Below are 72089 nucleotides of genomic sequence, written 5' to 3'. Positions count from 1 at the left end.
TTTTTTGAAAACAAGAAATACCGCAACCTCATAATCTGCAAGTGAATTTAAATTACTGTTATGATTAACACTGGGAGGGCATGGAGTATATTAGGTAATCACAAATAGTTATGGAATCATATAATTCATTTGAATCCAGACTGTTCATTATTTGCTCTAACTATGATTACTATGGCATTATTTTAGCAACTGAAGAATTTCATGCTTCATTACTTCAAGAATGTGCTGTTATGTGAATGAATCATAGAACAGCAGTGTAGAGTAAACTGAATAATTTCCCTAAAGAATTTTGAGAAAGTGAAATATATATTTCCATAAATTTGTTTTAAGAAAGCTACATAGAAATACCCTTGCAATTCAGGAATAATTAAAACACTGAAAGAAAAATAACTTTTAGATTGTACATTATTGTAACTTACTTCATAGAAATTAAATTTAATAACTTATCCCAAATATCCAGGATGAAGAATTAAGAATGACAAAATATAAAAAAACATCTAAATATACTGTAAGTACCATGACATCATATCTCAGAAGACAATTAATGGAAATTGACAGAACTTTATATGTTTAATTTAGAATTTAAATTTATAGATGCAAATATATAACAAGAATGCATTTTTATATGCAATATTCTTCTGATTTCAGAAATAAATAATTATTTGTTTGTTTATTTACACCAATCTATGTACTAGGACTGACATCCAAACAACAAATATAAAAAAGAAAAACTGGCTATGTGACTTTGAGCCAGTCATTCACTTTTAGCCATAATGTCAGGCTTAGATAACAAGATGGTTAGTCATTTCTTATCACAACCAATCAATCAACATTCAATTATCCATGTCCCTGTGGGAAAATTAAAAAATCCCAAGGAATGCTTATGACTTCAGTATGGAAGGTTTAACTCTTCTTTTTTTTCCACCTTGATGCAATATCTTCTTATGAGTGCAAGTACAAAAAAAACAACCCTTCCTGTAGAATACTTTCAGAAGACTGATTTCTTCTCGTACCAAAATCATAATTGTCCTGACCCTGTCAGAGCCTGAATCCACGGAGGAGGACAACTGGAGCTGGGACCAACGGAGGTTGAGTAAGTGGCCTTGTTGACTTTGGAGGAATGCAGAGGAGGAGCATGATGAGCATCTCCAGGTCCCTTGGGATTGGGACAGCGTGCCGGCAGGGAAGAATGGGGGCAGGACAACCAAGTGAGGGTGGAAGAGAGGGCAGGCATTGGAGATGAGGAGCGACGGAGCTCAGGCAACAAGCAAGGACCGCCCCCTCCTGATCCCCGAGCACAGAAAATAGAGAAGAGGCAGAAACAGCACAGGCCAATCCGACAACTCGAGAGGAGAGCACCCCGCCCCTCTTCACAAGGCACACCTGGGGACTGAGACTTCTTGCTTTATAATTGCCTTGTTCCTTTGCTTCATTTGACTCCTTGATTGGTTCTCTTGACCCACTGGGCTTCTTCCCATTGTGCTAACAGCATTTTTCTGGATTACTTGCAGCCAGATGCGATGTGTGAGCACTTAGCTCCCACATTTGCCATAAATGTGGGAGTGTTTAGAGGAAAGTTGGCCCAATAAAGGGGCATTTTGAACTATTGGCTGTTGTGTTGCCTCTGTGCCTTGCCCCAGGTCATAACAATAATCCAGAATATTTCTATTATTCATTTTTATAATTGTTATGTCTTATTTTCTGAATTTTACTTTGTGCAAACCAATATTCAGCCAGAAATATTATTTTCTTTCATGCTAAAATTATATTCTATATCTCTTGTCTGCTGTATTTAAAATCTGTAAGCAAACAACTTTCTAACATTGGGGGAAAAAAAGGATTATTTCACAGATGTTTTAACTAGATTTCTGCACTGAGTGGGACTTGATGAACTAAATGGCACGTTCAGCCATGTAATTCTAAGGGTTTCAATCAAGAAAAGAATCACATTTTAGTCTCATCTGTTTTTTTTAAATGTGTTCCTATTTATACGCTATTCATTTCTACAAATCCAAAAATGGATGTCTCACTGGTAGAAAGAATGATTATCACAGCAGATGTGTCAAAAGAGAAAGAGGAAATGGCATTTAGAATAGCATGGCATGGTAACAAGGAATATAGAGAATGATGGAGAAAGGAGAAAGGAGAAACATGAATGGAAACAATATTTTCAATGAGGGCCAAAAGAAATATTACAAATAATAAGTTCATAAAAGAACAGCTGAAGCAAGATGAATAAGAAATAATTACAAAGTAGATAATAATAGCAATTGACGCCATTTTAATTGCCTTGTCTGAGGAATTTAATTTTGAGGCAATTAAATTTTATTTAATTGCTTAAAATAGAAAACTGGTAAATCATAGTACAGTATATATCTAGGAATAATAACTAGAAATATGCGGAATATTTTCCGCAGTGCAAAACATCAGCTTAAATTCATGCAGCTTTTTACATCCTTTCTTGATTGTGAACTTTCATTGCTAAATTTTTAAAAATCAAAATAGATTTTATGAGCTGTGAATAACCATTTAGTCTTTTATTGAACTACATGAGCTATCTCTATTCTTTCTTTTTAAAACAAATGGTTCTCTGTCATCTGCTGTAAACTTTTTTTTTAATTAGAAAAATCAACAACCATCACTGAAGTGTGTTGCTTTTTAAAGCTCTTTAATGTTGGGAATGTATGACAATTGATTCACCTTGAAGGAATATGTTCAGAACTGAACATTCTGGTATCCCTCATTGCTGTAGGCCCAGACAGTATCTGTACCTAAGACCATTCTTAGACCATCCAGATTTTGCTACTGTGATCCATTGTTAATGCATTGTTATAAGGTTTTTTATCAAATTCCACCTGAGTATTTCCATTGTATATCAAATAATAGAAAGAACCGTGGTATTACTTAATTATTAATCAATAAATATATTAATGATCTCTCCACTATTTAATTTTGATTTCAAAACATTTTTGATATATTCGGTAGAAGTGTTTTTTTGACTTGACTGTGTAATAAATCAGAAGCTTTCTAATTTCCCAAATATTTGCAACCTTCTTCTAGGACTACCGTCTTTATCAAATCTTCATTATTAAGCTGTATTCTGTTATCTCCAAAAAATTTCTCTGCCTTTATGGTTGTGGCTGCACACTTGTCAATGCTAAATTGAATTCCAATATCTTACAAAAATCTTTTTTGCTTTGACATAAGGAATCTAGTTCAGCCCCTGTTCTTCCAAATAATTTTAAATCATCCAGATAGAATAAATGCAAAATTTGTATTGCTTTTTTTAGACACTATGTACCCACAGTTTATCTTTTTCAAAATTGTTGTTTTTGAATGATGTTCTGGGGGTAAATTAAAATGAATTGATGAACTAATTAAATTTTCTAAATGTATATTGTTAAATATAAGGAATATAATTTTTCTCCAAGTATTTGTTACATGAAAATATTACAAGTCAGTAAGAGCTTCAAGGGAAACGTGACACACAGTGGTACCAACTTACATCCTTTTTTCCATTATACTGAAAATATTAAACCATCTTTTTTCCTCAGTGGACTATAACAGAGTACACACTTCAAACACAGGGCTTGGCTTTGAGGAAAGACATTGTACAATATTATTCTTTAAAGTATCTTTTATCTCATTCCTATCCTTAAAGATTTATGTGGCCAGAAATGACACAAGTGTTTCAGGGTTTTTGCATTGAAATTAACATGTTTTTGTTTTAAATCCACTCAGTAATATGGACAAAATATGCCAGATAGGAGAGAGAGTTGCAGCCACATATTCTTTTTTTATATATAATAAAGTTTTATTTGGGTTTTCACACATGCAAAATACAAGTAAAACATCTTTTTTGAAAATAGCATGGTCCCGGGTTGAACTTCTTTATATAGACACAAAACTCAATTTCATGCTCCTTTTTGTATTCTATACCATATCTTATACTATTTTACATTTTCTATATAGTTTTTCCCCTCTTTTAATTTTCTCAATTTTTTATTTTGATTATCTCATCTCAATTCAAATCATTATATTTATACTTTTGTCTGTTCTGTTTCAATTTCATATTATCTTTTCTCATTAAACAAATTGTAGTTACTGATTCGAGTATGACAACCTTATATCTTTTAATTACATCCATTCAACTCTTATTTAAACTTCAATATATACCTTAAGTTTATGACCTTCAATATAATACATAATACATAACTTCCAATCGAATTCTGCTTGGTACATTCTTATAATACATGCCATATTCTTTTTTTAAAAAAGAAAGATTGTAAATATATGTAATTATAAACCCTCATTCCATTCCAGTTCAGTTCTATCATTAATAATCATTAAAATCTTAACATCTTTAACACTTCTTTTCAATTAAGTATCATACTTCCTTAAAAACACATATAATCTCCATAATTAATTTTTCCCTTATTTCTCTTCACATGTTTTATAAATCATTAAATATACCTTTTGTTACATTTATTTACTGACAAGCATTTCACTAAATTACGATAGCTATTTTATCAGACATTTTAATCATACATTGTTTCATATTTTCTAAAATTATTTCTGCTTCTAATATAACCATAGTATCTTATGTACCTTTGCAGAATCCTTTTCCATTAAGTTTTCACCCATTATCTCTAAATAGACCCTGTTTCTCTATATTTTGCTTCTGTCCTTTATAACTTCTTTTCCTTTCTTTCTTCCCTCTCATCTCCTCCCTCCCCTTTTTTTACCCCCTTGTCTCTCTAGTTCTAACTCTCTCTTCTGCATTTCCCTCTTCTGTTGCTTTCTGATTTTATACTTATTTTTCACTCTATTTGGGGTGGGGAGGGGAGTTGTTTTTCCCAATCTTAAACTTTCCATTCTCTTTCCCCCCTTCCCCCCCACATCTAAGATTACTTGTTCATTAAAGATGGCTTCTTCTTTGTCACAATCTTCTTGTTCTACAGGCATTTCTTGTTGTTTCTCATAATTCCAAATCTCCATTTCTAAAAACTGAAATATGAAGCCAAAAGAATCTCTCCCTTCTTGTGCATCTTCTTTGTACTTTTTAAGTTCCATTTTCAGTTCTTCTAAAAGTGGAGCTATTTTAAACAGTTTTAAACAACCACCTGATTGATTTTAGTCATTCAAAACAATAACTAAGAATCCAGAAATCATCAAGTAATCCAGATAGTCCTGAGTTATATCTTCTTATTTCTGTTCCTGGGGTTTTGTTGCGATATTTCAGTTAGAATGTATCTTTTGGAAGTCTTGTTGAGATTTTGCCGTAAGTTCTTTTTTAATTCCAGGCAGTCTCCTCCCTTCCAGATCCTACTTTTATTCTTTTTCTCTCCTTTCCTGTTTTCAAAAGCTTTTAATTATCCAGAAATCTTTATTATCCCTTTGACTTTTTATTATCAGCATTAAATGCCTAGTGATGTCAAAGTGGATTTTTTTTCCAATTTTTTGCTTAAGTCTCTTAGCTGTCAGTATAGGAAAAGGAGAAAACCAAATCTTTTCCCCTTTCTCTCTCTTGTGCAGCTTAAAAACCTTCTTAGGGAACAATGTTATTGTTTTTTAACAGTTTAAATTCCAGGATACCTCATTTGTTGCTTTTGCTGTTTGACCCGGTCAACCAAAACTTTCTCTTCTTATCTTTCTCCTGCACATTCTTTTCCGGTCGAGTTCTTCTTTGTGGTGGCCATTTCTGACCACCACTACAACCGCCTTCGGGAGTAATGGCCAGCTGGGGAGAAGAGATGCAGCTGGCAGTTTCTCCCCTCTTCACCACCTCTATGGGGTGGCTTAGCCCCAAAACCAGCTGGTTCGGGGTGCTCCAGCGGCGAGCACGGATCGAACCCTCGCAGAGACAAGGTTTCGGTCTGTCGCTGAAGAAGCTCAAACCGGAAGTTCGCAGCCACATATTCTAATTGTGTTATTTGTGTTGCCCTGAGCCTATTTATTAAGAACACAGAGCATAAAGCAACATTGTTTCCAAGAATATAAGTCAATTTAATGTGGTCCTTGAATTACTATCCAGCATTGCTCATTTAAATAAGGGTTATATCTGTTGCATAACAGATGGATGTGAATTTGGCAGTTGGTAAGCACTCTGTATAATTCTGCCACATGCAGAATATCTCCCACCATGAACCATCTAATCTTGTCAGCTGCTATTTCATTCCAGAACTGGCTCTCTCATTTGTATTTATATCAGGCAAACAATATTTTACATAGAGAATATATCCACATATTGCCATATCTACATTAAAAGGGACTTTTCCGAACATAGTCTGGTTTTCCTCCTTCCTCCCGCCACTTTTTAGTGCCAGTAAAGAAAAGAGGAATCCTTTTATTGGTCTTATTCTTCTAATATTTGCTCTATTTCATTTGTTGCGTTATGTATGTGGAGAAAAGTGCTAAATTCTGTTTATGCTTACTAATCTCCTTCCCTGCTGCAAATTAACCTTACTGTATAATCAACCAGGCTGTAGACTAGTGAGTGGAAAATCTGTGCTGACAAACTAATTCCAATAGTAATTGGATGCAAGTGTCATGGATCCTAATTTATTTCTGACAAGAACAGGTGCCCATTCCGTCTTTCTGCGATACATCAGTTCCAGAACTATAACATCATGAATATAAGTCCATTTGCTTCTAGTTGTTACTCATAAAAAACTGAGAGGTTCTGCTAGATAATCCCAAAGGATTATCTGCCCAGCATTTTGCTTCCAGCACTAACTAACAAAATACTTTTTGCAAAGCCTCTACACTATTTTGTTGTTCACCTGATTTTGCCAGGTTGCCTTGCAGTTATATATTACAGATACAGATTAACAGAATTGGAATGGATCTTGTAGGTCATCTAGTCCAACCCCCTGCCCAAGCAGATCCTACACCATTTTTGACAGACAGCAGAACAGTCTCTTCTTGAAAATCTTAAGTGATGAAGCTCCCACAACTTCTGAAGGCAAACTGTTCCATTGGCTGATTTCTCTTACTGTCAGAAAATTTCTCCTTATTTCCAGGTTGAATCTTTCCTTGTTCAGTTTCCATCCATTATTTCTTGTCTGGCCTTCAAGAGCTTTGTAAAATAGCTTGATCCCACTTCTCTCTGTGGCAGCCCCTCAAATATTGGAACACTGCTATTATGTCTCCCCTGGTCCTTCTCTTCACTAGACTAGCCAAGCCCAGTTCCTGGAGCCATTCATGGTATGTTTTAGCCTCCAGTCCCCTAATCATCTTGGTTGCTCTTCTCTACACTCTTTCTAGAATCTCAACATCTTCTTCTTTGGTGACCAAAACTGGATGCAGTATTCTAGTTGTGGTTTTACTAAGACTTTATAGAGTAGTATTAGTACTCCTTTGATTCTGATTGTCTCCCTCTGTTAATGCAATTTAGGATTGCATTGGCTTTTTTGGCGGCCGCTATACACTGTTGCCTCATATTTAATTAGTTGTTCACTAATCCTCAAAGATCCCTCTCACAGTTACTAATATTAATATCCCTGGCACTTTGGAAGCTCTCTTCCTATAATTACAGAGGCAGCAGTGAAATGGCTTATTCCTTTTTAAAAGAAAGGCTGGATCAAGATTACAGTCAAGGAGTATATGAGAAGTTAAATGAAGGGGTGTTGTCTTGGTGATGACCCAAGGATGTCAGCTCCAGTATTACAATATTCACTCCTTGTGAATATATTGACTATACAGGACATACTGATTCATCTTTACACTCCGTGTACTTGTTACCTTTTTCAATGTTTATTTTAAAGTATAAAGTATAAAGGAAGCTAAAATGTTAAGCCTGCATTAGTAATGGGGTTTCTTACTCAACATTGGCATATTAAAGCTTACATAAGTTTTAGCATACAATGCATATTTTATGATTTAATTTGTTTTTTTAAAAGCAAAACAAAACATTTCTCTGAGTTTTCATGAGGAAATCTTAAAGCTCTGCATACAGCGCTGTGTTCTTGTAGTGTACATTTTATACATAAATAAGCACCTAGATGGATCTGTAGTGAAGATGCTAGTTAGTTAGTTAGTTAGTTAGTTAGTTAGTTAGTTAGTTAGTTGGTTCATTAGTTCATTTATTTGTTCATTCATTCAATGATGGCTTTGTTTATGTATATTACAAATAACTCAAAGTGGCAAGCATATCCAAAACATTTTTTTTCTCCTATTTTCCCAAACAACCCTGTGAGGTATGTTGGGCTGAGACAGAGTAACTGGCCCAAGGTCACCCAGCTGTCTTTCATGGCTAAGGCGGGACTCTAACTCATGGTCTCTTGCTTTCTAGCCTGGTGTCCAAACTAACTAGACCAAGGATCTGCAACCTTAAACACTCAAAGAGCCATTTGGACCCGTTTCCCATAGAAAACACCGGGAGCCAATAATTTAACAACCGGTGTGACTGGGTTGGCGTGGCCAATTCGTCCTCACTCACTCACACCCATTCACCTCCTGCCCTGGAATATGAAGCGAGTCTCCATCCCCCACCATCACCCTTACCTTCTCAGGTCAGGCGAGGAGTGATAGGGAAGCGAGGAGCCAGCCAGTGGTGGGATCAGCCAACAGGAAACCACAGAAGAGGGCCGAAAGAGCCGCATGTGGCTCCAGAGCCGCAGGTTGCAAACCGCTGAACTAGACCATACTGGCTGTTTATTGTATTTTATTTTTTATTTATTTGATTTGATTTGTCAATTGCTTACAAGATAATAGGCATAAGTATAAACATAGTTATGAATACATGAAATGGATACATATAAGAAAAATAAAAAGAAGCAATAGGACAGGCACAGTAAGCACGTTGGTGTGTTTATGCACGCCCCCTACAGACCTCTTAGGAAAGGGGTGAAGTCAATAGTAGACAGACTAAGGTTAAAGTTTTTGGGGTTTGGGGAAGAAACCACAGTCAGGTAGAGTATTCCAGACATTGACCACTCTGTTGCTGAAGTCGTATTTCCTGCAATCAAGTTTGGTGCGGTTTACCATGAGTTTGTATCTATTATGTGCTCTCGTATTGTTATGATTGAAGCTGACGTATTAATTGACAGGTAGGACATTGCAATGTATGATTTTATATACTATACTTAGATCAGACTGAAGGCGGCATGGTTCTAGGTGTTTTAGGTCTAGAGTTTCAAGTCTGGTGGCATAAGGTATTCTGCTATGAGTAGAGGAGTGGAGAACTCTTCTTGTGAAATATTTCTGGACTTTCTTCACTGTGTTAATATCAGATACATAATGTGGATTCCATACTGATGAGCTGTATTCAAGTATTGGTCTAGCTATTGTTTTGTATGCTCTAGTTAGTAGTGTGATATTACCAGAGAAAAAGCTACGTAAGATTAGGTTAACAACTCTTAATGCCTTTTTGGCTATGTAGTTACAGTGGGCTCTAGCATTTAGATCATTAGAGATGAGTACTTCAAGGTCCTTGACAGAATTTGGATCATCAACAAGATCTTGACTATTCAGCTTGTATTCAGCTTTTCTGATTTTTTTTGCCAATATGTTAGACAGAGCATTTATTTGTTGAGATTTGAAGTTGCCATTTGTTTAACCATTCTGATATATAGTTGAGGTCTTTTTGAAGGGTAGCAATACTTTCTGTGGTGTTGAATAGTTTTACATTATCAGCAAAGAGAACACAGTTGCTCTTAATATGATCATAAAGGTCATTTATTTAGAGTATGAAGAGAGTTGGTCCTAGAACACTGCCTTGGGGGACACCACTGTTGACAGCTACAGAATTTGATAGGATGCTCCCAATTTTGACCATTTGTTGTCTGTTTGATAGGAATGCTTCTATCCAGTTATGCAAGTGTCCAGAGATACCATAAAATTTTAGTTTTAGGAGTAGTTTGTCATGTACCACTGAATCAAAGGCTTTACAGAAGTCTATGTAGATTGCGTCTATTGCTTTGTTCTGATCGAGTTGTGTAGTCCATATGTTTTTGCAATGTAAGAGTTGCAGATTACATGATAGTTTTTTTCTGAAACCAAATTGTTTATTAGAGAGTAGGTTGTTTGTCTCTAAGTGGAGAATGATGGATTGGTTAATAATTGATTCCATGACTTTACAGGTGACCCAGCATAAAGAGATTGGTCTGTAATTTTCAACTAGGCTAGGGTCTCTCTTTTTGAAGATGGGGATGACCATGGCTCGTGGCCATAGCTTTGGCAAGGATCTGGTCCTGAAAGATTTTTCAAAGATTATGCTTAGAGGTTCAGCTATGGCAGTGAATAGCTTTTTAAAGAAGTAGGCACATATTCCGTCCGGTCTAATAGATAGAGATGGTTTTAGATTGCATAGTGCTTTTTCAACATTGTCTTCTGTAAAATCGATATGTATTAGATCATTGTAGTTGCCTGTGGTTCAACTAGGAAATACTGAGCATGATCCATTGCTGTTTATAAATACTGAGCCAAAGAATGTGTTAAAGAGGTTGGCTTTAATGGTGTCGTCGTTGCAGTCTCTACCATTAGGTCCTTTCAGGAGTGGGATGGACCTTGAGTCTTTTAGTTTGTTGTTTACAAAATTGTAGAAAGCACGGGTGGAATTGGTACGTAGAAGGTTTTCCTCTTGTTTAATGTGATAATTGGTGCATTCAGTCTTTATATGGGGGCATAAATTTTTCTATCGGCTTTTGAAGTTGGCAACATCACCAGATTTGTTTTTCCACCAAAGTGATCTCTTTTTGGATTGAAGCTTCCTTATTGTTATGGGTAATTTGTTTTTTCTGGTTTGGGGAGTTGCTATTGGTACATATAGTTTGATGACTCTTTTGACTTCAAGTAAAAATATGTTGTTATGGTCTTCAACAGTATTGCATCCAGTGAATAGAAATTGCCAATCAAAGGATGAGAGATCATTGTCTATAATATTGCTCTGTTTTGTAAAAGCAATAGGGAAGTGACAAGAGACTAACATGTCATGCTATAATGTACAAAATGTTCTGGCCTGCTTTGATCAGCATAAGGAACTCAAACATGCAGTCAGTTTCAGAAGCTCTAATGGTACACTTCTGGATTTCTTCTTTTCCAAGATTTTTGGTGGAATATCTTAGGTTGTGTTGCTTCATGATCTCTCCTCAAAGGCAAAATTTTTGAACCATTTTCAAATCTTGAATATAACCTTTTTGCAGAAAAAACACTCCGGCTCTGCTATTTCTAATGTCAAAAATGATACATCTTTCTGTGTATATCTATGCTTTAGTAACTACTTAACTGATATTTACATAGTGTGCCAGAAACCATGTTTTACTATCAAAGGCACATAACAAACCATATGGATTTAGCCCATTTGCAATGTTTGCAGCAGACGGTTTTTATTGTGAGTCAAGCTCTGGGGAAATTTTGCTAACAGTGATTTTTAAACATGACTTGTTCAAAACAGTTCATTTCATAATCAGAAGACCTAATACAATGCAAACAGAAGTAGCATAGCAGATGGGACTCATTGTTAGACACTTTAGTAGTTCTTCCATTCAGAGAAACCATAAGCTATGGGATATAGGGAATAGTTTCAGATTTAAAAAAGAAAAAAATTATTCTTCAGAGAATGAGTAAGCAATAAGACCCGTGGAAATGTCAAATCTCTACCCTTTTCACTTACATTTCAATAATCTGTACTGACAGCATTCAATTCATGTTTGCTTGTCTTACAGCATAATGTTATATGAGGTACTGGCTAACAATCATAGGAATTCTACAGAAAACCAGTAAATCTGCAATTATTTTTCCTTTGGCATCAAAGAAGTTAATAATCTAGGTGCATTATGTGAAGGGTATCCAGGGTGGCAATAGCAAAATTGTGGCTTAAATCTTACTTAAAAATAATCATAAATTTCTACATTCACACAGACGTATTCTGTTTAAAAGAGACCATTTTATAACCAAAGCAATTTCATTGGGCTCATTCCTATCTATAGTTATTATATATAATGTGAATATAATTCCTGTTTGGAGCTGGGATTTGAAAAAGGGCAAAGAATTGTACTGTGCCAATTTGCCTCAGATTGTACTTTGAAAAGATAGTTCACATTTAGAATCTTTGCAAAATCAATTTCATGGAGTTCCATAACTTACTCAGTAAAGATTATTACTGTCCAACCAAATACATTCATTTGTCTAAGGCATTTATGACTCAATATTTGAGAAATTTTGAGTTATGGATAAAACTGTTCTTGTGCATATTCAATAAATAGAAAATGTAGAATTGATGCCCTACTGAAAACTATAGATAAAATGAATGCTTTTGAAAACCGATTTCTCAACTGCTAATGACATCACTACATAGCAGATGTTATTCAAAGTTGATAAGCCTTCCTGTCAGAATTTAGCTGATCCTGATATTTACATCTGTCCAGTATGAGATGGTAAAAATTGTATTTCTGTGGATTACCACATTAATTAAATTGTTTATTTCATTGTTAAACTACTGCACCTTTCCTGAAAACATCTCAAGAAAATAGGTCCATCTTCACTGTAGGTTACAAGAGGTGTGTCTGCATTCCACGTAGACAGTATTCCATGCACAAATCAGGAAATTGTTGATACTTGTTGGTCCAGGAGAGTCCATAACTGGATTGAAACACATTATTTGTCCACAAATGGATCAGGACTCCACATATTCAAGTAGAAGTGATTTGCAATGGGGATAGTACAATTGCAAGTAGAACTCTAGGATGACAATTATGAGTATTACTTTATGCACCATTATAATAGCAATCTTCATAGTCCAACTAAGAAATTTTATGCTCCAGATAGTTCACAAAGCTATAACAGTGAACCAATTATGATTTACATCTGAGAAGCAGTCAGCATCCTATATTCATTGTCAACCATAACTGACTATTCTATGCTAATACAATGTCAATGGACACATGCACACACAATCATAAACACACACACAAAGACATATACTCAAACACTTTGATCCCTAAACCTGCTTTGTCCATACAATAGACATTATATTTTCTGTAGATACTGATATCAAAGAATTAATCAGAAAAAGTCAATTCAAGAATGCTGAAAACAAAGATATATTTAGAATATATCTTAAAATAACAACGTTGTAACTTGTTATTACTTTTCTGAATCTGTATACTACTGAAACTCTTGTCATGACCTTTCATTGGGCAAAACAACGTATCATGCAGAAACAATTTCTGAGCAAAGTACTTCAAATGGACTAACTATATACAATGCATGCAAGATCTAGGACTCGGGACTCCCAAGATAATGAAATTTGGGAAAATTGTGGCTGCTGGCTGCTGGGCTGGTGGATTGCTGGGTTGCAGCTGCAGTCACACTATCTTCATTTTCAATGCTCCATTATGGTTTCCCCATAATAATAATTTCCCCATGTTCCATTTCCCACCTAGCAGCTGCTGGAAAGAGAAGGGAAGGGAAAGGAAGGGGAGAACAAAGAAAGACTAAGGAACAGAGAGGAACGAATCCCAAGCACCTTTCCTGGTTCATGCCAGCCCCTTCCTGCGAGCTATTCTGACTTGCATCGCCCCAAACGTTCCTTCTCTGATCCATGCTCTTTTTTAACCATCCTTTATGACTCACTCCGTACCTGTTTGCCTCTGCATGTGGGCAGAGGATCAGGTGCACAACTCAATGCATATTTAAAGGAAAAAATCTGCAGAATTTGTTAAACATTAAAGTGACAGGGAGAGAAGATACTGTCCATTGGACTGATGCACCTCAGATACAAGGTATGACTGAATTATAAATTGTGAAAATGGATGGATCAAAACTCTGGGGTCATGATTGGCTGAAGAGGCTGCCACTCATTTAAAGTTACATGAAGGACAATGTGAAGCTACATGGCTTTATCACAAAAATCACCAAAAATCACCAAAAGTAAACTGAAAGACTTTGGATTACGCCATACATGAGTTGAAAGATGGCATCAGCACATCCAAGCACATTAAAAGTAAAACTGTTTTTATATTAAAATATGATACCTAACTTGAACAAACCCAGTTTCATATAACATACACCAAAAGTTAGAAACTTCAATTGGACCAGAGGGCTATTGAATGATAATTAATTCCATGGGCTATATGGTATGTGGTTCCAGCAGCTGTTAAAAAGGAATAGGCAGGATCTTTGTACAGGTGAAACTCGAAAAATTAGAATATCGTGCAAACGTTCATTTATTTCAGTAATGCAACTTAAAAGGTGAAACTAATATATGAGATAGACTCATTACATGCAAAGCAAGAAAGGTCAAGCCAAGATTTGGCATAATTGAGATGAATATGTCTTACAGCTCATGAAAACCCCAAATCCACAATCTCAGAAAATTAGAATATTGTGAAAAGGTTCAATATTCTAAGCTCAAAGTGTCCCACTCTAATCAGTTAATGAAGCCATAACACCTGCAAAGGGTTCCTGAGCCTTTAAATGGTCTCTCAGTCAGGTTCAGTAGGAATCACAATCATGGGAAAGACCGCTGACCTGACAGTTGTGCAGAAAACCATCACTGACACCCTCCATAAGGAGGGAAAGCCTCAAAAGGTAATTGCAAAAGAAGTTGGATGCTCCCAAAGTGTTGTATCAAAGCACATTAAGAGAAAGTTATGTGGAAGGGAAAAGTGTGGAAGAAAAAAATGCACAAGCAGCAGGGATGATCGCAACCTGGAAAGGATTGTCAGGAAAAGGCCATTCAAAAGTGTTGGGGACTTTCACAAAGAGCGGACTGAGGCTGGAGTCAGTGCATCAAGAGCCACCACACACAGACGGATCCTGGACATGGGCTTCAAATGTTGTATTCCTCTTGTCAAGCTGCTCCTGAACAACAAACAATGTCAGAAGCATCTTAAAGAAAAACAGAACTGGTCTGTTGCTCAGTGGTCCAAAGTCCTCTTTTCTGATGAGAGCAACTTTTGCATCTCATTTGGAAACCAAGGACCCAGAGTCTGGAGGAAGAATAGAGAGGCACACACTGCAAGATGCTTGAAGTCCAGTGTGAAGTTTCTACATTCTGTGTTGATTTGGGGAGCCATGTCATCTGCTAGTGTTGGTCCACTGTGCTTCATTAAGTCCAGAGTCAACACAGCTGTCTACCAGGAGATTTTGGAGCACTTCATGCTTCCTTCTGAAGATGAGCTTTATGGGGATGCTGACTTCATTTTCCAGCAGGATTTGGCCCACACTGCCAAAAGCATCAAAACCTGGTTCAATGACCATGGGATTACTGTGCTTGATTGGCCAGCAAACTCGCCTGACCTGAACTCAATAGAGAATCTATGGGGCATTGCCAAGAGAAAGATGAGAGACATGAGACCGAACAGTGCAGAAGAGCTGAAGGCCGCTATTGAAGCATCCTGGTCTCCCATAACACCTCAGAAGTGCCACAGGCTGATAGCTTCCATGCTACGCCGCATTGAGGCAGTAATTGCTGCAAAAGGGGCCCAAACCAAGTACTGAGTACATATGCATGCATATACTTTTCAGAGGTCCGATATTGTTCTATGTACAATCCTTGTTTTATGGATTGCATGCAATATTCTAATATTCTGAGATTGTGGATTTGGGGTTTTCATGAGCTGTAAGCCATCATCATCTCAATTATGACAAATCATGGCTTGAACTATCTTGCTTTGCATGTAATGACTCTATCTCATGTATTAGTTTCACCTTTTAAGTTGCATTACTGAAATAAATGAACTTTTGCACAGTATTCTAATTTTTCGAGTTTCACCTGTGTATTTAAAAGCTGCCCTTAATCTACTATTACAGGATAAATAATATCCCTGCCTGGAACTGAGGACATGTTTGGGTAACTTTACCAAGGGACATTTTAATAAAATAGGCCCGTTTATTTATGGAAATGGAACAGATTTTTATGGTATTTCTCATAATAAATGCACACAAAGAGTTATATCATGATAATAGACTTTGGAATAGATTCAACAAAGTGCTTTGACAGACAGTCATAGACTAAGTGCTATGAGACTGTCTGGATACATAATGTTATTTAGGTGACATAAATGCATTTGGTATAATTGATGAGATATATTTGCAAAATCCCAAGAAAGCATTGTACAGAATAAGGGACTATGGTTTCCAGCATGGAGAAAGGAACACATAATTCTTTAAATACAGTACTATATTAATGCCCAAAGCATGCACAAATGCCATAACCTCTATGCACCTGTCCAAATTATTGTGATCCCAATGCATATGTAGGAATCACATATTAGACTTGATTTGCATCTTGGGATAGTTGAGACATGATTTTGGAGGCCATTGTCATCAGTTCATTACCATAGTCAGATAACTTTCTGACTGTTTTTTGGCTGTCTGGTGCCTCCCCCACTCCCTCTACAGTAAGATAAGGCTGTTAGATCAGCCTAGCCCAACCAAGTCTAAACAAATAGACTTGATTGGATCCCAGACAGTACCTGGGGTTTTCCCCTCATGTGGGAACACAAAGTTTGTCTGAGATTCTAGTTGCAGCTGGAATGGGTATGCAGTATGGATCTTAGATAGGATTGACCCTTACCCCTATGCCAATCCCAGGGTACACAATGGTTTTCTGAGGAGCTCTAGGAGATGAAACACAGGAAGAGAGGCATGGTGGATAGGAACAGAATGAGTGAATCTGACTGAGCACAAATAAAAACCTATATTAGTGATTACGTTATGGTGATAAAGATGGCAAAATATTATTTTTCCATTTTATTGTGCCGCTGATACCCACTCAAAGATCCAAAGCTACAGGACCATCTGTAGGGCCAATTTGAGGAACACTCTTAGGTATAAAGTCACAGATTCATTTAGAGTTGGATTCCAACTGGACAAATCAAGCTGAGATGTCCACGACAAGACCTTGTGAGGTTGACTCAGCCTTCCATCCTTCTGAGGTGGGTAAAATGAGGACCTAGATTATTGGGGCAATATGCTGACTCTGTAAACTGCTTAGAGAGGGCTGTGAAGCACTACGAAGTAGCATATAAGTCTAACTGCTATTGCTATTTGGACTGAGTTTGATTATGTGATTCCTTAGAACGTGAATAGAGCCTTCCATATTGTAAGCTTAGACATCTGCTTACAAAAGGGGTCCAGGTCACTACTACCCATATTTCCCTGAAAATAAGACCGGGTCTTATATTTAATTTTTGATTCGAAAAGACACATTTCTGGTTAGCTGTTATTTTCGAGGAAATACAGTACCAAAATGTGTCTATCTGGATGACAATCTTAACTGGGGCTTATTTTGGGGTAGGGCTTGTATTATTAGCATCCTGAAAAAAATCATGGTAGAGCTTATTTTCCAGTTAGGTCTTATTTTGGGGGAAATATGGGTAAAGCTGCCTGGGAATGACCTCTGCCTGGGTCCATGTAATTATAGTGGCTATTTTAGTGTGGGGATGGTGCTCTCATCTTTGAAGGAACCCTTTCCTTAAGAAGAAGACCCAAGGTCCTGGATTATTAACCGGACACTTTCCAAACTTTCCTTGTTAGAAAATGTGATAGAGAGAGTAACCTGATCTTCCAGGACATTCTGAAGGAAGCATATGTTAAGAGCTTTTTCAGTTGGTTTCATCTTGAGATTTACTACAGAGAGAGCATTGGTCAAACCTGTTGACAACCCATGCCAGTGTTGGAATGGGGGTGTGGTGTCCATCCTGGTGCTCTTTGAACTCCTGGTGACTTTTGATAATTTTACAATATCCTTTTGGACTGCCTTTGTGGATTAAGCATAAGAGCATACTATTTTCTGGTGGTTCTCCTTCTCTCATTCAGTTTGTGTTCACTGATCAATGCTATTTGACCCCACAAAACAAATCCTGGATCAACCAATAGAGTTGTATTAAGGACATCTAGAAATGTATCTATAAATAAGAAATGCTATTACCTTGGCCTTAGGCAAGTAAGTGAGATGTTGGAGTTTGTTCAGCATACATTTCCTTTAAGCATTATCTGTCTTGCTTTCTCTTATTTACTTCAAGGTGTTGCTAATGAAGCACCGTCTCCCTTTTTACACAGGTTTCATATAGCAATAGCGACAGCACTTAGACTTATATGTCGCTTTATATTGCTTTACAGCCCTCTCTAAGCAGTTTACAGAGTCAGCCTATTGCCCCCAACAATTTGGGTCCTCATTTTGCCCACCTCGGAAGGATGGAAGGCTGAGTCAACCTTGAGCCTGGTGGGGTTCGATCTGCCAAATTGCAACAGGAGTAGCCACAAATAAAAAGAAAACAAGCTTCAATCTCATAGTTGCGGTTTCCATCATGATATTTTTTAGCATCCTTTCTCCTGTAAATACTTATGTATAGCACTTCCTTTATGATAAGCTACTCACCTATTTAAATTTTGGGTTTGTATACATTAAACATGCAAATAAAATGAGGAGGGATGTTGAGGAAGTATAATTAATTTGTTTTCTTTAACAATATTTATGCTCCCTCAATGTTGGTGACAAAACATGTATATATCTCATTGTTCAAATTTTAAAGATCTTCTTGGGGGGCGGGGGGGCAGAGTAACTATGTCAGCAGAAAGCCTCATTGAATACAATATGCTTTATAGAATGAGCTGTTATCATTCATTTTTCTTATTCAAGCTCCTACTGCAAAAAGATCTACAATTTGGTAAACTATTGCATTTTTTGCAACTGAATTTACTTTTCTGTTGATTTATCAAACTTTCAGTATAGCATTGGCTCTAAAAAAAATCTATTCACTTTACTATGAGAAAGAGCACTTCGTGAGCCCTTATGTTCAGTATGATTAGTGTACAGAGGAATATGTAAAATTGCTAAATGGAATGCATTAGAACTACTTATAGTAATGACACAACCTTCAGAAGATCTTTCCATCTTGAGGACAGTTAACATTATTAGTTAATTGTTACCTGCCCTTTCCAATTATTAAGGTTAATTTAGTTCTGGGAAATGTGGACAGAGATTTTTTTTTTTTTATTAGCAGTCTACTGTAAACATGTTTTTCTCCACCAAGCCAGGAATTTCTTATCTAGCAAGTCCTAGTGACATTTAGGCTAAAATAATGCAGCTGTTCAGCTAACTCCTTTCATTGATATGTATACAGAAAAGCATGTTGTATTTTATCAAATTGTCCTGCTGGGTTGCTTTGAACCTCATTATCCATAGATGGGCCAGTTTCTAAGTGAGGGCCATTCTGTTGAATCAAATTAGCAGGATTCCCAGCACATGAAATTGTGTAATGCATGGGTGGGATTCAAAATTCTGTTTAACTTCAAGTGGATGTTGTTAAGAAATAGAAGGTTATTTGAGTTAGAATGACATGATCTGATATTTGAATAGCATGGATATGATATGACAAAATTTAGGGTTAAATTAAGAAACATGTTAGGCGGAGCATTCTTAAAGTATGGAATAAAAATAAATGTAGGTTGTGCCACAAAATAACTTTAGGGCTTTCAATGCAAGAGAGGCTAACATTAGTGGTATACTGCAATGTACTAGAATTTTCTCAAGATGAAGATGAAATTTTCTCAAGCAAAGATTTGACAACAGAAAGGTATACTTGGTTTTCTTATGTACAATATCAGAAAGATATTGTACCTAAGAAAAAACTGGTTACAAGTTTAAACTGGTTTCACGATTGTATGGCTTTGAACAAAGTAAGAATGAGTTGAAACAGAATTATTTATCAACTAGCCTGATACCCGTGCTTCGCTATGAAACTATTTGGTTGGGCTTAGTTTTGGGGGAGGAAAATAAGGAGGGGGGGGGAATTCTGCCTCTGCCTACCAGCATCCATTGGTATTCATCTGGCTAGCATCCTGTCAGTGTGTGAAAGAGTTGAGGACTGTTTGGAAACTGAAACAGTATTTGCTGTGTAAGCAAGAAGGAGATAGCAAGGAGCCTGGGCATGGCTTAGTTCAACTGTTCTGTATTAAAGCTGCTTGTTGCTGTGAAACTAAAACTGAAACTCCTCTCCTCTGCTTGTGTTTTGCATTTGGAACAGATTTCTTTTCAGATGGGGAGGAGTAGTGGAACTCCTTTAGCATCAGAGCGTGTTAATAATAATAATATATGAAATACTAATGCTCTGAGGGTCATTTCAAAAAATCCTTTCTTAGTGAAGCCAAGAGGAACACATGTGCCAAATTTCAAGTTTGTAAACTTAACGGTTCTGGAGATTTTGTGATGATACATGAGGAGTATTTCGCTTTTATATATATAGGTGATGAACAAGTTATTGCTAAAAAGGTACACTCTTGTTGAAATATTAGAAAATAAAAACAAACGAAAGAATGTATGATAAAATGGGCTAAAATTGTGGTTAAAATATACAAATGGAACAATGGGAACATATATGACTGAAAAGACTGAAATATACAGTATATTACATTACAGTATTAAAGAGAAATTTTACAAAATGATGCATATTTGTTAATAGAAAAACTAGAATGCATAACGGTAGTCTGAATATCTGTTGCAAATATGAAAACATAAAGACACATTCTACCATTTTTTGGTGGAAGGGTAAATTTAAAAAAATACATGCATTAATTTAGAAGATTTTAAAGACTAAAGTACAATTAAAATCAGAGTTTTCTGCTTTGGAATTAATGTCTAATCTACTGGGAAAAGGGCATGGAACTTTGTTTTTATATATGACAATTACAGCAAGGTATTTTCAAAAGTGGGAAGGTTAGACATTACCCACAATGGAAGAATGGTTGGTGAAGGTGTTGGAATTTGCAGAGATGGCTAAATTAAATTATTTGATTAAAGAAACCTGTTACATACTTTTTGCATGAAACAAAAAAAGGTAGTTATGACTTATGATTTGGATGACCAGAAAAAAAATGGTTAATAGAAAAAATGTTTATTGAATCATAGAGATAGCTTTGTAACCATACTTGTATTTGTGGCAAAAGAAATTGGAAGTTTCTTTCTATTTGTATTCATTATTATTTTCTGCACTTTTACCTTTTCTTTGTCCTTTCTTTTTTGTTTTCTTTATTCTATATCAGCTTGTGTTAGGAAAACTACAGCTTAAATAAAAACACACTCAAGAGAATAATGGTTATGTAAAACATTGCCATAAATAGAAGAGGACATTCAGAGAAGGATATAAAGGTTAAAGATATCATGGATTTAGATAACAGAAAAAAAGAATGGAATTATGTTTCTGGGTAGTGGGTTTCCTAACTGGAAGTATTTTTAAAAATATAAGAAAAGCAGCTTAAGAACTTAAAGATTCTTCAGGAAATATTTAGTGAGCACCTGCCTGCAATGGCTCACATTCATGGTAGAATGCACAATTCTGCCACTGTATTCTTTGTTCCATCTCAAATTATTTCCAGCACTTTAAATCTAAACTCCATTTCCCCCATTCTGTCCTCATCCTCTGAAGAGTAGAAAAACATTGTCAGTATATGTTTAAGGGACTGCAGCTCCAGCCAATAATTGCTCACCCAGAGCTAGACATTAACTGGTTATAGAAAATGCAACAGCCCAGCTTCAAATTTGCCAGTTTATAAACTCATTCCCTCATCCTGACCCAGTTTCAGCATTCTATGAAGGAACAAGCAGTTTGTTTTTCCATCCTTTATATAAAGACTGAAAATGTCTAGCATTCTTCTTTTCCACGACACTCAGAATTTAGTTGACTACATATATTTCTGTGCATATTATTTTAGTTTGAAAAATGAAATAATACACTTATATGAGAGCAAGTGCAAGGGAATGTTCTATCATTAAATGCAATGAACGAACTTTTTCTATCATCGTGGTGTCAAATTAGAAATTCCAGTTAAAATCCTATAGTATGGTATTTGTTGTGAATTGCAATGCTAATCAATAACAAGGAAAAGAAGAAATCAATAGCTTAATAGAAAGGAAGGAAGGAAGCAGGAATTGAGCATGAAGATGAAAAACTATAAGAAGTTAACTATTATAAATAACAATATTTACAACCATTGATACTACAAGTTTTTCATTCGTAATTAGTTACATTGAAATTACTAGGAAGTCTGTTGAAAACTTTCTCAGTTGCAGATTTCTGAAGAAGGCTCTGATTTGTCATGCTTGCTCCAGAAGAAATCAAAGCCTTCCAAATGACACTAAATTCATACTTCTTTTGCTAGCCACTTTTTGGAATTTGCCAAAACTATTTTAAAGGGGTTAGACAAGCTAACATTTATTTGTTGTCCATACAGGTTTCCCCTCCTTTTTAGCTGTCTTTTATGCCCTTAAACACATATAGAACTATATCTAGAAAATGAGCAGTCTACTTTGAACATTATTCTTCTAGTTATGAGGCAAGGAGAAAAGAAAAGAAAAGAAAAGAAAAGAAAAGAAAAGAAAAGAAAAGAAAAGAAAAGAAAAGAAAAGAAAAGAAAAGAAAAGAAAAGAAAAGAAAAGAAAAGAAAAGAAAAATTGTTTTAGGCATTTGCTCTCTTAGTTTCTTCCAATTGCTTTTTGGCTGGACTGCGCCTATTTCATATTCATTTGATGAGATGACAGAAGATGTAAAAAGGGGAACTAGAGATAGATTTTCACTTTCTTTTCCTCAATGTAACCACTGAAGACTATCAAGGACTAAAGAGAAATAAATAGCGTTATAAAAACACAAGTATGCAATGAATTTTCTCTGCTGACCTGCGTAATTTCCTATTTCAAGAATGTAGATTACTTTGTAATATATCTGTCCTACTGGTAGCATTCTGGTGACATCTGAAGAGTTTATAGATTGATTTTTGTGACCATATTCTTTCTGATTTGTTCTTCCTAAAACCACCACCATTACAATTCCATTTAACAAATAACAATCTTTAATGATAGCCTTGAGTGCTCAGGGATCTCATGGTTTCTTTTAAAATGGAAAACAGAGGAAAAAAGAATGAAATGGGAATGTTTCATATTTATTTTAGGTTGTCAAAAAAATGTAAAATATGCTTTAAGTTGGAAGAAAAATTTTGAGCATATCTTTATTTCAGTACAGCAAACTATAAACCTAATAAAGTTACTCTGAAATTCAATTCAGAGTAATCTAATATGTATTTCCAATGGAACAGTTGATTTCAAGGCATAGTTTTCAATACAACTGATGCATTTGGCCAAGTTAAACTATTAATAACAGCAGACTAATGAGTGTAATGAAAGTAGAAAATGGATTCGGCTATTGTGTAGTAAAATGCCACAAATCTGGTGCAGGAAAATAACTCCTGTTTGATTTACTTGGCCAAAAATAATACAAAAGATTTAAGTTTGCTTGGTTAAAAGATTTATATGGCCACAAATATGACTCTCGGTGGCTGACAACAGCATAGATTCAGAGCTGATTTCAATTTTTTCATCACAAGAATAAATTACATTACAGTTGTGTCCTTTTTGTGACATGGAAATACGTTGTAGTACAATTGATATATATACATTTCCTATTCTGAAACCTTCTCAACACACAATGCTTCTTATCTGAATTATACTCCCTGGCTAACATGGCTGAAATGAACAAGATATTGCAAAAGTGATACATTATGGCTTTGGAAGTAATATGACATTTCTGATTAAAAAAAAATAAAAACATGTGCTATCTATCCATCTAGCCATACACACACATATACATATGTGTGTGTGTGTGTGTGCATGTGCGCGTGTGCGTGTGTATACGCATACATATACACACACACATGCATTTTATTTTATATATTCATACATATGCACATATCTGCATACACATAATTACAATAAGCATTAACAGTACTGCAATTGAGAATGGTCAATACTGAATATAATGCTCCTATTCAAAAGAAGATGGATTCAAATCGTACCTGAATAACCTTGGAAAGTCATCCAACCTCTTTCCCATAGTCTGGCAAAGTCATCTATCTATTCAAGTTTAATTTCTATTAACAAAAAAACGTGACATGCTGCACAATTTCCTACAACACGTTTCTACTCCCATATTTGAACAGAGCTCCTTGACATGCAGAAGGTGAAATGCTTCTTTCAGTCAGCAAGTGAAATACTTCTACCTTTAGGGGGTACATCTGCCTAAGTTCTTTCTAGTATGAGAAACATCTGAATTAACATGCACAGATGGATTTCCCACAAAACAACTACTGTTGCTCTGAGCCAAATCCTGCCCATTCCAGTCTTGAAAGAATAGGCTGGCTCATTGTCTCTCCTGGCAGCTGTAGAATTGTGCTTTAATGTAAAACTTTAACCATCCCGCTTGTGCTATTTAAATGGAAGAACTGTCGTACTTTTTTCCCAATCTATCCCAGTATACTTTTCTTGACTTGAATGCCATACCTTTATTATGCCTGAAGTTGCAACCATAAAGACAATTCCTGATAACTAATTCCCATTCAGTAAGACAGCTTTGAACAGTAACAGATAAGTTCCAGTCACAGAGCAGGTAACATTCCCAGCTACAACAATTTCACAAACAAAACAAACCCAAATCTGGTGATAAATGCTTTTGCTCCATTACTAAAAAAGGAAAGAACTACTATCCTGAAAATACTTGAGGGAGACATAAAGCAAGTAATCTCCCACTTACGTCTCAATGTTTATTTGGGTAGTGCAACACTAGTATACAAAGGAGCCCCTGTGGCGCAGTGGTTAGAGTGCAGTACTGCAAGCTACTTCTGCAGCCAGCTGCCTACAATTTGGCAGTTCAAATCCCACCAGGCTCAAGGTTGACTCAGCCTTCCATCCTTCCGAGGTGGGTAAAATGAGGACCCAAATTGTTGGGGGCCAATAGGCTGACTCTGTAAGCCACTTAGAGAGGGCTATAAAGTGGTATATAAGTCTAAGTGCTATTGCTATACAGTATCGATAACAGAGAAGCCTTTTTTTCCAGTGTCAGTAAAAGTATTGGGCCCCATTGATCTCTGCAAACAATTCATGCCAGTTCCTTCTCAGCTTTTTCTCCCAGCTACCTCAAGAACTTCATGTAGGGCAGTGGTCGGGGAACAGGGGTAAATTACCCCAAATGGGGTAAAAGTGAAAATCTGGGGGTAATGAGGAGGTTGCGCTGGCCAATGGCGGAACTATCGGCATAGCAGCAGTTATTAAAACACCCTTGAGGCAAATTTATCCCCTCCACCCCACCCTTGTTTCCTGGGTCGGAAATGACTCCAGGCTAGATTCTGCAAGAGCCGCGCCGCCCGATTTTTAGGGAAAGGCGAGCTTCTGGCATAGGGCAGAGCATTTTGGGAAAAGGGACGCTTTCCCTCGCGCTGCGATGACCGCACGCTTTTCGCGCGCAGTTTGTGTCACCGTGGCTCCCAAATATCATCCTCCCTTCCCGCTTCCTCGCCCCCAGGCCCTGCCTGCCTGCCAACTAGCCAGCCAGCCCGGCTCCCTCCCCGAAGCCTCTCATCACTGCCAGGCACACAGGAAGCGAAGAGGCACCTGCAACTGCCGCCTTGGCCCCGAGAAAATTCCCAGAAGCCCTCGGGAAGCCTGGTGACATTTCATTCCCTGGAGCGAGCTATCCCGCCTTCTTCCCAGCCGCGGGGTGGGGGGGGGGGGGAGGGCACCTCCTCCCGCCTCGACCTCCAAATTATGTGTCAGCAGCCTGAGGTGGCCGGGGAGGGGGAGAGGCCGGGAGGGGTAACGTCTGCGTTTATAAATTTTTTGGGGGGTAAGAGGTAAAAAAGTTCCCTGACCCCTGATGTAGGGCATAAACAAAAAACTTTGCCACCCTTTAATGTGGCAAGAAGGGAAAGTTATAGAACCTATTGATATAAATATTAAAGCTGATTTAACACAGAAGCATTCCAATGAGTTCTTTATTCATCCATAAACATGACATAAGCTTTCCCATCAAAGTATGCAGATACATATTTGAATGAAAATCACATAGCTAGCCTCCCTTTAACTGAGAAATTATGGCATCCAATAACATCAATGCCAACCTTTGCAAAATGACATTTGGCTGCACAGCATGACATGCTGTTGAAACTACCAATCCAATTGCCCAATTCACAGATGTCTCTATTGGAAGACTCACAAGCTAGGATAGATTTGGACCAACGCTCCAGTGCTTCATGTTTACACACAGCTAAATCTTGCCCATTTGGTCTTTGTTGTTCCTAGAATGAGGATATTAAGATGTGTGGGTGGACACTGGCCCAACTGACTTAATTTTTACTTCTTTATACTAAATAGCTGAACTGCACTTTCAGGTAAGGGCTTTGAACTAGCACACTAATTGTCCACAATTGGTTACTCTCTCTATAGCTTTTTGGGTTGTCTTTCTTCTCAACAGTCACTACCTTTATGTGTATTGGAACCTTTCTCTGCACCTTCGAAAATTGATTTGGGATGTCCCTCCAAAAAAAGCAGCTTGTAAGAAGTTACTCGTTAAATTGTCTACAGACTAGCAAGCATCTACACTTGATTTTTAAGTATGCATAAAATCCTGCTGCTTAAAAAAATCTACGAAAGATGAGAGAGAGATTCCGTTTGTCTTAGATATACTTGAGGCTATCACCGAGTCAGTGCAGAAATGTATAACAAATGTGTAAATGTTTTACTTCCCAGAAAGGAATACAAGGCCCTTCTAAGAAAGATCATGAATAATGGAATGCCTGGGATTCCATTACTATTCCATATTTCAAACAGTGGTCAGGAGTGCAGATATACCGAACTAACCCCAGTCTCGCAATCAGAAATATTGAGGTTAAGTGTGCAACTAAAAAGTTGCAATAGGAAGAATTGGAAAGAGCAAGAAACTTGATTCTCCAGAGATACTACAACTAAATCATGAATGGTGAGTTTATGTTCATTCCTCCCATTCTTGCACTGATAATTCCCTTCAGAGGGCCAAACATCTGGTCCATTATTGGCCCTCTCCCCAATATCTATCTACACTGGGCTTAGATAAAGCCTGAAGAGAAAATTCAGGCAGAAATGTTTTATCTTGATGTATTGTTATAGTGCAACATATATCTAATTTTTACTATCTCCAAATAATATATTTACATACAGTCCCCATAGGAAAGCAATGACTTGGCATGCTTAGTTCTTTGCTATTGATCAGAATATTTAATTATTAAGACAGATAAAGAGGGGGACAAATATTCAGATACTTCAAATACTAAGGCTCAGAATACTTTACCCAAATATGTTCTCAGACACAACTTTTGAAGTTTTACAATGAAGACAAAAGAAAGACAAACCATTGTAACTTGAATTCACATTTTGGTTCTAATGAAAAGCAAAATTAGATCTATCGCTAGCTATCTGTTGGTATTGATAGTAAAAAAGGTTGGTGTTTTGTATGTGTGTTTAAAAAAACCTGAAGTAATCAGGTTTTTTAAAACACACATAAAAACACAAACCTTTTTGATTGTAATCAAGATGCTTAGAACCAAAGTCCACCATGGTAGGACTAGGTTTATTTGAAGACACAGTGTTCAACAATTTTTTAATTATTAGCATTGCACTAAAATAAAAAAGTTCACTACATTTTGCTAATACATAACATCATGGCAATTAAATACATTATCTAAAGTTTTCTTCCTTCTTCTGGTTAACATTTTAAAAGAAACACAGTAAATGGTCAATTATGATCCATTTCAGGTGGTTTCAAAGATAAATGTCTCTTAGTTCTTCAAAGTGAATTGAACTCACTAACCTCAACAAAAATTGGATTGCCCTCAGTTCCAATCTCTGTTTAGAAAGAATACTATGCAATAAATTGGTTTTGCTGCTAGATTCAGAATGCTAATAGTCACACATTCTTATTCATCCAAATGTCATTGCAGTTTTCCCTAAATAATTTCTGCCTGCCCACATTAGAACACCTACGCATGGGACTTCTGGTTTGAAGGGCTTCGGAGACAGACAGAAATCCGCGATTGTGCGCGGTTTCTGTGTGGGCTCGCCGCTGGAGCACCCCGAGCCAGCTGGTTTCGGGGCTAAGCCACCCCATAGAGGTGGTGAAGAGCGGGGAGACCACCAGCAGGGTTGAGGAGAGCCTCATCTTTCCTCCTCAGCTGGCCATTACTGCCTTTCCTGAAGGCAGTTGCAGCGGTGGTCAGAAATGGCCACCACAAAGAAGAATTTGACCGGAAAAGAATGTGCAGGAGAAAGATAAGAAGTGAAAGTTTTGGCTGACCGGGATAAATTGTAAAAGCAACAACTAAGGTACCCTGGAATTTAAATTTACAAAAAATAACATCGCTCCCAAAGAAGAGTCAGAAGCAGCTAAGGAAAGTGAAAAGGGAAAGGTTTGAGTTTTTTTTCTTCTTCTCTCTCCTTCCCTATACTGACAACTAAGAGACTTAAATAAGAAATCGGAAAAATCCGCTTTGACATCAATAGGCAATTAAGCTGAAAATAAAACAAAATGCCAAAGGGATAATAAAGATTTCTGGACATTAAAATTTTTCTTTTTCATAAGCAGGAAGGGAGAGAAAAAGAATAAGGGCAGGATCTGGAAAAGTGAGGAGACTGCCTGGAATTAAAAAGAATCTACAGTAAAACTTCAACAAGACTTCTAAAAGATACATTTTAACTGAAACTTTGCAACATTCTTTGCAAATTAAAAGGGGAGAAGCTATGCAGAAAATGTAAAATAGCAATAAGATATGGAATAGAATATAAAAATGAGCATGAACCTGAATTTGTGTCTGTACAAAGAAATGTAACCCGGGATTATGCTACTTTCAAAAAAGATATTTTATTTGTATTTTTTTTCTCTTTGTGAACACTCAAATAAAATTTACAAAAAAAGAGAGAACACCTACGCATGTAAACAGACATAAATACAAAATGAATTCAGTCCTACAAACTGAAATGGGAGCACGAGAAATAGTGATGATAAGATTTCTTTTTTACTCCTCTTTTTGACTATGCAATGCAGCATGGCACAAAATATTGATAGGAAGCATCTCTCTATTTAACCTAACTCTTTTCCCCAAACTTATTATTTAGAAAGTTTCTTTCTTTCTTTGTATCCTTTACAGCATTTTGATATTAATAAATTGATAGGGGTTCATTTTTTAATTATTGCATGCATAAACTAAAACCTAAGTAGTGTTTTTTGAAGCTACTCATAACTTATAGGGTACAGTATAAAAAATCTAAAGTAAACACTACCTGACACGTAGCTATTGAAACAATTAGCAAACGTCTGCTAAACTAAAGCCTTGTAGTCTTATGAATAATTTAACTTGCACAGTTTGTAACAAAGATACACACAAGACTTTTATTAGACAAGGTATGCTCTAAAGTTAGCCAAATGAGTTAAGAATGACTGCTTCTCCTAGTGACATTTTTGCCTCTCTCAAATTGAACATCTGCATGCTGCATGAAAAATGATTAATGATGAAGAGAGTAATGAGCATCTGCGTAAGTATCTTTGCCGGTAAATCTGACATGGTGAAGAGCTCCCTATTCTAAAATATTTTCCCATTCCAGGTTTTGGCTAACTGATTGCTTCACATGCACAGAACAGAACCATAAGAAACAATTTGATGGAATACACCTATGTGACAAGAAAGTATATTTTAAACATAAACTTCCTACACATGAAATATTAAATTGTTACAGAAGTTTTGAGTCATCACATAGACAAGAAGGACACATCAGGGTATGGTGCCAATGTCTTCAAAGATACTTTGCCTGTGGAAAAATGCCTTCATTTTCAAGTCTCATGTACTTTAAATTTTGATTTGAACAGAATTAAAATAATCTATTTGATTATTTTGAGCTAGGCTATTGTTAAAATGTGGAGCATAGATTGAATGATTGGTTGTTAATATATATGTCTCCCTCAGTTTGCAGCTCTTTTAGCTTCATGATATATTTAGGACATTTCTTGACATTACTTAAATTTCATTGAAACATGGAATGCTGGTAAGATTGGAACCTCTTGGAAATATTATTATACAGTGAAAAATAGGACAGAAAAGACATTATTTTACCAAGAAGTAAAAAATTAACCAAAACATTCTGAGGGGAGGAAAAAAAAGGTGGTTTCTTTTTCAACAAATTGAAAGAGAATTTTACATAATTTTAAAGCTATATTTAATATTTCTTTGCATATACCCCATGTATAGTAATCAAATCATGCAATAATTTATTCCTCCCAAACTGGAAAAATCTCATTGGGAATAAATAGCATAATCTATTTAGAGCTAGATCATAAAATTGCATTATAATCATGCAGCTCAGCTTCTTAAAATGAAGAACACAAATCTGTTTCTCCAAGAATAATATATGCAAAGCATTAAAAACCTTTGATGATCAGTATTATTTTTGTTTGTACTTTGGGAATATCATGCCTCTTTTATGGCATGATATTCCTAATGGATTTTTAGTTCTTTCCTAAATCTTGATAACCATCTAGCTGGCCATTTTTCTAAAGAAACTTTAGGATGTTTTGTATGATCTTGCCACATTACATTGAATTTCATTGCATTTGTCAATCCATATAACCTTCCTCATTTTGAACTCTATACATATATCGTATAATGTGGTATAATATCACAGGTGCCAAGGTATTTATATATTATTAAAATGGGCTGGTAATGAATTTCTCTGTTTTCGTTCTTTGAGCTACCCAGAGTCATTTATTTATTTTTATTTATTTAAATTAAATTTCTAAGCCACCCATCTCCCTCAGAATAATATAACTGATAAATAAAATGTATAAAAATTAACGTTGAAATCAGGATTAAAACTATTAAAATGATAAAATGACAATTACACATCAAAAAGGGGAAAAGAAAATAAACTTAGGTGCCCATTTAAAGGTTACTACAGGGTTTCTAATGAGATGATGCCTCACAGTTGCCTGGTTTTCTGTGTCTCCTCACGTAGAGCAAAGTTTGGACCCCTTTCTGGAAAGCCAACCCTGGCCAGCTTATTATATGTTCCAATAAGTTGGAGAAAGATGGCTATTCTTTCATTTCCTGGAGCTCTAAACATCCTGGAGTCCACTGGCTTGTGGTCTCCTTCGAAAGAGTAACTGTCTGGAGGACTTGTAGGGAATTTCAAATCTTCTCCTTGCCCAGAGAGGAATTATCAAACAGCCAGTGTTATCATTGTCTCTTAATGTGTTCACAGAGATCACATCTGCTTTTGATAGACTTGTCCTATGTTCATTTTTGTTTCCCAGGCATGAGATTTTTTTTATTATTATTATTATTAAAGCAGGGTGAGCCTGATTTATCATGTCTCATTCGGTTGAAGTGCCTGTTTCCAATAATTTTGTGTAATCTTGCATTTGTATATTCATAATAAAGATGGTATACAAATAAATAAATAAATAAGCAAGCAAGCAAGCAAGCAAACAAACAAATAAACCTGTATTTGTTGATCTGGGAAGTACTGAACCTTTTCAGAACTCCTTTTATTTTGTATTTTTTCCCATAACTGGTATCGACATCGGTAAATGCTATAAGAATAGAATAGACTGGAGTAGAGTAGAGAAGAGTAGAGTAGAGTAGAGTAGAGTAGAGTAGAGTAGAGTAGAAAACAGAAAGAAGAGAAGAGAAGAGAAGAGAAGAGAAGAGAAGAGAAGAGAAGAGAAGAGAAGAGAAGAGAAGAGAAGAGAAGAGAAGAGAAGAGTGGAGTAGACTAGAAAACAGAAAGAATAGAATAGAATAGAATAGAATAGAATAGAATAGAATAGAATAGAATAGAATAGAATAGAATAGAATTCTTTATTGGCCAAGTGTGATTGGACACACAAAAAATTTGTCTTCATGCGTATGCTCTCGGTGTACATAAAAGTTTATTGCACAAGTTTATTTTATTTGTGTTTTTAAATCATATTTATATAACCACCCATTTCATGGAAAAGAGAATCTGGGCAATGAGTCTTGTACTGAGCAAGATCCGCAGATATTTGAATCCAAATCCTTTAAGCTTTATTTCAAATTTTTAAACTTGAAATTTGAAGTAAATAGTACTTAGTTAAAACTTACTTCAGTTTGATTATAATATTTGGTATCTACAAGCTTTTTCAACAGCAGCCCTGAATGTACTATAGTACAGTAATGATATCATTTGAATTTTGTTTTTACTGATCTAACAGCCTGATAATAAATTAGACTGGTGCATATGTTTCATAATAAAGCGTAACTGGATATTCACTGTTATCTCACAAATGAGGGTGGATATATGTACCCTTGGATAATTTTGCAAGAACAATCTGGTTCAGTCACCAGAATGAGAGATTTAGTCTTCCACGCTTTTGGATTCGTGGTGGACCGCATCCTCAGAGAGTGAGAAGTCCCTTAAGATGGACTCCAGCACAAGTCCAAAATCTCAGAAGACTAAACCTCTGGATCCTGCAACAGTGTTATCTGCATATAATGTAAAGTTATATTCTTGATTTAATAACTTGATTCCTGATATTTTATTTTGTTTTGTATATAATTTACCAGTTTTTCAAAATATTTTTAAGTGACGAAGTTGATCTTCCTCTAAATGATATGTACTTCCAATCGTTTATAGATGGTTTTCATTCTCTGCTGTAAATCTAATTCTAGATTATACTTATGTCTTAATTCTAGTTTTTCCAGTTCAGTCATGAATATGTTGGTTTGTCTGACTTACTTTCTATTGGATAAGTTTGTGTTTGATGTGTAAAGAAATTAACAGCAGTCTCATAAATGCCACCCAAATAGTAAATGGTTTAAGGTCATAAAATTTTGGTGTCTTTTTATACATTAAACTTCAATGGATTAAATATGTTACTGACACAAAATTCAGTAAATTTGAAGCACCTAAGTTCAAAAATTGTTGGCCTATGATGCATTATTTCTCCCACTTGAAAGTTGTAGAACAAGAGTTTTATTAGTAGTATGTCGATAGAGTTCAGTAAGGAAAGGACGGGAAGGAAGATTAGTCATTTAGCATTGTTTCAAATTTCTATAAAGCAAATTGATATTAGGATATTTCTGTAATATTAAGAGATATTAAGAAGAGCCAATTTATTTCTAACAGCTAGAATACTGGAGAGAATAAATCGGTGGAAAGAAAAGGCTTCAGTTAACAGTAGGCCTCTTAGTAGCTTAGTCATCAACAGCAATTCTTGATAGCTTTTTTTTTTGTTTGCTTATTTTATTTTTGGACTAAAAATTGTTGTAGTGAAATGATCCTTCAGCCTTTATGTCAATTTCTTTTCTTGGATTACTGTAGATACCGAAGAAAAACTTTATTTTATATATGAGTCTTATAACATTGTATTCAACCAGAACATTCAGTGATGTTGAAAGAAATGCTAAAATTTGTATAACCTATTTAGGGAAAATATTATTTTGGCTGCTATATTCTTCAACAAGATATTGTGAGAAGTGTGGTCTTAGTAATCCTTAGAACAATAAAAACTTAGCAACAGCTGTGTGTGACTATGGAATGAAGTTTGTTGGATCTAATTATTCACTGAAAGCATTTGAATTTTAATTCTGTACCATCTGTTGACAATTCATAAATAGAATATAACAAAACTCTAAGGATTCAATGATCCCAGTGATTTCAATGCTAGAATAAAGATCAAAAAGGACTTTTCCCTTGAGGGTAGGGAAGTGTGCATGTGCATGCTTACACACATACACAGAACTTCAAAGTGAATTTATTTCCTTTTGCTGAATATTGTTAAACTTTAAAATGAATTTGTAATTTGTTTTGCTAATTTTGCTCTCATCTAAATATACTGTTTTAATATTTATATTGGGGTTTTTTTTTTGCTTCTGTTCACCAGCCAAAGGTAGATGAGGTAGCTACTATATAGGAGGGAATGGCCAACCACTTCTGAAAAAACTTACTAAGAAAATTGAACACACATGTCCAAGCAGTTTCCCAGAAACAGACATGATTGAACAGAAGAAGTACACATAGAACCACATATGCAAACATATACACATATGCAAACATATTTACATTCACATATTAACAATATTTAGGATCTTATACAAAAGCAAGATTAAGAAATGTGCTTATATTTCTGTTACCTCTTTGACTTCCTATGTCTAGCCATTGAGAGCAATTATTTGCAGAATATCTGATGTATCTGATTAAAACTAACCAGACATCCAGTTGAGAAAATGTCTTAAATATATGTAACCTACCATGCAAATAGCTGGTCAGGTCTTGAAAGCTGCCATGCTAAATGTGTCATACATTCAGAGAGCATTCTAAAATCAAATCTCCAAACTTGCTTGAATATGCTATTTTTGCCAAAAAGAATATTGGTACTTTATCCCAAATAATTTACAAAACACAGTTTGATATTTTCTTTTTGTATGGCACCATCCTCTTAATTTCAGAATCATCTTCATTTCATATATTCATTGTAGTACAATCCTACATTTGTGTTAATATATTGATAGGTCTCGCTGTAGAGGGAATATCTGTAAAATATTTTATTTAGCCTGTTTCCAATATGGTGCAAAGTAGAATGCTGAACTGTGGCTCCTATAGGCTATCCAGCCAGCAAAATTTAATATCACTATAGGTAATTAGGTGGATGAACCTGGTTTAATACAGATAGAAATCTTTGAAAGAAATGGTTGATTGGGGATATGCATTTGCTAATGCTTATGCTTCACAGCTCCCTCATTCATTAAATGCTGATGTCACTAAACATGTGGAATTGTACAGCCAGAATCTCCACCAAAGTATACAAAAAAGGGAGGCTATGCTACCAAAAACCTTATAAATTTGTTTACTGTTGCTTTCATCTATTCTAATTCAGCCAGTTTATATGAATCCAAGCACCCATTTCAGATGAAAGCTCAATAATGCTAAAAGTATTCTGATTGTATAAGATAATAAAATATTTATGGTAACTATAAAGCATTTATATATATTATAAAATTGAAACATATGAAAGAATATTTTTTAAAAACCTAAGGAATTACACACAATCGTTCAGCATTATTGTATTTCTTCTTGCCTTTTTTGTTTCTCATTTTTCCTTACTTGCTGTTTCGTTTTGTGTTGCAAAGGATTTTTGGAATATTGTTTGCATTATTTCCAGACAAATAACAATGTTAAAGAAGGAAGGAGAACAGAAAAGAAGAAAGAAAAACAAAGTACTATGTCATTGACAAACATTTTTGACAAAACAACTTTTAAAACATTTTTTACAATTATTACTTGAGTTCTGAAAATACTGGTGGCAAGAGGCTGCTTTGCTTTGAAGGTGTAAATTGGACATTCTAATGTCTTTCCTCCCCACAGGATTCATAAAGTATATTGGTTACTTTTTCTGAAGCTTGGTGAGCAATCCAAACCTATAAAAGCTTCACCTTGGGAACCAACATAAGCTGTCAATGCTCCTGAAACAGCAGGTTCCAAAATAATTTAAAGGTCTCACAGAATGTGAACAGCAATGTCATAAGACAATACAAAAAGGATGTCTTTTACCAAAGAATGCTCAAAATCTGTAATTTGATTTGTAACAAGATCCCTATGGATTCAATTCCAGCCAGCATAACAAACATTCTAAAGAGAAAAAGAGAAAAAGTATTACCCATAAATCTTCTTAAAGAAAAAAGTCACATCTTTTATCCAGGAGTTGAGCTGCCTAAATATAAAACTATAATTTTAGCATGCATACCTAAAAACCGGTAGGTAAGACTTTCAGAAAAAGTCATTGGTGTCCTATTAGCAATATTAGTAATTTCAGTTACAGGTACCTGTAACAAAAGTAGTGCTATTCACTTTAATTTCTAATAAAATTTCATCCAAACCAAGACAACCCTTCTTTTCTGCTCTGTCAGAACTGCCATCCTAAGTATAGAAGACTAGAATGATGATGATAAACTCATGTGGGACTTGCTTCATGAATAGGTTTAGAACTGGGCTATTAAATTTAGCAGTTTTTAAAAATTGTTCAAGGATCCTTCCTAATTAGAAAGCAACTCAATAATTGTTAAGACTGTTTATTTTATTTTATTTTATTTTGTTTGTCAATTGATTACAAGATAATAGGTATAAGTAAATCATAGTTAGGAATATATGGATACATATAAGAGAAATAAAAAGAAACAATAGGTTTGCTGAAGTCCTATTTCCTGCAATCAAGTTTGATGCGATTAACCTTGAATTTGTATCTGTTGTTTGCTCTTGTATTGTTATGGTTGAAGTTGAAGTATTCATTGACAGGTAGACATTGCAATGTATGATTTTATATACTATACTTAGATTGGACCAAAGGCAGCATAGTTCTAGGTTTTCTAGGTCTAGAGTTTAGGTTGGACTAGATGATCTCCAAGGTCCCTTCAAACTCTGTTATTCTATTCTATTCTATTCTATTCTATTCTATTCTATTCTATTCTATTCAATTCTATTCATGTTCTAATCTATTCCTTCTATTCTATTCTATTCTATTCTATTCTATTCTATTCTATTCTATTCTATTCTATTCTATTCTACTCTACTCTACTCTACTCTATTCTACTCTACTCTATTCTAAAATAAAATTTGAAGAACATACAAAATGGGAACCTCCCTGACTCACTTGTCCGATTCTGAGCCATCCCCACCTTCCCCTGACAACGAGCCCAAAGGTGGCGTAGTTCTAGGTTTTCTAGGTCTAGAGTTTCAAGTCTGGTGGCATAAGGAGTGGAGAACTCTTCTTGTGAAATATTTCTGGACTTTCTCAACTGTGTTAATATCAGATACGTACTGTGGGTTTCAGACTGATGAGCTGTATTCAAGTATTGGTCTAGCAAATGTTTTGTATGCTCTAGTTAGTAGTGTAATATTACCAGAGAAAAAGCTATGTAGGATTAGGTTAACAACTCTTAATGCCTTTTTGGCTATGTAGTTACAGTGGGCTCTAGCACTTAGATCATTAGAGATGATAACTCCAAGATCCCTGACAGAGTTTGAATCATCAACAAGGTCTTGACTATTCAGCCTGTATATCCGAAGCTTGAAAGGGTTAGTTGGAAGATATGATTAAATCTCCTCTTTGAATTGAATTTTCTTATTCAATCGGTCTAGGGCTATACATTGAATCATTGCTTCATATTTCTCTTCATATCTAACTGAATCCACTATTCTGTAGCTTCAATCCATTGGTTCTAGTTTTGCCTCCAGTAAAAGAATAAGCTGATTTTTTTTCTCTATATGAGAATCTCTGGTATATGAATGCTGTCATATTTTTTTCTGCAAGATAGATACTGTATATTCAATTCCTTAGACTATTCTTTACTGAATTTCATTTCACTGTTTGATAGTCATCATCTAATTTTGCTGCAGTTTGTGGATATTCTTTTTAGATGGTTTTGCTTAGAACTGGCCTCTGTATTTTAATCATAAATACTGCAGAAGACAAAAGAGAATAGGGCAATGGTCTGGGGGGTGAAATCTTATTAGTGCCTCAAATTAACATTTGCTTTTTAGTACACTGCACCACACCTTTGGCTTATATTCAACATTTCACAGCTCATATTGCCAAAACCTTTCATCTGTGTCTTTAATTTCTTCCTTTCCTCGTTTTCACTCCAGATGCAGGAATTTACAAGGAAACCTAAGACTTTATTATAGTCAGAGACCAAAACTATGAAGAACAAAACAAAACAACTCCAGGATAAAATAATGTAAAAGCATTAAGAGTTAAGATTCATCGTAGGAGGGTATTTACATACTCCATAACAAAACTTAGCAATAATAAAAAACACAAGATTCTCTTGTTATATAACAAGTAATGCAACTAAAATAAAGCAGAATGCTTTGGGAATTTAAATAGGAGTGAGAAATCAACTATAGATGAGTGTATTGTAATAGAACTGCACTATAACACAACACTCGCAGTGCAAAAGTTTCTACTCTACCTGTATTATAGAGCACTGGTGTTTGCAAAAGAGTTTTTCCTGTACTTCTGTTCTAATGATGCTTTAGGGAGAATGTTAAAATGAGCCAAGAATAAACTCTTACAAAGGACTTTACATGTTTCCCTGTTAAATTCATCCTATTAAATTGGACCCATTCTTCAAGTCTGTCTAGATTTTTTTTTTAATCTTCCCTTTTCTTTTAAAATGCTGTTTAACAACACAGGACCCATAACAGAACAATGACAATCAACTCAGTTACTTTTCAGGTATTTATGAGTATTTTTTTAAGTCTGCTCATCCATCTACTTACAAATCTATATAACACTTCTATAGTCATTTTATCACTTTATTAACGTGAATTTCAGAGAGACATTGGCTAATGCTGCACTGTCTCCATGACATTTACTCAATCGATTAAGCTAGTTAACTTTTTCAAAAAAAGGAAATAGTGCTTTTTTGGGCATGACCTTTTGTGACAAAACATGCTTGGCTCTCTCTAATTGTTAGATTCTTATCAAGTATTCACAAATAGAGTGTTTAAAAATCTGTGTAAAGACTTATTTAACGATTTAACAAGCTGACAGTCTTCCCTTTTTAAAGATAGGGACAATATTTGCTCTCTTAACAGTCTTCCATAATCTCGTCAGTTACCCAGGCTTCTTAAAAAATCACAGTTAAAACACTGCAGTCATCTCCATTAGTTCATCAATCATCTTTACATTGTAATTCATATGCTTGAATTCACTGAAGTTAGCTTGTCTTATAGCCACTTGTTGGTTTTCAAAGAGTGGTTTCTTCTTTTCACTAGTGGAATAGTAGTGGCCAACTAGGGTTTCAGTTGCCTTCCAAGACAAAAAAAAAAAAAGATTTAAGACATTCCATATTACTATCGACCATTATCATTTCCCACCTTTCTCCTTGCAAGAGATCTATGGCTTCTCTGTATTTCTCTTAATGTGTACTACACGAGTCAAAAAGAGGGCTGTGAAAATATTTACAGAACCCTCACATCCGGAACATAAACTGTTTCAAGTCCTTCCCTCAAAACGACTCTTATAGAACACTGCACACCAGAACAAGACACAAGGACAGTTTTTCCCTGAAAGCCATCATTCTGCTAAACAAATAATTTCCTCAACACTGTTTACAAACTATTTACTAAGTCTGCACTACTATTACTGTTAACCTTCTCATCACTCCTTATCACCCATCCCCTCCCACTTGTGACTGTATGACTGTAACTTCGTCGCTTGTATCCTAATGATTTTATTGACTGTTTCCTAATATGATTTGATTGCTTATCGTACCCTATGACTATTATTAAGTGTTGTACCTTATGATTTTGGACTCTTGACGAATGTATCTTTCCTTTTATGTACACTGGCAGCATATGCACCAAGACAAATTCCTTACGTGTCCAATCACACTTGGCCAATAAATAATTCTATTCTTTTTTTTTAACATTTCCTGCAAGCTTCAGCTCATTCTGCCTTTCAACATTTCTGTCACAGTCCCTATAGTTTTTAACCATATTTTTTCGTTATATATTTCTCCTTTTATTTCTCCTATATGCCCCTTTCTTTTCCCCCAGTATTTTACAAGATGCTTTCCCTGAAGAAGAAAAACTAATTTTCCTCTTTTAGGATTTCTTGTTATTGGATCTGACCTTCCTTCCATCTGAGTTTGTTAAAACCCATTCTTCCGCAATCCAGTATATGTCTGGATCTTCTTTGATATCTCACTTCTCAATACCATGAACCCAAGAATAGCATGATTGCTATTTTCCAAGGTTCTGTCACGTTAATTTCTTCAACCACTTCATCCCTGTTGGAATTAGGTTCAAGGTAGCACCTCCAGCCCTCAATCTCACCAGAGTTTTTTCTTGCAGTTAGTCACAAATGAAGTTCTCAGAAAAAAGATAGGAATTTGCTGGGTCTCTGTCTCTTAGGTTTACACTTCATTTGAAGCAGATGTCTGATCTGTTGACATCCACCCTCTTCTCCCTATCATATTCTCACTATTACTCATCTCTGAAAGTTTAGTCATTTGACATAGAAAGTGCTTAATTTTATATATTTGTCTATCCAAGTAGGTTTATAATATACACCCACAATGATATCACTTTTGTTTTGTTTTTTTTGTTTGGTTGTTATTTATACTTGAATACTATCAACAAGATTTTCCACACTATGAATTTCTATACAAGTAAATATGTGTTTTTCAATTTGTATAATGCAATATTGCCCTATTTATATATAAGAACTCATATAGCCAATCATTTGATACAATGGTTCTATGTGTGGCCCAGAAAGCAATAAATATAAGGTTAAAAACCTAAATATCACCCCAGGGGTCACTTCATTCAATCCCATAGTCCAATGCTTGAGGGATGGGCCAGTCTTCCCAACATTCTCTAAGCCTAAAAGAGTAGACCTCCCTCACGCATCAGATGAAATGCTCTTCCAAAGCAGCCACTGAAAAGGCACACTCCAACGTCCAATCAGGTGACATTTAAAAGTGAGGACTACCTAATAACTCTTGTCATAACTGGCTTTGTTCTTCTCAGGTTCAACATCACAATAAAATCACTAAGGGCAAAGGAAAAAAAATGAAAGCAAGAGAAATATTTCCATGCTTTGGGTAATCCCAAGCAATCAGACATAATGTTTCTATATTATGTGACTACATGATTTGGTTATGATATGTCTTCATTGATTAAGTAATTAAGTGATTAGGAGTATTCATATTAATAATCCAAATATTTTTTCCAGACTTTAATTGTATCATACTTGGATTTCTAAGCTGATAAATTCAGTGTCTATAAATATTGACATCTCAATATAAATAAATGTGCATAGACCTTTACAAATGTTAGTTTTGCATAAATCATGTAATACAAGTTCCAAACCTTTGGATTTATACACATTGTGCAAGAATCAGTCATTAGGATGACTCTGTTCTTAATCCAAAACAAAAGGATTTGACTGATTTGGTTCTGTTTATGAATCAAATAAAATCCTTGAGTGTTTAACTACAGCAGTTACACATACACAGAGCACTGAAAACAAGTTAGAAAAATGGTCACATAAGACTGAAAAAAGAGGCAGCTGTTTTATTGATTTGAAGAAAGATACTTTGTACAGTGTGTATTCCTTCACACTGAAAAGTCCCTCTTTTAAAAAATCAGCATGGCTCCGATTATTGGTGTTTTACATTTATCATTAGTTTTCCAGACAGAACTAAAATATTATTAGTTTTTTTCCATTCCTTTATATCTGGATTGTCACTGATTTTGCTGTTATGTTCAAAACATTATGAATTATATGAATCACTGAGGATGCAGATTGCTGTAATTAAATAAAGCATACATTTTTAAAGCAATTTTTTCTCTTTCAATATCCATAAATTAAAATATGCCTGCTTATAAAATGGTATATCAATATAGATGAAAATCTTCCAGCTTGAAGGGCTTCTGTGACAGACAGAAAGCTCTGATCGTGCATGGTTTCTGTTTGGGCTTGCCGCTGGAGTGCCCCGAGCCAGCTGGTTTCGGGGCTAAGCCACCCCGTAGAGGTGGTGAAGAGGGGGAAACCGCCAGCAGGGTCGAGGAGAGCCGCATCTCTCCTCCTCAGCTGGCCATTACTCCCTTTCCCAAAGGCGGTTGTAGCGGTGGTCAGAAATGGCCACCACAAAGAAGAACTCAACTGGAAAAGAATGTGCAGGAGGAAGATAAGAAGTGAAAGTTTTGGCTGACTGAGTTAAATTGTAAAAGCAACAACTAAGATACCCTGGAATTTAAACTTACAAAAAATAACATCACTCCCAAAGAAGAGTCGGAAGCAGCGAAGGAAAGTGAAAAGGGAAAGGTTTGGCTTTTTTTTCCTTCTCTCTCCTTCCCTATACTGACAACTAAGAGACTTAAATAAGAAATCAGAAAAATCCACTTTGACATTAATAGGCAATTAAGCTGAAAATAAAACAAAATGCCAAAGGGTTAATAAAGATTTCTGGAGTTCAACTTCCAGAATTCTCCAGCCGGCTGTGCTGGCTGCTGAATTCTGGCAGTTGAAGTCTACAAGTCTTAAAGTTGCCAAGTTTGGACTCTGACTTAGATTTATAGACTGTTTCATAGTGATTTACAGCACTCTCTAAACAATTTACAGCGTGAGCATATTGCCCCCAACAATCAGGTTTCTCATTTTACTGACTTCAGAAGGACAGAAGTCTGAGTCAAACTTGAGCTGGTCAGGTTTGAACTTCTAGCTCTATAGGCAGTCAGCCTGCAATGCTGCATTCTAATCACTGCACCACCACAGGTCATAGATGTCACATCTTTTCCTCAAACATCACAAGCAAATAAGCAGAGGCAGAATAAAATAAGTACAGCAAGCCACTGAACTGGCAGACAATTAAAAAAATGCTATTTGGAAAATTTTGCTTTAGCAATTATTTTATATTTTTATACAGCTGTCTTATCAAAAAGCAGGTATTTGTTTTTAAGGGCTCTTTTAGTCTTTCACTTAATGCTATTCACTAACTGCACTCACAAAGCACTAAAATTATAACACTACCACATCTGTGGTACAGCTAACAATAATGCATTGACTAAGAGTCTTTTTTTGTATATTATATAAGCCAAGAAAATTATATTTCACACAGTTTTATTTCTAGCAGCTGTGATCCACAATTAATTTAGATGGGCTAAATTAGAGACCGCTTCAATAAGTCTCTGCAAGGTTTTTTGGAAGTGGCTTGTCATTGCCTCCTTCCTAGAGTTGACAGAAATTGATTGTCCCAAAATAATCCAGCCTGCTTTGTGCATTAAGAAAGATTGGAAGCCTTCTGGTTTTCATCCTGATGTCCTGACCATTACATTAATTGTGTTAAATAGTATTGATATTTGACGATTATAAAAAGAAAAGGGGAAAAAAACTGTGTACTTCAATCAACTCAAGTATCTATATCTGATGTATGTTTTACCCATCCCTATTCTAGGTTAATCCAAATTAGGTTACATTAACATTGAAGTGTACAGATCTGGAAATTTTCTATGATAAACTGTGCCAGAGCTTTAAAACTGGGTGCAGCATCATAATTCCCTAAATTTGAGAAACATAATGATTGTGCTTGGTTTTTTTACAAGAAAAAAATTGAAAATGGCTTCAATAAACCCTTTACATGGTAGTCTTAGCCTTTTCTAAAGGTTTAGTAGACATAACCACAGAAGTACTCCCATGGATGTAAAAGATAACTAAATACATTTTTTTTTAAAAAATAGAAAAGAAACCCTAGTTCTTATGTCAGATTCAAGTCACAGCACAGCTTTCGGTTGCTATGGAAACAAATAATTTAAGCTATATATGCTGAAACCTGATGGGAATTAAATGGTGCAATGATACGTTCCAATTATATTGTTCTTCTGTAACATTATAGTATGGCTAACTATTTTAAGGAAATAGCATAGAAGAATATACTGTATAAAAAAGATGTCTACTCAGAAGAATTTTATATTAAGCTGTCATTGACTTCCAGATAAGAAAGTATGTATATTATTACAACCACATTAAGATATTATTTCTGGATTTATATATCTTTATTTTCTACATCAAGTAACAATTTAAATATAAACTTTTAATTTTCTTGTTTTATTCTTATCCAATGCAAATAAATTCAAAATAGTTATCAAAAAATTACATATGTCAAATGTATAACTAAGCATTAAAATGTCTAGCAAATATAAATGTAAGAAATAGCAACGTACAAAAAATTATCTGGGGAACATGTGTTCCTGCTAAATTCTCTTAAGTCTTTAAGGCTTAAGTTGGCTGCCCTTGTATAAAGGAGTTACAGAGATGAAAGACAAGTACTAAACTGAAAGACAAGTACTCCACTGCTCCTTCAAAATGAGTGAGGCCTGGTTTCATGGAATTCCAATTATATCACCAGTTCTTCCTTTTCATCCACGTAGATTTGGGAGAGCACACCATAACATATGCTGCTATCTGAGAGAACTATTGCAAGTCTGTTGAAAAACACAACATCACTGGCAAGTACTTGGTGTAGTGATTCATTAGCAATGAGAACATGATATTTCTTCCTACTGCTCTGCATGGCAAGCCTGTTCTTGTGCCATTAGACACAGATCCCATTAACATTCTGTTCCATGTGTTGGTACTCTGAAACTTGGATGGTCTTTATCATTAAATGAAGGTTTGGTGGTGCATCCATTAATGATCTGTTTAGTCCCATAAGTTCTTTGATTATAACAGATCTTTTTCAATAGATGTTTTTCAGTGTTCTAGGAAAGTCATGAGCTCACAGTGGGAAGTGGTTCAGTTACTGCAGTTTGGTGCACTTTGAGACTGAGGAATGGCCTTTATTGGGAGACTGAATGTGTGTTTATAAGACTTCCAAATTATAAGAATAGGGCACAGTATGAGAAGGCTTGGCAAGATTTATGGCTGAGCTTCCTTAGAGTGGCTTGTTAGGATTTGTGACGCTCTCTTCAGAATCATTGCAAAGGCCTGGAGACTTAATTCTTCGATCTTCTGGAAAAGTCTAGTCTACTTAATTGCTTCAGTGAATAAACTCATTAATGCTAAATACTTCCCTCTGAATCAATCAATGCCTGGAAGAAGAAAAAATTATCCTGTGTTGAAGACTTATTGTGTTTTGATACTCAATAATATACATTAAAATTTTGCCGTTATTTTGGAAAATAAAAACCATTGTCAGTTTCAAATTTTAAAAATGTATGTGTTGGCACTCCGTGTGCCCAGATGAGCATGTGCTGTGTTGGTGCTGTGAAGTCCACTTAGGTAAAACCAAACAACATATTACATTTATAAAAAAGAAAGAATTAATTATATATCTCTGTTCTTTTAAAATGTGTGTTTCATTGCTTAGGGCAATATCCACCAGTCACAACATAGTAAATATTCTAGTTACTATTGATCTGTAGAATAAATCACATTAAACGTTGTTTACATTAGCACCATCACTATTCATCATATTAATGGATCTTTAACTCATTAAAAAGCCAGAGAAAAAGGGAGACAGCTTAAAAAGCACCATTGTTAGAGATGTGTTTAAATAGCATTATGGTAGGTATATAGTGTCAGACTGTAACTTTATAGATGGGAAAATAACAGCAAGATAGAAGGATTTAAATGGATAGAATAAGCAGAAAGAAAAGAGGGTGATCTAAGAATGTCTTTGTTGCTGCTTTACATTTCTTATAAATATTGAAATCCTGTTTTTATTTTGTGTTTCAAATGAAAAAAATAATAATTGATTTTGTTCACATCTGTCAATATAAATGAAACAGATGAGATCATTTGACCTGTAACTGGATACAGTTATTATGCTGAGCTTGTTGATCAGAAAGGTCAGCAGTTCAGTGGTTCGAATCCCTAGCAACACATAACGGAGTGAGCTCCCATTACTTGTCCCAGCTTCTGCCAACTTAGCAATTCAAAAGCAATAAAAATGTAAGTAGAAAAATAGGGACCACTTTGGTGGGAAGGTAACATCGTTCCATGTGCCTTCAGCATTTAGTCATGCTGGCCACATAACCACAGAGATGTCTTCGGACAGCACTGGCTCTTCGGCTTGGTAACGGAGATGAGCACTGCCCTCTAGAGCCAGAAACGAGTGGCATGTACATGCAAGGGGATAAAATAATCCAGTACATGCTTATCCAAAAGGAAGTCATGTTCCAGCCAATACTTACTTCAAAATAAGGATTCATAAAATTACATTACATCTAAAATTACATTTTACACATAGAAAATAAGATTAGATTATCAACAATTTATTGAATGATATGTCTCTTCAGTGAACTATGAATGGCTATGAATTGCTTGTTTAAAAGAACAATAGTGATATACAATTAATACATTTATGAATTATTGTGGCACTAGCATATTACTTGTCTGGAAAAATACTCTGGTTTAAAAGATAATCCAGTTATATTTTAATAAAATATTGGTATCATGTACTTTGCCTATGAACTACTTTCTATTCTTCCACATACAGGTGTATGTCTTCTTAGCCTGCATTTAAAAAGAAAACTTATGCAAAATAATAAGTGTGTGTTCTGGAGCTCAGATCTTGTCTTAAACAAGTTATTACTTTTCTTTTGCCTTCTGTGAAATGGCTGTTCAGTTACCCTCCTTGCCAATTATTTTCATTATTTTGTTTACACAAACAAAATAGTAAACATTGTCCCACTCATGGCAACTCTTAAATGAACTATTTAGTGTTGCATATTGTCACAATATCTTCATCTCTGCCTGGATCTGAACTTGCAGTGACTAATAAGAACTGAAATCTTGGCCTGTGATATAAAGCTAAATATTTATCCAATGTGTAGTTGTATTAAAAAGTAGTTGATGCCGTGCTTAGAATTCTCAGGAAAACAGAGATAATGCCATTATAAAAATCTATTACCAAAAAAATAATCTCTTTTGATTTAATATAAAGTAGAAACAAATTTAATACTTTATTTGACTCCTATTGAGTTTTGTAGTGACACATATATTTATGTATTCACGGCAAGATGCAGGAGTTATTCAGGATTTTTTTTTAACATACCATCTTGGAAAACCAAGAATAAACCTAGGATGACTCTATTCAACAATAATAATGATTATATGACAGAGTAAGAAGACTTCATCTCTGTCTTATCCGACTCTTAATTTTCTTAGTTTGGTTGTAATATAGTTCTTAATAATATTTTGTGCTATTTTAATCTTTTAATCTTTTAACTATTTTTTAATCTGTTTTACAACCTGAAAACTACTCACAGTCCCCTTGTAGGACAGATGGATAGCATAAAATGTTAAACAAACAAGCAAACAATATTGTAATCTTTCTTTAAATGTCTAACAGATCTATTCATTGTTTGCCCTTTACTAATTAATTCTTCTTTGACTAATTACTTTTTGTGATCTGTAAGATAAATACATTGTGCATGAGAAGAATACACTGTACATAATGTCAGAAATCACAAATAAACCGTACGTGACTCTGCATTTCTGATTTCACAAGAGCAAGCTTTTGATGAGCAATTATCACAACTGGTTAATAAGTCTGGAAATAATAACACATTTTAAAAACAGAATATAGCAATAATGCAACACTGTAGAGTTTTAATTAGCACCAATATAAATGGCATAACCCTTTTGTTTAGATACTGAGAGAGATTATAGTGAGAATGTAAAAAGAGCAGAAGTGAGAGTAGACATTGAACAATCAAAGAGGCAGAAGGCGAGTCAAATGCCAAATAATCTCAGAAATGGCAGTTTAGCTCAATCTGGGATGAAACATTTAAATCATCTAAAACATTCACAATAAATAAAGATTGGAAATTCTTCTTAAAATTTCCAAACTGATATCCCTTCCTTATATAAAACATGTTAAATATCTACATCAACAACTAATCTTTTGGGGCTTTTCTCCATCACTCATCTCCGGGGGGATGAGTCTGCTTACCGAGATGAGGTGGACTGGTTGCTTTCATGGAGACAATAACATGGTCATTGCTGTGGAGACAATAACATGGTCATAAACACCAATAAGACGAAGGAGCTTGTAGTGGACCATAGAAGGCATAGATCAGACATCCAGGCCTTGCTTATCAATGGAGACCAAGTGGAGCAAGTGGCCAGTTTTAAGTTTCTGGGTGTTACAATAAAAGAGGACCTGACCTGGGGTGCTCACATTGCAACACTGGTCAAAAGGGCCCAGCAGAGATTATACCACCTGAAGCTTCTCAGAAAACAACAGCTGAATGAGAAACTGCTGATGACCTTCTACCGCATAGAGAGTATCTTCACTTACTGCACCTCTGTATGGTTTGCCAATTCCACAAGGGCGGATAGGACAGTGCTCCAGAGGGTTAACATCATTGCCCAGAAGATCATTGGTTGCCCTCTTCCCTCTTTGGAAGAGCTTTAGAGTTCCCGCTGCCTTAAGAAAGTTCAAAACATTCTCATATCTTATCCTGGGCACCCTTTTTCTGAATTCTTATAATCCGGCAGATGATACAGGATAATAAAAACAAAACCAAACAGGCTGAAAAACAGCTTCTATCCCTGGGCTCTGTTGAATTCTACTGTATAGTGCAATATTAATGCAATATCAGGAGTTTTCAATTCAATGTATAGAATGTGAAGGATGTGTGCTTGTGTTTATTTTCATAGTCATAATGTACACTGAAGATGGTACTTAATTTTGTTGTACAGTGCAATAAAGGTACAATAAAGTAAAGTAAATTAAAAAATATACTAGGAAATTCCTATTAGGTGCATGATTGACTGAATTGGTTCTCTAACATAAGGCAGCTTAATGAAAGTAACTGGAAGAATCCATTTTGCCTTTGGAAAGTATTTTCCTCAACTGGGCAACAACTACCGTGTTTCTCATATAAGGCCGGGTCTTTTTTTTTTTTTTTTTTTGAGCCCCGAAAAAATGGCTAGGCCGTCTTTTCGGGGGTGACTTAATTCCCCCCCCCCTTGCATCTTCAGGCGGGCGGCGACGGCTTGGATGTTGACCTCAGCGTTGGTGGGGCACTTCGTATTGGGGTCAACGCAGGCAGCACCATATCCGGGCGTGCAACCAAAGTACTTCCTAACGGCAAGCTCCCCCCACCATTCCCCCCCATTTCGCATGTTTTAATATAGGCCTTAATTTGGGGGGAGGGGCTTAATTTCATTTCATGCCTATAAAACATGCTGGGACTTCCTATTGGGGGAGGCCGTATTGCTGGAGAAACAGGGTAGAAAATTGCTTTTATTTTAATCATACCTCTGTTTATTTTTACCTAAATATCTTTGATTTTGATTTTGAAAAAGGAATGATTGCTTCTTTTATTTTATTTTATTTTTTGGCAAACTGTATAATCTCACTAGTTATGCATTGAATCATATTTTCTCTATTAGGAGTTCCTGCTCATCTTGTTTTCTATATTCAGAGAATTAGTGTATTGACTACAAAGGCAGTGAACTTTATACGGCAACCTTTCTAAATTTTCACTGAAAATGGTTTAGTATGTCCCAATGCAGCAGGATTCCATTCCTTCCTACAATACAAAACTATGAAATGTTTACCTCAGGACTTTCATCTACCCACACAATTGACTTTAAAGTCCTAAGGCTTTGGTGAAATGTAGTTTTGCAGCCCCTATGAGATGCAACTGATTGGGTGCTAGCATTACAACATTTCAATCCTCACCAGTACCATTCACTGGAACGGTCTTTCTCTTTTTGTGAAACAGAACAATTTTCATCATGGAAAATTTATCTTGGTGACCTGGCTCTATTACGGAAGCAGATTGAAGCAGAATCAAGGCAATACAATAGCAAAGTTCAGGTGGGGAGGTGTTAGTCAGAAAACACAACATGACCTCCTGCGCTGATACTGATGTGCCTGAATAATGGACCTGAATAACTTTAGGGACTTGCAAAATCCAAAATGGCAGAATGCTAGACTACCATTCCCATCACAAGTGGTTACATGTCTCTATATGTCCATGGGCATTTCTGCTTGGGTGGCAAAGTGAGCAGAACTATCCAATAGGGTATTCTTTATGGTCAGACAGGAATGATGATCATTCCATGCGGTTCTTCACCTTCTCAAGCAACTCATCAGCAGTACATTTCTTTCTCTCTCCAGCAAGACTTCACAGTTACTGGACAGGAGAAAAATCTAATCAAACAGGACGTTTTCTCTACTTAACCCCCACCTGCTCACATACACTTAGTTTAGCAACCATTCAATAACACAATGGCAATGAAAACAGTGATTATTCAGAATAATGTCAGCTGGTTCTCCGTTCAAAATCCAAGAAAGAAATACTTAGCCTCTTGTAATTAGAGAAAAGATATCTTGTACTGGAAATCAAGCGGTAGCAACAAGAGAATTCTGAATCTGATGAAAAAGGTACGTACATCACATATATCAAGGGATTGAAATGTTCCCACCCCCAATAGTTCAAATGATTCTTCCAATTAAAAGTTGTGAACCTCATCATGTGGACATCTTCAGGTGGTTATGATTAGTTGACCTTGGCTTACTCAGATAAAGGTTTGCAGTTGCACAGAGAAGAGAAAGCTAAGCAGGAATTAGAAACCCTCCCCAGTTTATACAATATCAGTCAGTAACACTTTCAGGTCACGTCCCATACATTTCCCCCTTCCACCCCCTGTTACTCATGACAGCCAGAAAGAAGCAAAGGAAAGGAGGAAGATCTTGAAGGCTGACACTTATAACCATTTTTCACTTTTACAACCATTGGAGCATCCTCATTGTCATGTGATCAAAATAAGGATGCTTGACAACTGACAAGTATTTATGACAGTTGTAGAGTCCTGGGATCATCAACTTTTGCGAACGTCTGAAAAGCAAAGTCAATGAGGAAGCCGGATTCCCTTAACAACCATGTCACTAATTTAACAAATGCAGTGATTCAATTAACAGCTGTTATAAAACAAGACAAAACTCACTTAACAACTGTTTCGCTTTGCAACATAAATTTTGGGATCAGTTGTGGTCGTAAGTCAAGGATTACCTGTGCAAGGTTTCCGTATATCAAAAAAAAAATTGTGGTAAAGTTCACCACCAACTGCAAGATTTAAATTCTATCAGTTGTTAGGTTAGATTGCAAACTCAATTATGATAACACAGGAAGGCAAATTAAAAATTAAATTTTTAAAATTAAAACAGGCACAATCAAACCCAATGTCTATTTTGAAGCCATGAACCAAGTTAATTGCCCTTCTGAGTATTAATTACACACAGAAGGATTAGTTAAAAGGGCCAGAACAGATATTACAGAAAACAACTTGTGGAAGTATAATGGAACTGTTGTGTTTCAGTATTTTCCATTTAGAAATCACATATTTTCTTTCCATTAGCAAATCAGTTATGCCAAGTATAATTAATCATTTATTGCAAAAGCCATTTTGATAACCAGTAAATCACAATACATTTCATTAAGTTATTCAAGTATAATTTGAACTGCTCCATAAAGATAAAGCCTTTATCGCACTTTAGGTTCATGCTAAAAATATAATGCCTTAGGACAGTACTTGCAGTCCCAAGATAATGTCTTTTTTAAATAGTTTTTTATTAAAATATTATATATACATATTAAGAAATAAATTCTTAAGAAATAAACAAAGGATAAAGTAGACATGGAAAGTAAAAGAAGAGACAAAGAAAACAGGAGACAAGGAAAAAAAACACAGAAGAATTGGTTACCATTTTTCCTCTCTGCAGGTATTCATGCTGTACTAATCAAACTATTCTCCTTAAGATTGCATAATAATTCTTTCCTTTTATAAGATGCTCTTTCTAATAATCAAAAACATAAATCACAAAATAATTTTCTTCTTTACACAAAATGTCCATAACTGGTTTCCAGTTATTGTTGAAGGATTAAGTTTTAATATATCATTTTATTGCTTTATGTGTTTTATTGCATTGTAAATGAGAGACAATACTGAAGAATTTCAGATACCTGCACTTATTTACTTCAGGTAATTTGCCCTATTTCAATGCCAAAATAATGGCTTTCTTTTTATATACAGTAGTATTCTTTCAAAGTAGAAAAGTCTATGTAGAAAAACATTCAAACACCATCTCCCTGTGCTACCTTCTTCCCCTCTGCCCCTCTTTCTAATTTCATACTATTGTACTTCTATTGTTCATTTTTATTGTTTTTATTTCTTTAGTATCATTTTTTCTCCTTTTCTCCCATACTACCACCTCTTACAATACTAGACAACACAATATCAACAGTAGAGACCTTCAAATTTCTAGGTTCTATCATGTCACATGACCTAAAATGGACACCTAAAATCAAAAACGTCATAGAAAGAAGGCGGAGCCTCCTCGCTGATGGACCATAGATTGCGACTCTCTGTGGCTATGGTCCATGCTCTTTCGTTGGAGAGCTCCAATCATTATGATTAGAGGCTGAAGCTGCCTTGGAGGGGTGGTAGAGTAAGGGGAAGCCACAAGCCAGGTTGAGGGGAGCCACATCTCCCCCCCTGGGCTTGGTCTTTTCCCCCCGAAGATGACTGCAGCGGTGGTTAAAAATGGCCACCCCAAAGAGGAGGACTCAGCTGGATTAAGATTTGTGCAGGAAGGAAGAAAGAGGTGGATAACATCTGAACCGGGACAACTGGGCAATACAACTAAGCAAAAATACCCCAGGATTAAGGTAACATGGAATTTTTAAGAAAAGAAAAGTGAGCAGCAAAATTACAAAGGGACAGGGGAAAAAAAAGAAAATATTTTTGACAGCTAAGCGGGGCTTTGAACTGAGAAAGGGAGAAGCTGGAACTAAAGATTTAACTAAATTAGACTAAAATATCTTGCAATAACAGGCCTAAAATAAAACTGGACTTAAGATTGTCAAAAAATAATAACAATAAACTTTACAAATTGGATACACTGGACTGTGCTGGAATATTGAGGTTCGAAAAACCCTAAATAAAAAAATAGGGGGAAAAGGTGAAGACTTTGTACAATGGAGAGTGCCACCTTTTGACAAAAACTTGAACTCAAACAAAAGGGAAAGCATCCTGTTTCTGAATGAACTTGTGTGGATATAACATTAAAGAAATATTGAAACACAATAAGAATCTTAGAAAGTGAAAGCAGAACCAGAATAAAGAAAAAACAACAACAAAAGACTGACTGTGGAATTGATTGATGTTTTTGGTATAGACCCTGGGCTGGAATAATTGAGAACTTGAGAAAATTGAAAGAAGAAAGAAGGAAAGTAAAAGTGTTTTTGTGTGTGTGTGTGGACTTTAATGATCATAAAATATAAGAGTATGTAATGATGATATCTCTTCGGGAATTAAAAATGGAACTTAAAAATATGAGAGAGTTACTACAGGAAAGAGGCGAATCACTTTGCTCTGTGTTAGAAAAAATGGAAATGGCGATTGAACAACAAGAAGAAAGAGCTTCAGAGGAGGAGGAGTCGATTCAAGGAGAATATATTTTAAATAGACAATTAACACAAAGAACACTACAAAGAAATGGGGAAAGAAGGAAGGCTAAAAAGTTGAAATTTAAGAAGGCAATCAAAAGGGGGAATACCTGTGAAGTCGGGAAAGGCAGAAAGACCCAGCAGAAAGGGGGAAAGGAAGATATTAAGAAAGAGAGGGATATAAACTGGAATGAGAAAAGATATGGGGAAAAGAGGGGGAAGAGAAGCAGTAAGAAACAGGTGCATGAAATAAAGAAACACAGAAATAGTAAAATGCTGAAAAGAAATTGCTTTTTCAGAGATAATGGTTGATGAATTAAAAAGGGGATTCTTCAAGGTGACAAGGGGTAGTAAGAATATTTCTGCAATTAAAAATATTTAGAAAATAGGGTAATATAGATACTGATAACTCTTATTAAAAATTAAGGGGGGGAAATATGCTGTGGAATCCAAATGAAAAGGTCTAATGATTATTATTGTAACTTCTTAAAAATAATGGTTTATTGGGAATCAAGATGAGGGAATAAAGTTATATTTTAATCATTGAGGTGTCACACTCAAAGCAGTAAAAGGGGGGAAACCCATACTTTTTTTTTCTTTAGTGTTAAAATTTGTATTAATCTAGAATTTATAAAAAGAATGTGTAATGGAAAGGGAATATGACAGACTAAAGAGCCAACTAAATTAATAAGTTAATATAGACTATTAAAAACAAGGAGAGACATTGGTAATCTTCTATTATTATTATTATTATTATTATTATTATTATTATTATTATTATTATTATTATTATTATTATTATTATTATTATTATACAAGCACATATTGTTTATCTTTATTTTTAAAATAAATATTAAAAGATTATATTTGAAATAATTGAAATGAAACAAAAAGATGTTTTGATTGAGATTAATGAAAGAGGCCAGAATTAATGTGTTTGTTTCTCTCCTTACTGAAAATTTGGAATGGAAAAAGTAATAATAGACTTAAGTATGCATATATGGATGTATAATTGCTGTCATGTTTGTATATAAAGGTGATGACCCAGAAATATGTTGTCCACTAAAAAGAATTTTTTGTTTTTAATGTGAAAAACTGAATAAAATTTGTTTTTTTTAAAAAAAGTCATCATCATCACAACGAAGAATGTTCTTTCTGCGCCAACTCAGAAAGCTCAAACTGCCCAAGGAGCTGCTGATCCAGTTCTACAGAGGAATTATTGAGTCTGTCATCAGCACCTCTATAGCTGTCTAGTTTGGTTCTGCAACCCAGCAAGACAGACACAGACTCCAGAGAGTAATTAGGACTGCAGAAAAAACAATTACTACCCACCTGCCTTCCATCGAGGACCTGTATACTGCATGAGACAAAAAGAGGGCTGTGAAAATATTTACAGACCCCTCACATCCCGGACATAAAGTGTTTCAACTCTTTTCCTCAAAACGATGCTATAGAGCACTGCACACCAGAACAACTAGACACAAGAACAGTTTTTCCCCAAAAGCCATCATTTTGCTAAACAAATAATTCCCTCAACACTGTTCAACTATTACAAAGTCTGCACTACTATTATTGCTAATCTTCTCATCACTCCTTAACACCCATCCCCTCCCACTTGTGACTGTATGACTGTAACTTTGTCGCTTGTAAATTATAAATCCTTACAATTTATATTGACTGTTTCCTAGTATGATTCGATTGCTTATTGTACCCTATGACTATTATTAAATGTTGTACTTTACGATTCTTGACTCTTGGTGAATGTATCTTTTCTTTTATGTGTACTGAGAGTATTTGCACTAAGACAAATTCCTTGTGTGTCCAACCACACTTGGCCAATAAAGAATTCTATTCTACTCTATTATGATTGTAAGCTACCCAGAATAGCCACATGGAGAAATGGGCAGCAAATAAATTTAACAAAAAAAAATAAATTCTAACACGAGATATTATTCCTAATAATAAATAAATAAATGTGTTTGTGCATGTATGTATAAATTGTTTCAACTTCTGCCCTCAAAAGGACACTATAGAGCACTGCACACCAAAACAATAGACAAAAGGAGTTTTTCCCCAAATGCCATCACTCTGCTAAACAATTAAATCCCATAACACTGTCAAACTATTTAGTAAGACTATATTACTATTATTCTTCTCATCCTTCCTATTTCCTATCTCCTCCCAGTTATGACTATAACCTTGGTGCTTCTATCTTTACAATTTATATTGCTTTATTTATTTTCTACTATATTTGATTGCTTATTAGCAACTTATGACTATTACTAAACATTGTATCTCATTATTCTTGATATATGTATTTTTTTTTTCTTTTTATGTACACTGAGAGCATATGCACCAAAGATAAATTCTTTGTGTGTCCAAACACACTTGGTCATTTCCAGGTAATTCATCTGTATGCTGAATTGTGAATGAGCTGTTGGTATGAAATTTATGGTGTCATTCTACAGGAACAGACAATAAAATACATTACCAAATACAGCTGTCATGATTTTTTTTAAATGCTGTTAGTTTTTAGTAGTAGTAATGCCTTTGAACATTAAGGAAATGAAAGCAGAGAAAAGTTTACATGTGTTATTCCAAGACCATAGTTAAATGTTTCACTGTGAATGTGGTTGTATGAGGAAGCCATTGTTCAATGAATTTAGGTGGAAACGTGCCTGTTTTATGATGCAAGGTGTTGATATGATGACAGCATAGCTATTTGTTTTTCTAAACTTTACTTTCTTTCAGGAAAAAGTGGCATTGTCACATGAAGATAAATATCATAGGCATAAACCGAATGCAGATGCAGATATTTTTCATATTTTGTTCTTCAAAATTAACGTTAAATGTTACCCTACATATTAAACTGCATTGTGTCTTGCAAACGTTTTGATTACTTCTGAAGATAAGTCAATTAAGATTGAAAGCTAAGTTTCTCTAATTTGGCTCGGGAGGAAATAAATACTTCTAAATTGACTTCTAGCTGCAATTCCGAGCAGATTCCCAGTTTTTAAATGATTAATATCAAAAGCTAGAGCAAAAGGCCATCATAAAAAAGGATGGATAATCCTTACTCTCTGAGCCTTTTTTTCCCTCCTCTTCATAGAAAAGCATAAGATCCTAATAAATTCCAAAACAAATAAATCATCTTTATTAAAAAATGTCTCCAAAATGTTATCAAATTGCTTGTTGTAGTATTTTCTCTTTTAAGATGATTTCAGACAACCCATACGTGTTTTGCTGTATGCAATACGCCTTAATATGGCTAATCTTATTAGTAGAATTTCAGTTTAGTTAATTCTGATTTGGGGAAAAAAAAGATTCTTACTGATTCTTAATTGCAGCTATTGTGCTAAAAGTAGAACATTATCCCTTTAAGTAAATTTATCCTGTAAATTAACTAGATTATCCTTATTACAGATAGGTTTTTTAAAAAGAGCTTTCAAATGTATTTTCCATTCATCACTATGATATTCAGATTATTTAACATACTGTATGTCTTCAGTCCTCTTCATGAGAATAAAAATGCAGTGAGGAAGAAATAGATCTTTTTCTTAAGATAGAGTTCATGAAACCTAAAATCAATCTTTCACTTCCAAAAATAATTTCCTTTTGAGACTTCAGAAGGCAGGAAAACTGAAAAACATTTAAAATTAACCTATTTTCAATATTTAACATTATATAAAATTGCAGTTTTTATTTTTATTTTTTTAGAAATGACTGGAGATTTCTATTTCAAGGTCAGTGTTAATGTAGGATGTGTCTGAAATGATTTTATGCAGTAAGAAGTGTTCATTTTGAATGAAAATATATTGTATAATCGATATGCTATTCATTTCTTTTAAATGTATTCCTAGTAAATATATATATTTTTTAATTAAACTATATAAACATGCTGTTCTCATTGAAGCTCATAATTTATCATCAAAATAGGATGTCTGAAAATGCACAGATATTTTGCACTGTAGTAATAATGCAATACTTCCCATGATGTTAGTGCAGTTTATGTCACATTATTTAACAACTCTAACCCAGCACTTGCAATAAAACTAGCTTCTGAACATATATCTTGCTCATGTATATAAAATTCTATTGCTACATATACATGCTGAGCAGTGTGCACAAAGCCTTTTTGGCTACTGGAAATCCAGACTAAAGCTGTGTAAAGCAACCAATTGACTGAATTGACTTTCTCTACATTGGTGCATCCAGTTTCTTGAGGAGAGGCAGATGGCATTCCTCACTGGAACATTTTTATGATGATGAAATAAACAAACATAACCAGCCTTTCACCCAATAATTAGTTAATCACTTCTTGGATCCATCTACACTTTTCTTCCCAAGAGACCTTAAAAAGGAAGAAAGATAGAGATGAAATATGCAGGTAGTCTATTAGTGACTCCAATCACCCTATCCATTTCATCCCAGCCAATAGCTGCAAACTGTTTTTAACCTTGCTAGACTGTATCTCAGTCAAATCAACTTTACTGATCATAGTGTAAGCAAAATTATTACCCCATGTTTGATCAATTATTTTTCTTATGGTTGTTCAGTAATCTTTTATTTCCACAGAATTTGGTATAACACTATGGAAAACAGCAAATGTAGGCTGTTGATAAAACATAACTTGCAGAATATCCTCTTTTGCCATTTGTGATGGTACATTTATTCAAGAAATTGGCAGTGATTTAAAGTATCTGCCTCAGAAATAAGCACAAGCAGATGGCATTCCTCACAGGAACATTTTTATAATGATGAAATAAACAATTACATAATGAAAAGAAAATAACACATGTAACAAATATTAAATTCCTGGTTAAGTAGCAAGGGTATTAAAACATAGTGAATGGAAATATTGAATTAGCATTGTTCAAAAATTCCATTAAAATCCCAAATGATTTAAAGGGTAAAATTACATTATCAATAATATAATGCTACAGATATGCATACATTGATTTTACAATCAAAAAAGTATGAAGTAGATAATTGGAAAATTCCCAATACAGGTAAGAAGTTCAATAAGCAATGACAGCCACAGTGTTCGGTATCTGTATATCAGTACACAAACTATCTGCACTAATCAGGAAGTATTGGGAATTTTAACCTGGGAAAATAAAATGACAGCTTGGGAGTCACAACTGTAACATAAAATTGAAGTATATGCCACAAAAAAGTTTCATTTCAAAACAAAAATAAACAATACTTGCTCATGAAGAAATTCCTAATCTTTTTATTATTAACCTGATTATTAAAAGTATCGAAATAATATCAATCAATAAGGGATTTCATAGTTTTCTTACTCCTATCCTTCAGATACACAGCGGATTCAAGGTAGAAACAATGAAAAAAGACCCTGATTTGAGATTTGTTTTTCTTTCTTTTTTTTCTTTCCACTGAACTTGACATATTATTACATAGCTCTGAACTACATATAGTTTATCTTAGCAATGCCACTCTGCTAATCACTCAGTCTATACTTCAAAGTGAGCTTTTGTTTCAAAATTCTACGTCCAATAAAATATATAAGTATTGGCTTATCAGCCTCCTGGATACAGAATATTTACAAAACTTTATCTGTTGAACATGCTTACAAGGTTTTTTCTGAGACAAATAAGGAAGTGTGAAACTCAAGTTTCTGATTATATTAACCCAGCCAACTGGGTTTTCAGTGAGATTTGTGCCAGAGGTTTGGTTGATTTTGGCCACCACCATGTTTATTAGCGATATGAGTGAATTTACTAATTTGCTCAAAACCAAGTGTGCTTGCTCTAGATTAAGCACTTAAATTATGCAGTTCCAGTTAAGTTCCATGCACATAATTATTCTCTTATTAAGTTGTAATTAAGATTTCCACATTTATTAATATTTTATTTTAATCTGGCATCTACCTATCCCTCATGGTTGGGAGTGGTGATAGTCATCATATTGCCTCCAACAATCTGGCTCTTCATTTTAGCGTCCTCGTAAGGATGGAAGGCTGAGTCAACCTTGAGGCAAACTGCTGGCAGCCAGCATTTAGCAGAAGTAGCCTGCAGTTCTGCATTCTAACTACTGTGCAATCATGGCTCATAGACATGTCTATGATGTACATTGCAAGCCAGAAACCTCTAGCATCAGTCAAATTTTGTGTGATTCCATTAAAATTCTATAAAACTGCAGTCAGATTGTTAGCTCAACAAATGTGGATTAATCCTGCTCAACTTGTGGTTCTCATGCTGAATTCAAGCCACCCACTTCTTATTTATTTATTTTATTTATTTATTTTGTCAATTTCTTACAAGATAATAGGTATAAGTAAAAAACCATAGTTATGAACATGTGGATACATATAAGAAAAATAAAAAAAATAAAAGAAACAATAGGACAGGGATGGTAGGCACGTTGGTGCACTTATCCACGCCCCCTACAGACCTCTTAGGAAAGGGGTGAGGTCAATAGTGAATGTTTTTGGCGTTTGGGGAAGAAACTACAGAATCAGGTAGAGTATTCCAGACATTGACCACTCTGTTGCTGAAGTCATATTCCCTGCAATCAAGTTTGGTGAGATTAACCTTGAGTTTGCATCTATTGTTTGCTCTTGTGTTGTTATGGTTGAAGCTGAAGTATTCATTAACAGGTAGGACATTGCAATGTATGATTTTATGTACTATACTTAGATCGGACCGAAGGCGGCGTAGTTTTAGGTTTTCTAGGTCTAGAATTTCAAGTCTGGTGGCATAAGGTATTCTGCAATGAGTAGGGGAGTGGAGAACTCTTCTTGTGAAATATTTCTGGACTTACTCAACTGTGTTAATATCAGATACGTAATGTGGGTTCCAGACTTATGAGCTGTATTCAAGTATTGGTCTAGCAAATGTTTTGCGTGCTCTAGTTGTTAATGTAATATTACAAGAGAAAAAGCTATGTAAGATTAAGTTAACAACTCTTAACGCCATTTGATTATGTAGTTACAGTGGGCTCTAGCACTTAGATCATTAGAGATGAGTACTCCAAGATCCTTGACAGAGTTTGGATCATCAACAAGGTCTTGACTATTCAGCCTGTATTTTATTTTCTGGTTTTTCTTTTTGCTAACATTTTGCACAGAGCATTTAGTTGTTGAGATTTGAAGTTGCCATTTGTTTGACCATTCTGATACACAGTCAAGATCTTTTTGAAGGGTAGCAGTATTGTCTGTGGTATTGAACAGCTTTACATCATCAGCGAAAAGAACGCAGTTCCTCTTAATATGATCACAGAGGTCATTTATGTAGAGTATGAAAAGAGTTGGTCCTAGAACACTGCCTTGGGGGACACCACTGTTGACAGGTACAAAATTTGATAGGACTCTCCCAATTTTGACCATTTGTTGTCTGTTTGAGAGGAATACTTCTATCCAGTTATGCAGGTGTCCAGAGATACTGTAAGATTTTAGTTTTAGGAGTAGTTTGTTGTGTACCACTGAATGAAAGGCTTTATAGAAGTCACCATAGATTGCGTCTATAGCTTTGCTCTGATTGAGTTGTGTAGTCCATATGTTTTTGCAGTGTAAGAGTTGCAGATTACATGATAGTTTTTTCTGAAACCAAATTGTTTATTAGAGAGTAGGTTGTTTGTCTCTAAGTGGAGGATGATGGGTTGGTTAATAATTGATTCCATGACTTTCCAGGTGACACAGCATAAAGAGATTGGTCTGTAATTTTCAACTAGGCTGGGGTCTCTCTTTTTGAAGATAGGGATGACTGCGGCTTGTGACCATAGTTTTGGTAAGGAGCTGGTCCTGAAAGATTTTTCAAAGATTATGCTTAGAGGTTCGGCTATGGCAGTGGATAGCTTTTTTAAGAAGTAGGCACATATTCCATCCGGTCCAATAAATAGAGATTATTCTAGATTGCGTAGTGCTTTTTCAACATTGTCTTCTGTAAGATTGATATGTATTAGATCACTGTAGTTGTCTGTGGTTTGACTAGGAAATACTGGGCATGATCCATTGCCGTTTACAAATACTGAGCCAAAGAATGCGTTAAAGAGGTTGGCTTTAATTGTGTCATCATTGCAGTCTTTACCATTAGGTCCTTTCAGGGGTGGGATGGACCTTGAGTCTTTTAGTTTGTTTTTTTACAAAATTGTAGAATGCATGGGTGGAATTGATGCATGGGTTTTCTTCTTGTTTAATGTGATAATTGGTGCATTCAGTCTGGTGGCATAATTTTTTGTATCGGCTTTTGAAATTGGCAACGTGACCAGATTTGTTTTTCTGCCAAAGTGATTTCTTTTTTGGATTGAAGCTTCCTTATTGTTATTGTTCTTTTTTCTGGTTTTTGGAGTTGTAATTGGTACATATAGTTTGATGACTCTTTTGAATTCAAGTAAAAATATGTTGTAATGGTCTTCTAGAGTATTGCATCCAGTGAATAGAAATTGCCAATCAAGGGATGAGAGATCGTTGTTTATAAGATCATAGCTGCCTTTTTTGAACTTATAATTGATGATTTTTGCTTGGACATATGTTGAGACAAAAGTCAATCATGTTGTGGTCACTGTTGGAAAAGGGTTCTTTAATTTGTATTCCGTAAATTGAATTCAAACTATTGCAGAAGATGAGATCGAAGCAGTTGTTAAGTCTAGTGTTGTTGGTTACTAGTTGTTCTAGTCCCAGATTTGTTACTGCATTGTAGAAGGTTGCATGTGTGGGTTCAGTTGTACATTCGTTAAGGGTCCAGTTAATATGAGGTAGATTGAATCTCCTTGCTTTATAATATTAAACAGGAGCTCTTGTACAGCCCTTGAATTTCTGCTCTACATAGTTGGTAAACAAAGATAAACACAACAGTCCAAGGTTTGAAGACCTCTGTAAATGATCAACTTTTCAGCAAGTATATGTTGTATATGAAAGTATATGGTTCTTGTAGCCTTATCTGTTCTCTTACATTGTTCTGAGTACCATCTGCATTTATGTGTTTAAAGTAGTTAAAGTCTCCAGCATGACTAATGTTGTGCTGACTCTATGGACATATATTGCAATATTTACTTGGATCATGTCAACGTAACTGCATTACCTGCGGAAAAAATATTACCAATTCATTGTCAGCAAAGAAAGCATAGATATGAGAAGTGAACTTCAGACTTGAAAAGAATCCAGACCATTTATAAAAGCAAACAAGTTTTGTTCCAAAACTGTCAAATGTGATGTTCTTTAGTTATGTTCTACTTTATAATTTGCCTCAACAAGAGGATAAACAATTTTATAAAATTTGGGATCTATTCTATCAATGGTTAGACAATAAAATACAGTAATGAAATATGTAGACTCTTAGAAAATAATAAATATATAAAGATGTACTTCTTTCTTCTTATATCTACAAAATGATTTTAGGATAGATTTGGGATGATAATATGAACTGTTATAAAACAAATTAAGTAAATTATGATTATCTTGTAAAACATGAATGATTAAAAGTATAGTCAAATGATTGATTAATAGTGATACTAAGGTATTTAATTTTTGATTGAAAATACGAGATTATATGCAATGTAATTGTAATTGAAGACTACGAAATGGAAGCACAAAACAATTTGTAAACCAACCGGCACACTTTATGTACACATATGGAAGATGGCTTGATGTTTTTATGTTTTGTTTGTTTATGTCTGTTTTTAAAAACCAATAAAAATTTATTTAAAAAAAAAATTATAATTCAAGGAACACCCATCAATATTGGAACAATATTTGGGTAAAAGGTTAAAATGCTTAAGAACCTAAAATCAAAGCTATTACTTTCTACCATTCTCACATTAGTTATTTGTCTTTGGAAATAGGTTAGCTGAATTATACTTGAAGCAAATAAGGAGATTCAAAGAGATTCAAAGGAGATTTTAGATTCAAAGCAGTCTTTGCCACTTGCTTTATTTATTTTGCTTTCCAGAAGTTTCAAAATAAAACACAGATAACCCTGGGAAAATTGGGGCTACTGTTGTCATCACTAAGTGATTAGGTCACAAAGCATGACATTTTATAGCTCCATTATTTAGTGACAGCAGTTCCAGCAATTCTGGTTGCTGTTGTAAAGTGAGGAGCATCATTGAGTGAGAATTTCACAAGACCACAACCTCAAACTTTCTGCCATCTTCTCCATTGATTTTGCTTCTGGAAAGTCGTGGAATATCAGAAATTGCCAAGTATTTGGATCACAATCATATGACCATGGAGATTGTACAATGGCCAGAACTCCAACTTCATTCAGGCTATAAATATTTTCTTTTTCAAAAAAAACGGCCAAATTTATTATGATTTTTAAAAAGTAAAATAAATAAGGAAGTGTTGGAGCAGGGGTCAAAAAAGGGAAAACAAAGTGACAAGAGTATGTAGACATATATTTTAAAATAATGGCAACAGTTTGCCTTAATGATATTAAAGTGGAAATCAACATAGAATGAGGTGTATGAGGTGTACCACCTATCCTTTCCTCAGCCTGCCTTGAATAAGTATTTTGCAAACAAGTCTGGGTAAAATCAATGGTGCCTCTTTAAATAAAGCACCATTGATTTTATGATTTTAAGATTTGCAGATGATGTTGTTTCACTTGTCACAAGATTCAGAAGGGCTACATATACAGGATCTTCACAGAGCAGGAGAACCATTTGGCTTTAAAATAAACCTGAAAAAAGCCAGGTTATATTTAATAAATTCACCAAAGAAAGAAAAAAATATGAGATGTGTAACAAAATTATTTTTAAAAGCTATAGTAACTTTAACTTTGTCATACCATAGATAGCTGTGCCACCCAAATGCCAAATCCCAATAATGTCCTTCCTTTTTCCTAAAAGTCACCCACTCTTTCATCATATCAAACAATATACCCCGGAATACAATTTTAGATCAGGTTATTTGATTTTTGTTTGTTTATATATTTATCACATTTAGAAACCACACATCTCCTTTACAGAGTGACCGAATGGTACAAATATGATCCCAGACTGCTTGTTTCTTTATGTTTAATTCTTGATTTCTTACGTTGCTATAAATATCTGGAAATACCTTTCTGCCATGGTTTAAAAGTCAGGTGTCAATATCAGTATACTCTGGAATAAAAAAAATAACAAGGAAGAATATTCATCTTAATTACAGAGATTCTAACCAGTAGTTACATTTGCAATTTATTCCATTTCACTCCGTCTTTTTTATATCATTCCATACTTTTAAAATCATATTTTCAAATCTAAGAATTAAAGTAGATTTTTGAAATTCATGTTCATCTGGGCTTTAAACTTATAATAATTCCAAAGGAACATAAATTCATTTTTTTTCTTATTCCATTCCACATTTATTATTATTTGTACTTTTTCTCCCTTTCATTCTTTCAGAAACATTAATGGTAAAAACTACTTTTGATCAATGAAAGAAGAAGGTGGTCTGGAATATTTCCAACGCCGATGAAAAATGGTAATATATTGTTATGAAAATGTGCAGACAATCTTAAAGGCAAGAAGGAACAAAACATAATACAATTATTCCAACAATAAAATGATTTTTTTTTCCACATAACACGTCCATTATATTTTTATTATGTCTACAACAACCTGTACAATACAGGTGATTTGATTTTTATTATTATGTGCCATCAAATCAGTGTTGACCTTGAGCAAGACATTCTCTAAAAACTATTCATTCTCAACCTGCTCCTTCAAGTGTTTTCAATCACCACTGTAATTATTCATAATAGTTTGCTACATTTTATGTGCCATCCAATTCCTAGCTGCTGGTTGCCCTCTTCTTTGAGTTTCCACCTGTCCCATAATTGTAGAGATTTTCAGAAAGCTAGGCTTTCACATAATATATCCAAAATATTATAATATGGTAATTGGTACTGGAATGAAAGTTTTGGATGGATTCTGTGATCCTTTTGTTTGTTTTCTTGGCTATATGTATCAAAAGTCCAAAACAACAATTTCTATCCTGCTTCTTCAAAGTCCAGCTTTTACTTTCATCGAGTGTCACACAGAAAAACTCACTATTTTTTTATTTTAAATCAACAACTGCATCTAAATAGGGAATATGGATTCAAATTTGCCAAAATATACTATGTTTAACTTCATACCATATAGAGATTATTTATTCATTTAAATTAAGTAGAACAAGTAAATTCATTTAAATTTCATATTCTAATATTATTTCCTTAAACCTGCTTCATTAAAAGTTATTTTGTAGCACTAAAGACGCTTTCTAAAAATATAGAATACTCAATATAAAACAGTGCTTACACAATATGAAACTTCATATAAACACATAACAATTAAATTTTGACTGTCTGATTATCTTCCCTATTTTGCTTAAAATATATTTTCAAGAGCACCAGGACGTCTAAGTCCTACGGTTTCTAGTAATGAAATAATTACACATTCTCATGTTCTTATGTCACCTTTCTCTTACTATTCTGTTGTCCCATCCCGTATACACACACACACATTTTAAGGCTGTATACTCTTGATGTAAAGGCTTCTCATATATATACTTTGGAAAACATCATGTACATTGATAGCACAGAATGGCCCTAAGCTAAAAATATCCTTATTCTTTAAAACTCTATGTAACTAACCTTGGAAGGATGGAAGACTGAATCAACCTTTAGCCTGTCAGGATAGAACTCCAGGCTGTAGGCAGAGTTAGCAGGTAATACTGCATTCTAACCACTGCACCACCAAGGCTAATGCAATGCAATGCAATGCAGTGCAGTGCAGTGCAATGCAATGCCTAGCTTAATATCTTTCTCATTTCCACTGGAAAACTGCATGCCTATAGAGACCTGCCTGTCACAACCTCTTTAGGGTTTAATGGCCTCCATAATGCATCATATAATGCATTAATGTAATGCACGTGGTATCTTATGTCTAATAAGAATCTGTCAAAGAGAACAAAGGTTTCTCTTCCTTAACAAACATACTTATTACTGACTGCTCAGATCCAATCTCTAAATTTCTAGCAGACACTTTTTATTTTTTTAATAAATCAATGATACAAGTAAGAATTGAATCTACTTGATTGTAAGCAAGATTGGCAGGGATGACATACCCTCATGTATCATGTTCTCCTATGACTGGTGAAATAATGATGAGACTAACTGATGGGAACATTCTATGTTCTTTTATCATAAGCAGATCCAGAGTTGCTGGACTTTAGACTTAATAGGTTTCTCAGATCTCGTAACTTTGGAAGCTAATTAAAATGGTGTGATAAATCTGAATATTTTTCTGATGGCTCTTGTGAATAGGTGTTTCAGATAGCAGCTTTGGAGAACAGAAATTAAAATACATAGCATATCCTTTTTTGTTTTGTTTTTGAATTTTTCATTTATACGATAATGTGTGCAATATCCCTTGTTCTACCATTACCTTCCTTTAAGGAGACTGCTGTTGCCGCCACTGCTGGTTGAAGGAACTGGTTGGAGCCTGCATCTCAGGGGCCTGACTCCAGGGTCCCTCAGAGAGCTGGGAGGCGCAAGAACTGCACGGCCCAGATTAATTGCTTTTGGGGACCATTTCTTCTGTGGCCCACCAAAAGTTTTCCAAGGCCCACCAATTATAGCTGGATTACTATAAAATCAAGTTCTAGAAGAATTTTCAATAAAGGGACAGGGCACATTGAGATTTTTTTTAATCAAGCAGAATTCTAAATTATGAGGGAAACTGTTCCTCATATAATCTTTTCTTCTTAGCATGTGAATAACATATATTACTAAGTAAAATTAGAGGAAAAGGTGGCACAAGTGATGTCCTGAAGATATTTTGCATTACATTTGGTATGTTGCTTAGGGCTTAAGAATTATCAAACTGGAGGGCATGTCACTTATCCATAGATGGATTGGCCATGGTCATCCAGAAGAAGTTGACTGGAATTTATATCACACATTATTTTGTGTTGATCTCTGGGTCAATCTAGGTACAGAATTTCCTACAGAAGGAAAATGGATTGAAACCAATCAGAATGTAACATATGATCCCCATGGTAGCACCTTTATGGAAGCATAAAATTGGGATTTTTTTTTCTTTTACATCCAACCTCATTTTTTTTTCCTCATCAAGAAAAAAGACTAGTGTGAATGTCTCACTCTTGTGTACTTTCTTCCATCCAGATTCCATCAAGATCCAGCCTAAAAACAGAGATCATGACTGGATTTCATTATGTAGTCTACAATTACAAATGTTTAATCAATAACAGACTAATTGTCTTGGTATTCTTTTGTACTATGTTAGCCTGTTGGCCTGTTGGATCTTAATTTCTTTTTGTCTCTACATCCTTTTATGTCATGGAAATGAAATTTATTTTTCATGTTTCATTAGCTGTGAAATTAATTCTTGAGTTTGCTTTTGAATTAAAGGATGGAATCCAAAATTAGCCTTGCCTGGACTAATTAAACCTTGACATGAATTTAAATCCCACTGACGTTAATGGGTAGGCCCATAGGACTTGAATCTCTGCAGCCAAAGGCTGTTCCTGGGAGAGTTTTTATCCAGCCAGAAGGTAACCAGGACATTGGGGGCAAAGTTGGAGCTAATAAAGGGACTCCTACTCATTACCTGACTGTGTTGCCTTTGTGCCATGCTCCAGGTCATCACAGTAGCATTCTACTTCACATGAAAGTCTTAGGAAAAAATTCAAAGCCATTAAAGACTGTATGAATGTTCTTAAAAATGGGAAGGAATGTAGCGTGAAGTTTGTGTACTCGGAAAACAATTATTTATCTTATAGTGAGGCTAAATGCAGAGTCTCTAGTTTTTGCTGCCCATAGGTTGTGCATACTGAGAATATAATTCAGTAGCTGTTTCTTACTGACTGGCTGAGCTGAGTGCTGAATATTATGTCTATACTGTAATTTGTAGGTGCTTCCGTCACAAATAATGAAAGAATTGAATGGCCTAGTTTGGTGAAAACAACCAACGCTTGCACCTGACTATAGATTTTTCGTTTATCTCTCTTATTGCACTCTTATTACAAATCGGATTTTTCATTGTTTTTAACCTGAGGAAAGTTATAAGTGATCTAGAAAGCATGAGGATCCCTGGGGCATAGTTCTTAGAGTGCAGAATTGCAAGCTCCTTCTGCAGCCAGCTGCCTGCAATTTGGCAGTTCGAATCTCACCAGGATCAAGGTTGACTCAGCCTTCCATCCTTCTGAGATGGGTAAAATGAGGATCCAAATTGTTGGGGGCAATAGGCTGACTCTGTAAACCGCTTAGAGAGGGCTGTAAAGCACTATAAAGTGGTACATAAGTCTAAGTGCTATTGCTATTGTTAGCTAAGGGAAAATGGTTATTGTATCAAATATAACATGGTGTATGTTGGGTATATGGATACACCAACCAGGTTTGGGTTGAATAAATATGTAAACCTAGGATTAGGTGTTTTGTAGCTTTAAGCACAAGAAACTGCAATGTCATTGTGGGTGCGGTTGCAGGCAGCCATATAGGTAGGAAGGGAAACGTAATAGCCCTGGCTTCTGGATGCACCTGGTTTCTGATCCTGGTTTCGAGTTTCGAGTTCCTGGTGTTACCGGTCTCTGGTCTGTCTGCTGTCTGTCTGCTTACTACTGTTTACTCCTGTATGAGATGTCTACTGTGCAAGATACTTCTCTCTACTGAACACAAGGACTGTTTGCTTGGTGAGCTGTGGATTCAGCATTGTCTTTGAGAGAAAGGTATCAGAACAAGAAGATTTACAAGCAGATAAAGACATTGTATTTACTGTTTAAAAGACTAAGTAACTGGATAGATATACTGGATACTGACATATGGACTGAATGACTCTTCTTAATCTCTGTGTGTATTAAATATCTATTTAAAAACCACAAACAGTGTTTTTGTCTCAAGTGTGTGTATACTCTTGGGCCCAGCCTCACTCTCATTTGGCTGCCTGGCTTGACTGCTGCTGTGCACTCAGCTCGGGGGTTTATCCTCAAACACTAACAGTGTAGGTGTAATTCTGGAGTCATTTCAGGATATAAGCACTTTTTTATTAATTGGCAGGTACAACATTCTAATATTCATAAACCATAGGTCCCTTCAAAAGTTCTTTTGAGCTGCGGTAGCACAGTTAGAATACAGTACTGCAGGCTACTTCTGCTGACTGCAGGCTACCTGCAATTTGGCAGTTCGAATCTCACCAGGCTCAAGGTTGACTCAGCCTTCCATCCTTCCGAGGTCAGTAAAATGAGGATCTAGATTGTTGGGGGCAATAGGCTGACTCTATAAACCACTTAGAGAGGCTGAAAAGCACTGTAAGTGGTATATAAGTCTCAGTGCTATTGCTATTTCTATTCCTTAAGCAGCTTTTGCAGGATTAGGATCTCACAGTCACATAAATGAACCATGGTTCTTTTTCTCTGCAAGCACAAAACCATACCGGCAGCAATGCTGGCTAGCTATTCACCATCTTGGTATGCTATGGACATAACAAAGATTAAGAATGATTCACTATCTATATAAATAAATCAGTATTATGCTTTATACCAAGTGCAAAAGAACAGCACTTTCTTAGTTCAAGAGACTCACTGCTTTAATGTTAAAATACAGAATGTCTTCAGACACATAATGTTCTGCTTCTGTGTTCTCATTTCATCTTTATATAGAGAGTATTTGCTAAAATAATTATAATCCAGACATATGACAAAGACAATCTTTCCCTGAACAGATAATTTTAGAAAAAGAAGTCACGTAAGGGAACAGACTATCAAGCACTGATTTTTGTGGCGCTGAGACTTGGATACAAAACAGAGGTGGTATTCAGCAGGTTCTGAACAGTTCTGGACAACCAATAGCAGAAATTTTGAGTAATTAAGAGAACCAGCAAATACCATCTGTGACTGGAAATTTTACAGTATCCTTCCCCTGCCACACCCACCAAGCCATGTCCACAAAGTCAGTAGTAAAAAATAAATAAATCCCACTACTGATACAAACACTGTTTGCTATTGAACAAGGGCTGAAACTATATTCAATAACATCTTGAAACTACAAATTCATTATACCTCTTTTGGTACAGATTAACAAAAACTATACTTACTGGATGAGACCCTTATTAAGAAAGTAGTGCATGAAAGCAGCGTGCCCTGTCTCCTTATCACCTCCTTTTCTTCATATGTGACACATAAAGTGATAACTATTGTCATGTTCATGTGAAAATTCTAACAAGCTCAGAATCTTAATCTATTGTATACATATACATACATACATACACACACACACACACAAATATGTATGTATGTATGTATGTATGTATGTATGTATGTATGTATGGCATTCAGCTTTGTTCGGGTATTTTCCCACATCATTGTAGTTGTGCTTTTAAAGTTGTAGCGACATTTCAGCAGAATCTCATCTGCCATCATCAGGCTTCTGTATAGAACATACAACTTTAAAAGCACAACTACAATGATGTGGGAAATACCGAACAAAGCTGAATGCCATACATGAAGTACCACGAAAACTTAAGAAAACACACACACACACACACACACACACACACACACACACACATATATATATATATATATATATATATATATATATATATATATATATGTTTTCTGGGGTTCTCGGGTATTTGTATGTGGATCTTTGGTTGTTCGGGTTTTCTCCCAATTCGATACTCAATCTTACGGGAGAAAACCCGAACAACCAAAGATCCATATATATATATATATATATATATATATATATATATATATATTTGTTTTCTTAAGTTTTCGCGGGTACTTACATGTATGGCATTCGGCTTTGTTTGGGTATTTTCCCACGTTATAGTAGTTGTGCTTTTAAAGTTGTAGTGACGTTTCAGCAGAATCTCATCTGCCATCTTCAGGCTTCTGTATAGTGTTCATCTGTGAGTCAGACTTTTATACTGGTTTCAGATTTAAATTTAGGGCAGCCTATTGCTGTGCCAGAATGGTTTTTTCTTCACCCTGATTGATTGGGAGTCTTGATCTGTGTTTATTGGCCTTGGAGTTTGCTGTGTTCTGCTTGATTGGTGTTTCTAATATCTCCTGTCTGTTTTTTGGCTCTTTTTGTCTCTTGATTGGCTGGCAACATTGTGTTACTTTATTGGAGGCCTTTAGTGCAGCTTGGCTCCGGGTAAATGGACGGCTATCATTAGTTAGGAAGCTAGGTTTCATCTGGGTGCCTGGTTGGGGTGTGTTTGCGCTGGAGGTATCAGGGGGGATCTGTCTGTGCCCAGGTGTTTGCCTGGCTTGTGGTGTGGAGATTTTTTTGTTTGTGAGTACAGGCTTCCAAATGATTGACAGTCTGGTGGAATCATCTCTTCTATTCATGCTTTCTGGTCTTTTTTCAATCTCTATGGCTTCTCTGATGATTCTGTGGCTGGGGTTTTCTATAGTGGCTAGGGTTTGGGTACCATTGAAGTTGATGCTGTGACCTGTGGCTTCCATGTGTTGGACTAGTGAGAAAGTGTGTTCCAGCTTTTTGACTGCATTTTTGTGTTCATCCAGGTGGGTACTTATTCTTCTATTGGTCTGTCCAATGTATGTGGCCGGGCATGATGCACAGGGGACTTCGTATATGCCTTGGTTTTCCAGGTCAATTTTATCTTTGGGGTTTCTAAGGATGGCTGCTATTTTTCTGTCTGTTTTGAAGGCAGTCTTGATGTGATGTCTGTGCAGTATCTTACTAATTTTGTCTGTAGTACCTCTTATGTAGGGCAGGACAGCTGTTCCATAGGTCTGTTCATCTTCTGGGTCTCTATTATGTCTCAGTGTATTTTTGTGGATCAAGCCAGTGATTTTGCTTTTGTGGAAGCCGTTGTTACCCTGACTAAGGTACTGACAGCCAACTTTAACAACTTTAAAAGCACAACTACTATGACGTGGGAAAATACCCGAGCAAAGCCGAATGCCATATATATATATAGATATATATATTCAGCAAACTTTTTCAGTTGATACATGACAATAAAATATTTGGCTTAGATATGTACTTCACTTATTTGAGCAGAAAAAAGAAATTTGGTATGAAGTTTATGCTTTTTTATAATATGGTGGTAATTGATAGAACTGGGGAGATTTTCATTTTTTATTCTTACCTGAAGTTAAAACTGAGAGATTCTGTAAAGAATAAATATGAAATTCAGGCAACATATCACAAAACTGATATATAACCGAAGAACTACAACATTTATGGCAGTGCAAAGCTTCAAAGGGGGGTGCTTCAGTTTGATTAAACTACATCTGAATCACTGCAGGGAAGCAGACTCACAAATCAAAGCAGAGACTTACTTTGAAGTAGGAAATTGAATCAAGTCACTTCAAAGAGTCTTT

This window comes from Pseudonaja textilis, chromosome 6, assembly GCF_049901715.1.
Source record: "Pseudonaja textilis isolate UNSWEBS1 chromosome 6, rPseTex1.2, whole genome shotgun sequence".
In the NCBI taxonomy this organism is placed as follows: Eukaryota; Metazoa; Chordata; class Lepidosauria; order Squamata; family Elapidae; genus Pseudonaja; species Pseudonaja textilis.
This window is presented reverse-complemented; position numbering follows the sequence as displayed.